Source organism: Hippocampus bargibanti, linkage group LG02, assembly GCF_051943395.1.
Source record: "Hippocampus bargibanti isolate YZ-2025 linkage group LG02, ASM5194339v1, whole genome shotgun sequence".
Lineage (NCBI taxonomy): Eukaryota > Metazoa > Chordata > Actinopteri > Syngnathiformes > Syngnathidae > Hippocampus > Hippocampus bargibanti.
The window spans coordinates 4,923,694-4,977,174 of NC_142735.1; the positions used below are offsets into that span (position 1 = coordinate 4,923,694).

The following is a 53,481-nucleotide window of genomic DNA, read 5'->3' on the forward strand; positions in this document are numbered from 1 at the left end:
CACCACTGATAGTTATTTATAAATGTGCTCCACAAGTTAAAAATGATGGTTTGAAAGAAAAGCAAGAATAGAACCTTTCCAGGTGTGTCGTCACCACTTTTCCACCATTAATTTTGACACACAGTTATCATGCCACAACTAAGACACTTAGAAATTGTGAATCTTGAGGTGAGTGTCTGAGTATTTTGGTTAAATGGACAGCAACGACAAAGCCACTTGACCTCCCCGCGAGCTGACGCTGTGACAGATCGATGACTACAATTACGAATCTCTCATGAATGTTGTGTCCGGATAGCAATGAAGGAAATGAAATCAATGGCTGCTTCACCTCAAGCCAAAAAAAAGTGGGAGCTTTCCTTACCGTATCCATATAGGGATGCGAGGGGATCTGGCAGCTATCATCAGTGCATTAGCTGTGGCTCAGCACACCGATCCCTGCCAGCAACTCAGATGGAGTCTGCATTTTTCATTTGGGGGGGCTTTAGTACGCCGAGTGGGGAAGAGGGGGTCTTCATCTAGCCCTGTGAACCTTCACATGGAGAAACAATCTCTGATTACGTGGCCAACACCTGAACAAACTATATGTAACCAGGCAGGCCAGGACAGTACACACATGAGGTTGTACTGAAATTGACTTTTGTAAACTCAGGTACACCTAAAGATGGGAATTGATGAGAATCTAGCCATACTGATAACTTTTATTGGTCGCAACACTTCTTTATTTCCTTATCATTTCTAAATGGCTGTGAGTAGGAAATAATACAAATGGAAAAAAGTGTGTTTATATGGTACCAGACTATCATTTAACCTTCAATATATTGGTAGTACACTTCCGCAATACCCTAAATCAGTGGTTCTTAATCTTGTTGGAGGCACCGAACCCCACCAGTTTCATATGCTCATTCACCGAACCCTTCTTTCAATGACTGTGCCCACTTACTGCAGACTAGACTAAGGGGTGGACCTGTGCAGCAGAGGATCCACCGAACCCCTGAGACCGACTCACCGAACCACTCGGGTTCGATTAAACCCAGTTTAAGAACCACTGCCCTAAATGTTTACATGAATATTTTCATTTCAATCTCATGTTGATCTAAACTGCATATGCTGCAAATTTCAGGGGGAGTGTTAAATAGTAGAAGATCCCTAGTGTGCGGAGTTGCTCTTCAATGACTCATAAAACACAATTTCAAAGCCATTCTTCCCACTTTTAAACGTAAGTCTATCCCTCCAGAGATGCTAAAGCACTGTTCTACATATTGTCATTGCAAGATACTGAGCTAGAAAATATGGTTGAGGTGCAGGGTCATTACAGACGCAGTCCAAGTAAGCAAAAAGAGAACTTCAATAACAAACCAACATTGAGCGAGAGAGAGGTGATCTCTTGCAAATTTCCGGTGTTTTTTGTTTTTATTTTTCTGGACATCAGTGGCCTTCAGAAATACGTTTGTTACTCTTGTCATTTGTATGCATTTCACCAAACTTGAAGTCATTCACTCACAGATGTTATGCAAAAATGTGTTCACTCCAGTGCCAGGGTTTTTGTCATTTTCACTGCCGGACCCACAGAATATTGACTTTTAGGACGACATAAGCATTCATTACAGTGTTAGGAACCGTAGTCTCGCTTCTTTCATCGGAAAAAATGGGTAAATTCCCAAGTCATATGGGTCTGGAGGTATCTAAGCTTGAAATGAGGGCAGCTGTACAAAATACAACACAATACACATTGATTGTATATAGCACCTTAACAACAGCTGAAGCTGCAATAAAGCGCTAACACGGAAAAAAGGGAAATGCTGCCCCCATGTGGAAGGGAAAAACATTGTCAGAGGTCCGACCAGCGCTTTATCGGCACCCCTGGCTATATAAAACAAGAACCGAACAAATTCGGGAATGGCGCATGTGTTAATTATCGGTCTTCTAATAGCTCTTTTATGCTAGGCATGGTTCACATCAGACAATGCGTTTTGAAAACAGCAAAATACAAACTAGGATGTTTTTTTTTTTTTTTTTTTTTTTGTTTCCAAGGCTGGGCAGCTTTACCCAACACCTTCAATCTTTTCTCATTGGTTGGACTCCAGGTTGGTGACTTCTGGCTCCAATTTGCTCATTAGTCTAAGGGTTCACATACTTTTTCCAACCTGCACTGTGAATGTTTACCTGGTGTTCAAAAAAGACCGTCTAATTGTTTGCGTAAGTAAGGCATGAGTGGCATCAAAGATAACACCATCAGGGAAAGAACGTTCTATAGAAGCCTTCGCTGTCTTGACCACACAGCTGGATCATCCTTTTGGACCCGTCCATACACACGTGCAGTCAGGCACACACACTCAAAGTCTGGCTGCATCAACATAGTGACCCTTTGTTATCTGCTACTGGCCAGCTTTGTTTGCATGGAATCATCTGGAAACTCCATTTTGTGCTTGCCTGTTTGGGAGAGACGCTCTAAAAGGGGGTCGGTCAACAAGCTCCAAACGCCTATCCGGGCTTACCTGACGAAAAGGGTTTCTGAAGCATAAAATGAACAGATGGTGCGAAACTGTAATTCTTAACACAAGTGGGGGAGTGGGAAAAAAATCAATTACTGTCTGTTTCAAAAAAGCGAGCAGCTCTGCAAATGGAGCAGGGACTCTCTGGTGGTCAGTAGAGTGACCAGGGACTGATTTCCCTTTCCATGTGGTCTAAGGGTATGTGCAGTGGCAACAAATTATTTTCAAGATACTATTCATCATCTGTTTCGACATCCAGAACTGTTTCTAAGTGTTTTCAAAACCACTCTACTCATCACTCAATTGCACCTAATTCCAATCTTACATTGTCGAGTGCTAGTTGAGCTGGACATGACTTGGTTTTGTACTCCAGAATCAGAATTATCTTTTATGGTCAAGTATGTAGAACACAGAAGGAATTTGTCCCTGGCAGTATAAGCTCGATGAGTATTGAAATACCAAGCAAACAACATAAACAAGACATATAAGCCTCAAAATATGTAAGATAAAGGTTCATTCGTAACACCCAACTTCAAATTAGTAATGTATAAAACTGAAAAAAAAAGAGTACAATTTGTTGATTAATTGACGAGTGCAAATGAATTTGAATTAGGTATGTTTTGGCCAATGCATCTGGCGAATCACCAGGTGGAGGGGAATGTGTCGCATTTTAATTCTTCCACAAATTGACTTGATTCACAAGAGGTTTGATTCGCATGTTTGTTTTGGCCAAGCTTTTATGCCGGATGCCCTTCCTGAGACAACCCTCTGTATTTATCCGGGCTTGGGACAGGCACAGTAAGACAGTGTATATTATTATGTGTTATTGTTATCATAATCACATCACACATTATATAATGTAATTATATAATGTAATTATGATAACATTACTGTATATAATGTTACAAAACACTATTTTTTCAATCTGATTTTTTTGGGGACAATACTGACTTTATAAACAGTATCATGACTTTTATTTAAATTGCCAACTTCCTAATAGTATTGTGACAATTATTGGATTGGATTAGCCTTTATTAGTCTCGCAGTTGAGACACAGCAGCAAAGTTATGAAAGGAAGAGGAAAGGAATAAGTAGAAAAATAAAATTAAGGAGCTGCTGTCATGGCAGCCACTCTCACGGTGCCATATTGAAGTCAAAACAACAACAAAAAAACTAAATAACAAATCATGTGGCACAACACAAAAGACACAGTCATTTGTGTTGTGCCACATGATTTGTTATTTCTGTACCCTCTTTGTTGCATGAATCAGTTCTAGATGAAAGAGGATAGGATCAAAGCTTTATTTTCACCAGTGGATTAAGGACATCATGGCGGAATGTGCACGTCTGCTACAAGCTAAAGTAACCACAAAGCTGTAGCATCCATTGACGAAAAGAGATTGTCTCACATTTCCTGTCCAACGTAAATCCGCTTCAATTCCAAGCCGCGACAGTTCCACATATGCATCGGATCATGAGGCTCATTTCATGATATCATATTTTGACACTTAGATATTGTTACAATAAAACATATCCCTCAAAACTATGATTATGTGTGCAACAATGTCCACATGCAGAGAACAGTTCTGTTGACAACCGAGCTAAACTGTCTCCTAGCATACAATGCTGTTTAATAGTGAATATGTGTTACTTCAGGGGAAGTAATTCCCCCAAAAATCTTTACAATATTACCACCATTCATGGATGAGATGGTTTCTTCAGCCGTCATCTGTACAAATTTGAAGGTTTCGGATGTTTCGCCTCCTATCCAAGAGGCTTCGTCAGCGAACTAAATCTTTAGTAGTGGTTTTGAAAACACTTAGAAACTTCTGGATGTCTAGACGGATGATGTAGTATCTTGAAAATGCATTCGTTGCCACTGCACATACCCTTGGACCACATGGAAAGCAAACTAAATCTTTAGTTCGCTGACGAAGCCTCTTGGATCGGAGGCGAAACGTCCGAAACCTTCAAATTTGTACAGATGACGGCTGAAGAAACCTTCTCATCGATGGACCACTCCTGTACGACTGAGAGCTTACACAGACGTACCACCATTCATGGTTATCCTGTTTTCTAAAGCTGAACCCAAAAAAACTGTGATGCCATTTTCAGTAAACAGCAACTTGCAAAATGGCTGCTCTGTGAGATGGACAAAATCAAGTATATTTTACTGATAAACATATTTCACTATTAATCACAATGCCATGTTTAGACCGGTGAAGTAGCAAAGAAAGTTTTAGGTCTGACTTTAAATAGAAGTTCTTGCCACTAATTAATACCATCACATTATCCAGGTGTTTCCTGCCATCTTTAATATCAAATAAGCTCAATAGTCAACATACATCACAGATGAAATTAGTTTCCGCTCTCAACCACAGTGCAACATACAGCGCATTGAAATACTGAAAAGGTTGCTGAAAAAAAAATCTGGCAGTTAATTACAGAGTATGGATTCAAAATTTAAATTATCCTGAATACTGAACTGTAAATATGCGTAAAACTGCACACCAACAGGGTAAACTAATTTTATTGCGTGTTTATGTGTTTTCGCCATGCTGTGTACGATACAATGAAAAAATGTGGCCGACTAGCAAGCAACAAGCTGTGTTTTATGTCAGCCAGGTACTATTTTTAGCATCCGATACTTGTCTTGTTTTTGCCAGCAGCAATGGAAGTCACAAATTCACCGAATATATATATATATTTTTTTTCTGTGAACCTAAACTAGCAAATGAAACTATCCAGCCATCCATTTTCCGTACCGCTTATTCCTCAGTATGGTCGCGGGGGGTGCCGTAGCCTATTCCAGCTGTCTTCGGGCACGAGGCGGGGGACACCCTGAATTGGTTGCCAGCCAATCGCAGGGCACACAAAGACAAACAACAGTCACTGTCACACTCACACCTATGGACAATTTCTTCAAAATTATGTACTTTCAGTATTTACCGCATAAACAAAAATACAGAAGGACATTATTTTTGAAAATGTGTTTGCATTTATCAACATGGAAGTGTGCATGGCCAGTTTGGGCTACTCAGTACCTCCATCTATCTATATTTGACCTCGGAAGAGATCCAACGAAAAGAAGATGGCCCGCATATCATTGTATATGACCAATTAGAGGTGAACTGTCAGCATGAATTTAGAATCTAAGGCTTCAAAACTGTATCGGGAACCTTGGTTAGAATAGGTTGGCCCAAATCTGCCTCTTCTGAGGTGCCCACTACAGCTCAGTTTTGTGTGTGTGCGTGTGTGTGTGTGTGTGTGTTTAATTTTCTCTCCGACTTCATGTTAGACCATGACTCATCGACCGCACATATATGAAAGAATTGCACCAAATTAATTTATTCAGCCTAACCTTGTGTTTCCTTTGAAAAACAAACCATCACCTCTTTGGCACGGACACACGTTTATCAAGTTTAGCACCTTGACGTGCTGATGAAGGACTAGAGAAGTCAGGTTTAAAGCTACAAAACCAATGTCTCTCTGTGTCTTTGTTTTGTCATATTGTCTCTATGCTGTCATATTATTTGTTATTTAGTTTTTTTTTTGTTGTTCTTTTGACTTCAAGACGGCGCCGCGAGAGTGGCTGCCTTTCCAGCAGCTCATGTATTTCGTTTTTCTACTTTCATTCCTTTGATCACTTTGCTGCTGTGAAATGTAAATTTCTCCACTGTGAGACTAATGAAGGCATATCCAATCCAATCCAATCCAATCCAATCCAAACAGATAGTCAGTTTGACATAGCAACACTACGTGACGTCTTTTTTTTTTGTTAATCAGTAATTGATTATAGTTAAATTGACAGGAAATAAGAATTCAAGAAACGTCTGTGTAGGGTCTCGGTCGTACAGGAGTGGTCCATAGATGAAAAGGTTTCTTCAGCCGTCATCTGTACTTCTTTGAACGTTTCGGACATTTCACGCCTCATCCGAAGAGCTTCATCAGCGAGCTAAAGTTGTGCTGGTAATGTGCTTACAACAGACTTCTTAGGTTGTTACCACGTAGGCTTAGTTATGCTGATAAGATGATACCAGGGCTAATGGGGCAATCGGAGCCAGGCATAGACCTATAGAGGTAATCAGATTAGCTTCAAGGAGTAGTCTCCTGCTCCCCCAACCTGGAGTTTTCAGAGCAGAAGTCTGGCACTGCCACATTTGTCCATTAGGGATATATATAGGGACAGGGTTACCAGCACAACTTTAGTTCGCTGACAAAGCTCTTCAAATGAGGAGCGAAACTGACACCTTCAAAGAAGTATAGATGACGGCTGAAAAAACCTTTTCATTGAATGGAAAGAAAACATCACCATTGCAAATCCTTTACGAACCGTACACTGTACAACCGTGCGTCAACACAGAGCGCCGATGTAGATGTGGAACGGCCGCGGCTTGGAATTGAAGTGGATTTACATGGGGCAGGGGATGTGAGACAATTTATTTTCATCAATGGATGCTACAGCTTCGTGTTTGCTTTCAACATTTAGCTTGTAGTAGACGTGCACATTTCAGCATGACGTCCCTGATCCACTGGTCAAAAGGACGCTTTGATCCTCTCGTCTTTCATCTAGAACTACATGTAACAAAGAGGGTGCAGAAAGTGCTTAAGATTGAAAACTATGTCTTTTGTGTTGTGTCACATTATTTGTTATTTTGTTTTTTGTTGTTGTTTTGACTTCAAGATGGCACCACAAGAGTGGCTGCCTTTACAGCAGGTCATGTATTTTGTTTTTCTACTTCTTCCTTTCCTTTCATCACTTTGCTGTTGTGAAATATAAATTTCTCCAGTGTGAGACTAACAAAATAATTTAATCAAATCTACACATTTAAGAATAGACATTAGAAATACTGTATATGTACTTTTTTTGGAAATCATCCAGTTCCAGTTTATTGGAAAACATCGCAGCCAATTCTCTCTCCCTCTCTCTCTCTTTTCATCTCTCTCTCTCTCTCTCTCTCTCTCTCTCTCTCTCTCTCTCTCTCTCTCTCACACATGCCTCTCTCCCCCTTTCCCTCTCCCACTCTGCTCTCTTTCTTTCTCTCACTTTATCTCTCTCCCCTCCCTCTTTCTCTCACTTTATCTCTCTCTCTTCCACTTTCTGTCATCTACATCACTCTCTCTCTCTGTCTCTCTCTCTCTCACACACACACACACACACACACACACACACACACACACACACACACACACACACACACACACGCACACACACGTGCGCTCTCTCTCTCTCTCTCTCTCTCTCTCTCTCTCTCTCTCTCTCTCTCTCTCTCTCTCTTTCTTTATCTCCCTCCCTCTCTCTTTCCCCCTCTCTCCTCTCCCCATATCCCCCCCTCTCGCTATAAAAGGGAAGACTTTTCAAGACAACTCTTCTACTGAATGTCATCGGACTGTGAAGCTGGTGTAGCTAACACGTTTGTGGCCAGTGGACATTTTGATCATCTTTTCATCCTCTTCAGCGAGACTCGTGCGATTGCAGCTGTCCTATTCCCACTTTCCTTTCCACTCCCACTCTCACTCACTCACACACACGCGCGCTGTGAGCGAGAAGGCACGCAGTGGAACTTCCACTCATCCTTCACACGGGCGGTTTGAAATGCGCAACCAACAGTCATTATTTGGGGTCGACTGAAGGGACTCTACCACCTTAAAAGGCGACCGAACGACGAGTTCAAGGCTTTTGGGAGATTGCGTGTCATTCTTCTAGCAGCAATCATTAGATTCATAATAATGTGCGTGTGTGGATCCCTACATCTCTTCGACTAACTGCCAGTTTCAAGGTGAAAGGTCCTCAAGCGTTTATTATTCCAAAGGGGGGAAAGATCGTCATTTGGCGCAGAAAGATGCACCTGTGGGGACTTTATCTTCTCCATCTCACAACTTCTGGTAAGTGGATTGAATAACTAAAATGACTTTAATTTAGCCGAACACTGAAAAATTACATACCAAATATATCCTATGTATTTCCTTTAATCAATTGTATTTTTTTGTTGTATTCATTTTTATTATGACTTATATTTTTCATTTCCTGCTTGTACGTTTTATTCTAAACTGCTGTATTATGAATTACATCTGCTTTGATTAACTCCCAGTTTTATTATGATCACAATGCTAATTATTTATGCTGTGCTGAATTGTTTATTCCGATAAAGAATCCCCATGCAGTATTAAAGTGACACCTGCTCTCTGTATAATTGAAAGTAGGTGTACTATTGATTTTTTTAATTTATTTTGTTTTATGGGTAGGCAGCCGTCCACAGTGGTGTGTCTCATTTTCTGTGAAGTGTGTCCATGTCATACATGCTACAAATAATTAAAGATAAGTCCGTGTGTTTAGTGAGATAAGCCCCTACATGCAGGGGTGGACAACCTGAGGCACCTTGCCCACATGTGCATTTGGTCCGGTCAAACATCAGAGGAGAAGGTGTTCTGAAAAGCTAATTTAACCTAAAATGTTCATATTTTAAGTCTTATCAAATTCCCTCATTAAATTTGTAAGGACACAGCAGTCGTATCTGGAAACCCATCCATCGTTTTCAATAGCACTTGTCCCAAAACGAATTGTGGTGAGTTGAAACCTATGCCAACCTTGTCACAGGGTACACACTGGAGCTATTCTCTCAGAGCAAATTTGGAGATCCACGTTTGTATATGACACCCCATATACCCCTTGACAATGATTAGGTCATCTACCAAAAGCAAATAGCAGCGCAAAGACTTCGATAACATCATGAATCAAATGAAACTGTGTTCGTTTTGCATTGAAGTTGTCTGGAACTCAAACTGCGGGAGGTCCCAGAGTGCAGACATTGATCAAGTGGAGGGTCAGTTCTTGCAATGCGCAGGACAGAGTTTATGCTGCTCACTGTTGAGGTGGCTGTTATGAAAAATGAAGTCGATCCTCCGGCGAGTAATCTGCGAGGCGAGCTTTGATGTTATCGCCGTGATGATAAATGCGCATAGGCGGGTACATTGACAAATTCACACCGAAGCTGTAAATTATATGGAATTAAGTACAAATCGTCGAGTGTGTGATTATTTTTGGTTTGATAGCAAATTCCCTGGAGATCCCGCAAGTTAAATGTTAAAGGGTAGATATTACCTTTGGTATTTGTTATGAATTTTAAGCATTACCAATAGAACACGAATAAAAAAACATTGAGAGTTTTATGGGATTAAGTAATGGTTGATAACTTGTCCCTTGAACCAGTTCACGTTTGGCGAGACATCATCACTCATACACATACCGCCCAATCACAGTACTGTACATAACAGACACAAATAAATGGAAAAGTAAAGGCTATAGAAAAAGCTGTGTAGTCGTTCACATACACAATGAATGCATCATAAATCAACATACAACTTCAGAAGGTCCAAAGCAGTCATGGGAAATGTTCATGCTGAATGGGCTTATTAACATTTTTTAACATTGCTAATAAGGGCTCAGATAACCACGCACATCCAAATTGGAAGTACTGTATGACAAATATGCCTTTTATATTAAATATAAGGACAACATACGTGCATAAGTGCAAAATATGTGAAATATGGTGAAGCTATCATGCTAAATTGTTTTTCACCATTTATTTATTTTTTTGTGGGGGGGAGTGACATGACAGCTAGCACATGGACTGGGTCTTCATATTGATGTGGCTACTTTAGAGTGCCTTGTTGACACCTGCGAGTGTCAGCAGTCGCAGAGAGAAAGGCAGAAGAGTGTGGAGGTGGGAAAAAAATCTACCTAATGAAAAGTGCAGTCCCTGGATGCCATGGCTGATTTAGAGCTCTTTGTTGTTGAAATGGAAATAGAAATTAAGTGTATCATTGTTGAACACATCACAGCATCATCACAGCATCATTGTGGATTGTTTAAATTTAAGAAGGATGTTAACAATCCTCTTTATATAAATTTCATAATACACATTTATTTTCATTTTACAGGGTATCAGTGATCACTCGAACCTACACAGCATTATATGTGACCCTTAAAAAATTACTGTATTTTCTGGTGTATAAGACGCACCCCCAACGAATAGTCTATTTTCAAAACTTTTCAATATATAAGGTGCATTACATTAAAAAATCCAATTATGATATATACATTGATAAAAGTTATCCAAATATAATGCAAACCACATTATAAGGTGCTGCAGTAAATAAAGGCTTGGGTAACGCAATACAGTGGTACCTCGGTTGTCGAACGCCTCACAGTTCGAACAAATTGGAGTTTGAACAAAATATTCGAGATATTCTTGCTTCGTAGTTCGAACACCAATCGGATGTTCGAACGCCAATACGACGCGTGAGTGCGTACGCGAGGGTGGGGTGCTGAGCGGCGTACGGGTGTATCGCTCTCTCCGTGACCAACTGTTGTCGCTTGCGGACGTGCTGCGTTTTGCTCTAGCGTTTAATATAGGTGTACGAAGAGTTTTAGCCCCTAATCATGCCTCCAAATAAAGTAAGTGCTGCTAAAAGTGACAAAAGAAAAGTAGTGCGTACAACTATTGCATTTAAGAAAGAAATAATCGCAAAATATGAAGTGTCTGCGAGTGTCTGATCTGGCTAGGGAATACAGCATGGTGAAATCTACGATCAGTACGATATTAAAGAATAAGAAGGCTGTGAAATCTAGTGATGTGGCTGTGGGAGTGAGAGCAAGTGTCATTGGATAGATTTTTTAAGAGAAAAGAACATCCTGTAGCCGAGTCATCCGTAGCTGTCACGTTCCGAGCGAGAGTGACGGCAGCTGACTCGCAGGGAAAATACCTCGGACCGGATACACTCGCGCATCGAAGGAAGAGTCCAGGTACGGTGGCGAGGTGAGTCAATCATCCGGCATTGGCGAGGTGATCGCGAACCGTATAAATGCCTCGTGTCCGTGATTAGAGAATTGACAGCAGGTGGAGGGTGGCCGGGAGAGGCAGCCCCCCCCCCCCGCTGTCAACTCGCAAGTGACAAGAGTAAAGAGATGCTTTCGGTGTTCGAACAAATCGCTTTTCGAACAGGGTCCTGGAACGAATTATGGTCGAGAACCGAGGTATCACTGTACTTCTTTTAGGGAGGAGGGGATGGTTGGGTGGTTGAGTCGGTGGGTGCTGACAGTAGTTGCGAGACCTCGTGTGGCTAGATCTCACCTATAAGGCGCACCTGCATATAAGGCACAGGGTCATCTTTTGAAGAAAGGCTTTTGGGTGCACCTTATAGTACGGAAAACACGGTAATAATTTTCTCTTGTCTTTCAAACTAGTTTCTCGATAGTCACCTAATGCAATTGTGTAACACGATGGATACTACTATTATTATTTGAGCATACTACTCTGTAAATGATTAAGTACTTGAACACAAACATGTCACCGCTCTGGGCTAATCAATATGTGTTAAGACTGGCATGGAGACAGGAGTTCAGATCATACGGAACACGGGTCATGTATAATGCAACATGGTTCTATAGCAGGGGTGTCCGAACCTGGTCCCCAAAGGCCACTGTCCTGCTTGCTTTCCAGCTCTATCAGGGGCAACACACCTGATCATCATGACCATTTTGATGCTGCTTTGGAGCTTGCTGATGAGTTGATCATCTGAACCAGGTGTTTTGCAGCCAAGAGAGATGCAAAACAGGCAAGACGGCCGCCCTCCGGGTCAGGATAACCCTGGTTCGTAGTGTCTCACCAGCCAAACTGTATTTTTTAGCTTTATAGCTTTGACATTGTGGGATGTGACCCGTATCTGTAGCGGTGATAGATAAATACCGCAGAGCATGTCATTACCAAGCATACCATGGCTTGACCCCCTCAAAGGCATTTGTCATAAATTATGATGAACTGTCCACTGTATTAACCGCTGTCAATGAAAATGTCCCCATTGTGGGACTATTAAAGGCTTTCTGATTCTGAAAGGGTTAAATATGCATTTGTAACCTCTTTATAATAATAATACATTACACTAAATACCTGTATGCAATATGAGATTCGTGGGCAACGTAATGTAGTGTTGCGGAATCGTGAAATGACAGTTTTTCATCACTGGTGAACCTAAATTGGACACTAGGAGCTCTATTTTTTGGAAATATTGGATCTGTGGCAAGGCGTAAGTGCTCGCTGGATCCTGACATCGGGTGTCCGCCAAGCTGGCATGCCTGCATAATATCGGGAGTGCCGTTGGAGATGTGACAGTCTGCTGGCAAAAAAAGGCAGTGTCAGCTCTTGGCCTACTCGGACGAGATTTCCGTGCTGGTGCATGTTTGACAGGTGATCTGACATGAGTTTGGTGAATTTGAACAAGATGCAAGGAAACAGATCTGCAAACATCTGTGGTGGATTTCAGATGTCTTTCATTCATAAATATATGATAACATATAACATAAATGTGGATAGTGGGCGTCAATGCCTAAGAATAATCCATAAATGCGGATGCACACATTAGGGTACACATTAGGGTAGGCTCATTCAAAAGGAAAGCTAATTAAAACCATTAAAGATGTAGTGTCCTCATATTGTAGGACTTGTGCTTAAGCTCATAAAGGTATTGGTTGCAGGCCAATTGCAGGGCAAGCAGACAAACAACCATACTTGCTCTCACATTCATACCTAAGAATAATTTTAAAAGTCTTCCATCAGCCTGCCATGCATGTTTCTGAAACGTGGGAGGAAACCGGAGGACTCGGAGAGAACCCACGCGGGCCCGGGGAGAACATACAAACTCCACACAGTGAGGGTTTTGAACTTACAACCTCTGCACTATAAAGTCGTAGTGCTAACCACACGACTATAGAACCTCAACCATATTTCCCTCAAGTGTTTTTGAACAGCATGTGGCTCATGCAGCAGATACATTGTCAAACACAAAAGTCCTTGCTACGCCTACCTGCCAGGTCACGGTTGGGGCTGATGTTTTGTAAATTAGGTAAACTGTCACAATCCGGCAATAATTAAAAATGACCCACTTCGAGACATATTTCCTCCCTAATGCTTACACAAGATGTACTTGATTGTGTAATCTCACACTTGATGAATGGATGGATGGATGGATGGCTGGCTGGATAAGCAAGGCACTCCAGGGAGCCATCTATTTGTGGACAAGGATTTAGAAAGCCCCCCTGCCCGCTTTAATACATTTTAGGATTGTAACAAACAGCTATAACAAGCAAACGCCCGTCCTTATAGTACCTGGCAAACAGCTATAACAAGCAAACGTCCGTCCTTATAGTATCTGGCGTCTTTCCGAAACTTTTAACTGAGCTGATTATGAGACCACCAGGGCCTTGTGTACGTCTCACGAGCAGGAACTAAAGATTAAACAAGGATGTGAGCATGCCATCTATCAATACACAGTAGCTTAGTGACATTCATTCACTCGCGCAACAGTGGAGTTAAAAGCTTTCGAGACAGAAAGGCTCTTCGTCTTCTCCAGTCAGAGCTCTTAAAAAGTGTTCAATAATTAAGGCTGCAAAGTCTGCAGCGGGGCCGCATTCATCCGATGTCCGTTTCGCAGCTTTGACCTTTCACGGTGTCATTATATTCAATGCCTCACATCATCATCATCTGCCTCGGCAATGTCTTCAATCATAACACAAAGATGAGTGACACACATTGATGCAAAGCATGTCACAACCTGATTATTACTGTCAAGGGGCTTCTTTTATTTGATCGTGACGGAATCTGTTTATCAATACCCAGTAAATGACATTGAGGCATAAGAAACAGTGAGTACACCCATTAATTTTTTTGTAAACATTCCAAATCCTGCTTTGGGGGCCGACGTTATGTAAAGAAGATAATACATAGCCACTCATGGCAATCTGTCACGTTCGTTTGAAGAGGATAGTAAATTCATACTTTTGAACAAGTCGTACACTTCACATTGTTTTAAGTGTCATCTATTCAGTGCTGTGAATGCAATGAATCTTAGTCAAACATTTACAAAACGACAAAGTGTGTACACCCTTCTGTGAAACACTGTATACTGCATTGCCATATTTAAAAATCCTTGCTTTGAGTCTTTCTGGAGAGTTTATTACGTGCTTAGGCAAATTGTGCTCTGTCACTATGCAGTGATGTACAGATGGCCTCAGCAGTTGACGATTTGAAGGGGAATTCAAGTCTGAACAATAATATGTTTTATGTGGTCCTATTAGTCTATCCATCCATCCATCCATCCATTTTCCAGATTGATTTATTCTCACTAGAGTCGCAGGGGTTGCTTGAGTCTATCCCAGCCGTCTTTGGGCATTCGGCTGGGGATACCCTGAATTGGTCGCCAGCCAATCGCAGGGTACACAGAGACAAACAACCATACGCACTCTCACTCACACCTAGGGACAATTTGGAGTGTTCAATCAGCCTGCCATGCATCTTTTTGGAACGTGGGAGGAAACTGGAGGACCCGGAGGAAACCCACACAGGCCTGGGGAGAACATGCAAACTCCAAACAGGGAGGCTGGACCGGGTCTTGAACTCATGACCTCTGCACTGTGAAATCGGTGTGCTAATCACTTGACTACCAGGCCCCCCGTGCTACTAGTCCAAACATGGTATTCTGATGAATAACGCATTTATGGAAAACAAATGAAACAGAAAAATTCACCAGTTAGTATCCATATTTCGGGGTGCGCTGAATAAAAGGCTCAGGGAATGACCAATCACAGCTCACCTGTTCTGGGATTTGGACATGTGATGTCCCCAAACTGAGCTCTTAGGCCATGTGGCAAAATATGTGCACTCTCACCTGTGATGGATAAAAACAGGTTTAGTCCAAAGTGGAGACAGATAGGACACATTATTGGAAACCATATTTTTTTACTTGACTTCTTGTTTTATGAATGAAAGTTTCCCTGTCATATCATCCCGGTAGTCTATTTTATTCATTATGAGCTAAAAAAAGTAGTATGAGGGTAGTGTTTAGTTTCAGTTCTGCCTCAATGACACTGTGATATCGACTGTGATAGTAAAATGGAGTATCCAGTGTCGGACTTCCTCATCTAAAATTCCTCAAATTGTCACTTACGTCAGCGGTGCTCAACCTTTTTTGACCCAACATCTGCAAGCAGATGCTCCACCGTTTACTATCAGCAATGGATATGGGTCACTGGTGGCATTTTAACCCTTGCGGAATACGACGAACCTTGATCGAACCCAGACTGCTGACCACTGAGCTAAAATTCCAGGCCACCGGCTCAGCTGAGCACGGAATTTGAAGTATACAAGAAATAATCTTTTACAAAAAATAATGTGCAAAGGTGACATACACCCGGTTAGGCACTCGCAACTCTTGTCATATTCAATGAGTATTGCCCATGATTGCATTTTGGTTCTGCTAAATATGAAGATGAAAGAAGGGGGTAAGCCTTGGTTGAAACAGATGATTTTGATAGTAGACTTACTGATTCTACAATGGATTTCCAGAGCATATTAGATTTACACAAAAAAAGTGTAGCATATGGAAATATTTATAGTTAGTTTTATACATGTCAGATTTAGTTTTCAGTTAAGTAAGTTTTTTTTTCTAAACAGTATTTTCATTCATTCATTCATTCATTCATTCATTCATTCATTCATTCATTCATTCACACTGATTGCCCCATTCACTCTGGTATCACCTCATCAGCATGACTAAGCCTATGTGGTAACGATCTAAGACGTCTGTTGTAAGCACGCTCCAAATTAAACCTCACACCACCATGGTGATTTAGTGAAGGGTTTTGCTGTTTTATAAAAATAGCTTCTTTTACTCCTCTTTCAAACCATCTATTTTCTTTCGCTAAGATTTTAACCCCACTGTCGTCAAATGAGTGGTTGCTAGCTTTTAGGTGCATATGTACTGCAGTCCATTAGGGACGTAGGGCGAACAGCCCCAAAAAATTGTTCGCTGACAAAGTTTCTTGGATGAGAAGCAAAACGTCCGACACCTTCAAAGAAGTACAGGTGATGGCTGAAGAAACCTTTTCAGCGATGGACCACTCCTGTGCGACTGAGAGCCTACACAGACGTACTCTTTTGGCAGTTGACTTCAGCTACCTTGGGTATCCTATTTATGATCTTATTTAAAAGCAGTCCGGTTCTTGCTTTTACCCTTCCCCCAGTGATCATACATCCCCCTGCCGTCGCTCACATTTCAACCTTCCATACACATTAGCCGATTACACGGCCCCGCTATATGTCATCAGAGCTTTGTTACAAGTGTTGTGCAACGCAAGACCATTGCGTAAACAATCTTGAAAGCTATACAATACAAGCCGACCTCAATGCTTCCGGGCCGTCCATCTGCCCGGCGATGGATGCGCCCGCGTTTCTTCATTGCACAGATTTCATGAGAGTCAGGATGAATGAAGCCAGCAAAAGCGCTATTTGATACGTGCGCACGCTGCATTATTAATGTTCTTTCATTAAAAAGTCATTGTGGCCTTCGACTATATTGAAGTTGCAGTGGTAGTTTCCATGCACGAACAAGTAAATACTACTGAGCCTCAGCCGAGATAATGCAATAGTTCCTTATCAGTGTTCCCAAGCCGGAACGTCCACAAGGGCGACGCTTTTTTCTACAGAAATTAATTTGCTGTCTCTTATGCTCAGTAGGGTCTCTTTCTGTTAATCAAATCAGCGACAGATGTGTGTGGCCACAATCAAAAGGAATGTCTGGAAATGCCTGTTTGCATGAAATAAATTGAATTATCATTGTGTTGTAGATATGGGAAATGCAGGAAACCGCCGCATGACGAGAAGCTCGCAAACCCTGACAGGTCATTTGTCCTGCCTCAATTCGATTTAATGGAACCTGACAGCAAGGAGAAACACTGCATCCTAACGATCTGTCAAACTATCTATCGGGGATCTATGATTTTATCTTTCCTTTTAAAAAAATGACATAGATTTGAGATTTGAGAGGGTCATGCAATGACATGAACTGAGAGTAGGATTTGGCTAAAAGGATGAACAGGTCATCCTTAAGGAATTGCATATCCTAATTGATCAGTCACATTTAATGAGGGTACAGATTGACTTCAAGGAGAAGACCAGTGACGTACCATGCATATATTTACAAAGCATTTGAGTTTAATCCGCACAATCGGAGTATCTCACCCCCTTATCCATTGTGCCCAATGATATTGACACAAAAAAGAAGTTGATGATATTTAACAAATTTTTAACAAATATATTGCATACACCATATGTACTGTAACTGAGTGTTGTAAAAAAACTAAAACACAATAACAATTGACTTGTTAAAATCAAACAAGGTTTGTTCCGCCATAGAGGGTCACTTATGAAAAGTGAAGAGTCCTGGGGGTACTTTGACATCCGTCTTCTTTTGTTTATTGATCACGCTAAAACCAAACAAATGTCAGCCAAGATCTCAGTTGAAAATCTGTGTTAAAGGTTCACTCATTCACTGCCAGACGTGCAAAAATGTGCCCATTCCAGTGCCAGGGTTTTTGTCATTGTCACTCAAATTCCAGGACCCACAGAATATTGAGTTTTAGGACTACATAAAGTTAAAGTCAAAAGTCAGTCAGGTTAGGGGTTGGGTTATTCTTTTTAGTTATCATACATTTGCTTATGATACATTAATTGTGCTTGCAATGAAGAATGGTTATGCTTATAATAAAAATTCTCATACACGTAATCATACATTTAACGTTTCTCTTGGAACCCAGCTCATCTTCATTTGGATGCCAGAGTAACGCACCTGAAACTTTGTTTAGATTAACAGAATTTCCTGCTCACGAGAAACTGTCTACCAAGGCCAGTCACTGTAATAAAAGGGAAGAGGGAACAAAGATTGTTTAGAATAGGTGAGAACTCCGTACCCTGTACACTGTCTTGTCTATTCTCCTTGCAAGTAAAGAATCATCAAAGATACGTCTTCCCTCCTTTTTGTGTGAGTTTCAATTACAGTAAAGTCTTGTTATATCGATATTCTCGGTAGTTGGAAAAAATATCGATATAACCGGACTATCGATATATTCGATCCTGCGGCATGTACATTTTCTCCTTGCGTTCATAGAAATAGTATCGTAATAAGCAGTACTATCGATATAACCGATATCGATATAACGAGACTTTACTGTATTTCTTAATTCCAAATCAGCTGTATTGTCAAATATGCTAATATGCATGACATATAGCACGGATGAAATTACTGTCCTCTCGGACCCAGCATGCAAGGCACTTATAATTACTTTAACAAACATGATAAACACAAAATCATAATAAACAGTCAATGCAGCGTTAGAAACTTTCGACTCTCTTCTTTCATCAGAAAAAAAGAGTTAATTCTTAAAATATATGGGTCTGGATTTATATACTTGAAATGAGGTTTGCTGTCCAAAATACAATGCAATACATACAGATTGGTTTATGGAGCACTTTTACAACTGCTGAAGCTGAAACAAAGCGCTAACATGGACAAAAAGGGAAATGCTGCACTACTGTGGAAGGGAAAAAGCACACGCTTTATCGGCACCCCAGCACGAAAACCCAAAAGGCGAACAAATTCGGGAATGGCGCTCTACGTCATATTTTCAATTCCCGAATAAATTCCAGAATGGCAGTGAATGAGTTGTGTTCTGTGATCATGCATCTTTTTTCCCCCCAATTCAAACTAATGAAATAGGCAATCATTTAGTCCAGCTTCATATAAAAATACAAAAACCAAAAGAACAATACTGTTTTTTCATTTTATAGAAATTAAAATCTAACTCTAGGGGACTGTACCCAAAAATAATGCATTTAGAGAGAGTAAATACAAGCCATTCATTATGCAAAAAGAAATACACAAAATACACCTAAATAAACCAGTTAGCGAAATTGCCTGTTTTTCAAGGGATAGTTAATACACTTAAGTTAATACTTTGAGTATTGATCTGTTGTCTGTCTGTGTTGCTGCACCGTTTCTGTTCAACATACATTCTCTTGCTAGTTTAGCAACCTCCATGAGAATGGAATTTTTCTTCTCATGATCCAGTTTGTGTGGAAGGTGTGTTTCAGTGTGTTTCAGTCTGTTCAGTTTTGTTATTCGGTTACATTTATTTATTTTATGTGTACATTTCTGAGGAGAATGTCAATGGACAGTATGGAGTCAGAACTTGGACAAAACAACAGCTTTTTCATTCTCTGTTGTTAAGTTTGTTTTCCAACATTTTGTAACAAACCGTTTTCAAGAAGAATTGTCTGAGGGACAGTTTGTATTGTGAAAAACATCTGCATTTGAAAATTCCCAGCACTTATTATTTTTTTGAAATATGTGATAAAGAACAAGTTGCAATGTGCAAATGTTCGCCCTGCCTGACTTTTCACACCACTGCCTGACAATGAGTATTTGCTTCCTGCCACTGCCCCCCTATGATTTGATTGGTCAACTCATCTAACCTGTATAACCTTGTAATGAGGAGATGATAGAAGCTTGACAGTGTGCCGCCTCATTCCCTCAGCATTCCTGGAAAGGAAATGTGCCATTACTGAGGCAGCAGACAGAAGAAGGGTAAAAACAGTGGCTGGAGGGCACCTGTCTGTGCGAGCTGCAGTGGATTTACAACATCTGCTTGATGCAGGGGGGAGGATTGCACTTCCGATCTCCATGCCAAGATTAATCGCTGAGGTGCAGCCAGTGATGCAGTCGACAAATTGGCACTCGCAAGTTCAATGAATTGTAATTATTAAAACTTTTAGGAGCCATTTTTACACTGATATACTGCAAAATTGCATCGTCAGCTTGGCCATTTACAGAGAGCACAGTGACATGCCTTCCCGTATTCAAATTATTTCTTTTTCCTCTGGTACTTGTCGTTAGGGTGGCATGTAAGCCATAATTCGATTCACAATTAGAAAGCCTTTAATAATGCCACAATAGGGATATTTGTAATCTACAGCAGCAAAATTGAACCTAAGGGGTTGGGGTGAAGGGGTCAAAGATAATGCACAAAAAAGGTCAGGAGACTGAAATGTACAACTGCACAAAAAAGGTTCATAAAATGATCTGTACATAGAGCAATGTATAAAATGCGTACGGTAAAAAAAGCACATTTGATATATGTAACTTTTTTGACTTGACATACATTTATATTAAATATTATAATTTATATTTAAAATTGCATTTACTGTGTAGTTGTCTCTCGTTTCTATTTGTAATTGTATTTTATTTATTGCATTCTATTTGTGATTGTATTTTATTTATTATAGCACCTATGCTTGTCTGTGACTGTAAAGTGTCCTTGAGAGCTTTGCAAGGCGCTTAAAATGTAATGTATTAATATTATGTATTATTATTATTATAAAGTGGCCTATGCTATTTACAATGCATGAGTCCAGGTTTGTTTTTAATTATTAATTGATATATTTGTTCATATATGTATGCATTTATACAATACAATACATATTGATTTATATAGCGCTTTAACAACAGCTGAAACTGAAACAAAGCGCTTAACATGCTATGTATATGTATGTACATGTATGTATGTCTTTTTGTATGTATGTACAGTATGTATGTATGTATGTATGTATGTATGTATGTATGTATGTATGTATGTATGTATGTATGTATGTATGTGTGTGCGTGCGCATTTATTTATTCATTCATTCATTCATTCATTCATTCATTCATTATTCATTTGTTTGGTTGTTTATAATTGCTTTGGTCATATCTCAACGGAGCGGGTTATGTGTGAATTTTACACATACGTACTCGTGATACATACGGCTTGTGTTTTACCGTTTTTCTTATTAGCTCATAAACCATGGCAGAAGTTACATTAACTAATTCACTGCCAGACGCACAAAAAATGTGTCCAGGACCCACAGAATAGAGTTTTTGGATTACATAAACATTCAAATCAGCATAGATGAAAATGTTTCTTCAGTCGTCATCTGTACAAAAGTACAGATGTACAGATGACGGCTGAAGAAACCTTTTCATCGATGGACCACACCTCTACGACTGGGAACTTACACAGACAGACTCAATTCAGCATAATAAACCGTATACTTTTGTCTTTCATCAGAAAAAAATGAGTTAATTCTTAATTTTATGGGTCTGGAGTAATATGAGGTGAAAGTGGGGAGGGGCTGCACAAAAGGGAAAAAACATAGTCAGAGGTCTGACCGGTGCTTTATCAGCAGCCCCGCAAGAAAAAAAAAAACAAAACCCGAAGAAATTCGGGAATGGCAATCCACGTCATATTTTCAACACCTGAATAAATTCGGGAATGGCAGTGATTGAGTTAAGATGCATTATGTGCTCGATTTGGCAGCGCACGAAAATTGCCGTGTGAAAAGGGTTACAGGAACTCAGTGAAAAGCAGGTACAGTGAAGCATCAATCAATGCAGGGATGCATTCTACACCCGGCCGCTATAGGCAAATGACAAGCTGCAATGTAGAGCGACCATTAAAACAAACACACACAAACATGCACACACACACACATTCTTCAAAAACATTGAAATGTATGAACATAGTTATTAAAATAACCCCCCCTGAAAAAAAACCATAAAAAGCAAACCATAAAAAGCAAACCCTACAAGCGACAGATTTCTTCACTTACGAGGCATTATGGAATTCCATGGCAGACAGACAGACATGTTCCACAAAAGATTTAGCTGGGGAACACTGCATATCTAACTTTTATAATAATAATAATAATAATAATAATAATAATAATAATAATACATTTTAAGCGCCTTTAAAAATTCTCAAGGACACTTTAGTTAGTCACAGACAAGCATAGGCACTATAATAAATAAAATAAATCACAAATACAATACAATAAATAAAATACAATTATAAATAGAAACAAGAAAGAGAGCTATTTTTCCTAATGCTGCATCTACAAACTCAAGTGAACATGAACTTTCCCTGACAGCTGAATACTTTTTGCTTCTCATTAAAGGCCGCCGTGGCAAGAATTTGGCCTCATTTGCTCAAGGAAGCCTTTGGCTCTGTCACCACTCAGCAGACACCAGTTGCATCCCTCTCAGAGCGCTTATTAAGGCTCTAATTAATTGGACAAAGAGAATGCCACAAAGGATTCGACAGCTCGGTCTGAGTGATCTATGTGAAACCAGAGCAACATTCTTTTGCATATTCCCGCCCTGAACAAGAATCGCCACACATTAGAGCCACACACTCCGTGGGGACTTTTTACGTCGGATGCCCTTCCTGACACAACCCTCTGTATTTATCCGGGCTTGGGACCGGCACAAGAAGACTTATGTCCCTTTGTGGCTACAGAACAAGCAACTCGCTCAGTAAAAGACTCCCAAACACAAAATGGTCGTCGGCACAGCAATATTCAAAAAAGCTAAACTACAAATCCTCACTTTAAAATGCGACTTTTGATATCAAAGTCAGGATTATGAGCATAAAGTATCCCAGAATCCTGACTATAAAGTCAGGATTCTGCGATGAAACATTTTTTTTTGTCTTTGCTAGCCCTAAACCTCTTGCATAAAAATGTCAGGGAGGTGTGGTGTGAATGAATGTGCGTGTGTTACTTGAAAGAATAAGATAACATAAGATAAAATAGGCTTAATAGTCTCACAATGAGGACATTTCCTTTACTTTAGACATTGACACACAAACAATTAACAAGACACACCTTTCATTCATTTTTGTTGAGGGAAACGTGTTCTGTTGGTACCCAAGTTGTTTAGAACAAAGTTTACACTTCACCTTTTGAAATATCAGCAAGTAGAAGAAAGACATTACAACGAGGGATCCATTGTGTTGTCACAGTAGTTTAGAATATACAATATATACAGTGTATTAGTTCTGTGTGTTTTCAATGAAATGATCCCAGAAAGGGGATGCTCTCTTCTTTTTCATTGCGCACGGTGGGTCCAATGCAAAACAAATCCAATTGAAGATGGCAGTTGGGTGCGTCAGTGTCAGCCGTCAGCTCATTGTCGTCTCGGTGCATCATTTTATTTCGAGTGACCCCCGTAATTATGAGTTGGCGATGACGTAGGAAATCCGTCGTGCGAGGCTTCGGGCATATAGCCACGCGTGTTCCCGAGTCTTCGGGTGTGGCCAAATGCATAATCAACATATCTCGTAGCGTGCTTCAGAGATGTTTTTGTTTTTTTCCCCGGTTTACTCGACGCACGCCTCAATACCTCGGCACAGTCGGGCACATCACTACTGTACGTACACACTGTATGTTACAGTAATTTTTATAGGCACAAATTCTGAATTTCCAGATCCTCGCCATCACCATTGTGAAATGTATTTCGTTTTTTTACCCATTCTAAGTTACTGCCTATGGGAAAATTCAATTTACACTCCACTGTAAATAACCAGATCACAGACACACGCATGCAACGAGATACTCTACAGTATGTCAACTTGAATGCTCACAGTGTTGCATAATTTGAGCTGTCTCGCTGTCTCTCTCTCTCTCTCTCTGCGTCTCTGTGTCTCTCTCTGCGTCTCTTTCTGTGTCTCTTTCTCTCTCTGGGTCTCTCTCTGGGTCTCTCTCTCTCTCTTTCTCTCTCTGGGTCTCTCTCTGGGTCTCTCTCTGGGTCTCTCTCTTTCTCTCTCTGGGTCTCTCTCTCTCTCTCTCTCTCTCTCTCTCTCTCTCTCTCTCTCTCTCTCTCTCTCTCTCTCTCTCTCTCTCTCTCTCTCTCTCTCTCTCTCTCTCTCTCTCTTCCACTTTGTCACCAGGTATCTCCAGCCTTTTCACCTCTTCAAAAAATGATCTTGTACATCAAATGTTTTAAGATGTTCATTGTTGATCGACACGATCAATATGAGGTGATTTCAGTGTATTAAGTACTAGTAGTCAGAATATTAGGAAACATCACCGCTAATTCTCTCTCTCTCTCTCTCTCTCTCTCTCTCTCTCTCTCTCTCTCTCTCTCTCTTCCACTCTCTCTCTCTCCACTTTGTCACCAGGTATCTCCAGATAACTTTATCAGAAGTTAACTGACTGTCTAATAAAAGGAAGCACACTAAATCAGTCAACCACCAAATGTAAAAAAATGGACTTCTGACACTCAGAATTGTTCTGATTTTCAGAAGATTTTCTCTTTAAACCCTCGTTTCCCAAAAGGAAAATGTCACACGAAGGCAAAGGAAAAAACATAGTTAAATCCTTTCAAGCTGGTTAAACAAGGGTCTAATAAGGTGTTGCGACAATGCTGACATTTGGTTTCGCTACGCATTAATTAGCACTCCCTGCTGTGTTTATTAGCAACGAAAAACAACATTAGACTGCGTATGCATTTTGCATTGATGCCGCTCACTCATTGAGAATCTATTATGCTATGAAATGACCTTCTCAATACTGGTGTGAGAAAATCCCATTGGAATCGAGATATTTACTGTATGCTTGAAACTATTAATGTAGTGGAATTTGGTGGGACTTTTTTGCAGTATAACCTGCTGCTTGAGATTGTATGCCTCAGTAGTTCTGTCCATGTCTTTTGAGAGAAAAGAAAGAAACAGCTGTTTGGGTTCTGGAAAAAAAAACAACATATGTTACTGTTGCACCAAACTTCAGGTCACCAAAACACTAATCTTGCTTGACACGAATGATTGTGTCAAGCAAGATCAGTGTTTTTGGGGAATGGGGAAGCATGCAACTTTTTATTCGGTCCTGCCTGACTCAACCCATGTTGACATTGCTTCACGGTATTCAATATACGAAATTGATGAACTGAAACTATTACAGTTTTGGGAACGTAAGCTCAAAAACATCACAGAGTATAATGCTTTAATAAATGCCCATTTTAGCTATTTTGCACATGAAAAAATTAGTTTTCCTCACGTTTCGGTTTGCGACCAACAAGTGGTACTGTAGGGCCTGCAGCTTCACAGGTATTGGCCATTTTAATGTGTGGCAGTTAAAAGGACTCCCGTCACGACCATTTAGCGCCGGCTCATTGTTTATTTCACCCTGTCAGATTTTTTTCACCTTGTCATGTTTTACTCCTGGTTTTGTTCGCTAATTTGGACCGTTCTGTTTGGATTACTTTGTTTGTTGAGATTTTTTTCCTGCTGACTTTATTTAGTACAATTTGTCAAATATACTCTGCTCCTCCATCCTGCCTGCTTTTTTGGGGTCCACCACCACCATCTTGCAAATCGCAACAGTCCATGTGTCTTCGTTGGCCAGGTTCCTTTTGACTTTTTAGGTGACACTTGAGAAAAGAAAGTGACATGAATCCCCATTTACACATTTGTTGAACTCACGACTTGCCTATTTGAGGGTCACTGGTCACAAATTCAACACTTGTGTTTCTTTTGCCGATGGAAAAACCTTTTGAGCTGCGAATTGGGCATTTTCAGAAAGTCCCGCCCTCAGTTCGTGACGTCACGCCAAGACGTCTTGCATTGCTAGTGAATCCAAACAATGGCTTCAGATTCGGAGAATATGCTTTCTTGTTACACATCTAGTTATGAATATGATTCAAATAGTTCTGAAGAGGAAAGCATACATGTTTGCAATCGATTAAAGAATTTATTTATGCCACTTTGAGGCAACATTCGGGGAAAATCTCTCACCCCAAAAAAGAGGCACAATGGCGACCTCCTGTGGCCACCTCTGTTTCCACAGGCTGATAAATTCCTTATATGGAGCTTGGACGCCCTCTTCTGGCCTTCTGGCGGCTTTTGGGTGCAACACGAGGTCCCCAGACCAAACAAGTACAGCAAAATACATTGACGTGATGGAAGGACCGCTACAATGCGTCTTTTTTTACGGTAAAGGGCGGTCCTTTAGTGACGTCACGTACGAACTCGTCACCAACTCAAAAACAAGACTTGCTGAATATTCAGCGCGAGTCTTAAAACGTAAAATATAGCTATATGCGGTGGAATATTTGTAAAATATGCTCAGTAGAAGTCATTTGAAGCCATTTTACAAATTATGGACACAACCTGTCCGGAGACGTCGGTTGTCCTTTAAGGCTTATTTAGTAGAAAATTATGTTTTATGGGGACCTGGGAACGGATTATTCACATTTTAATAGTTTCTTATGGGAAATAAATGTTCAGAAGATGAACGTTTCGCCTCACATACACTTTCTAGGAACCAAACATGTTTGTGAGCTGAGGTATCACTGTATGTTGTTTTGCCAGTCGAATACTGTCTTAAGGTCGCTGACTTTGGCCAGAAAAAGAAAGTGTTGTAGGTGGTACAAACTGATGAAGTTTTGTTTGCAGACTGGTAAAGTCTTAAAATGAAATCTCTGTGTACCTTACAAATTTTCAGTTGATTGCATGCCACTGACAGTGTGTAAAGTTCCATTTCAAGTTAAATATAATGGTAGACACATTTCATTGTTTGGTTCTTGTCAAGTTTGAGTGACAAGGTTAATCACATATATTAAAAAAGAGGACTGCAGAAATGCATGAACAGACTGTACAAGGTATCACACACACACAAGTTGCCATTGTATACCTTGAGAGTCATACGGAACTTTCAGTGTGATTATCATACAAATGGTAGTGTGACACACTATAATTACAGCCATGCGCCCGGATAATAGTGCAACTTAAGTGTATTGTTATGGAAGAATTTATTCAGTCGGCTTCACCTCAAAATCTTTTTCCCTTTTCTTCTTGTTCTCTAGCATAAAAGCTCCATTTACATTGAAAAGAGGTGACGAGTCTTGCCATGTGTGCCCAGTGGAGCCATGTTGGAGCCATTCATGAGCCGCATGTCATGTTAATCCCCGGTTGCCACCGTTGTCTACGCCGCAATTCACTTCCATCAATGAGCTATCAGTAAAAGTTTCAAATGGTTTCAACAAGTTAGCGGATATGTTATTCCTCCTTAAGCACCCACTCATTTCCCGCTCTACATTAATGAGACCATCTGTGATAGAAAAGACGCTTCTCGAAAGTGAATCACTTAACATTTTGCCTTATGCAGGATCTGTTGAAGTTAAAAGGACTCCCGGCACGACCATTTAGCGTCGGCTCATTGTTTATTTCATCCTGTCATATTTTTTTCACCTTGTCATGTTTTACTCCTGGTTTTGTTCGCTACTTTGGACCGTTCTGTTGTCATTACTTTGTTTGTTGAGATTTTGTTCCTGCTGACTTTATTTAATACAATTTGTCAAATATACTCTGCTCCTCCATCCTGCCTGCTTTTTTGGGGTCCACCACCACCATCTTGCAAATCGTAACAGTCCATGTGTCTTCGTTGGTCAGGTTCCTTTTGACTTTTTAGGTGACACTTGAGAAAAGAAAGTGACATGAATCCCCATTTACACATTTGTTGAACTCACGACTTGCCTATTTGAGGGTCACTGGTCACAAATTCAACACTTGTGTTTCTTTATCCGATGGAAAAACCTTTTACTAAAAATGCTTAACAGCTTTTTGTGAAATTTCTGTGATGCTCAGTGTGATGCTTGATGATGTGACCAAATGATGCCAAAGACCACAATAATAGGAAAGCATTGATTTGAGTCACGGATATTGTGCCACTAACAATGAAATCTGTGAATAAAGTCTTCCCAGAAAGGTTATTAAGAATTTGATAATGAATAATGCATCCAGTATGCCTGCTTAAAAATTTTAACTATCTGTGCACCAGTTTCAATATACAGTACACTTAATTTCTTTAATTACAATACAATAGCACATTTGTTATATATAAAATAAGGTATATTTTATGTAGTTTTAAAGGACAACCAACGTCACTTTTTTGTTTTTTAACTGACACCAGAAAAACGTTTTATAGCATCTAAAATACCCAAAACACGCATGATATTTTTAGTCAAATGCAAAACACCAATAAAAATGACTTAAAGTGTCCAAAATCTGCAAAAAATTGAGCTACGAATTGGGCATTTTCAGAAAGTCGCGCCCTCAGTTCATGACGTCACGCCAAGACGTCTTGCATTGCTAGTGAATCCAAACAATGGCTTCAGATTCCAAGAATATGCTTTCTTGTTACACATCTAGTTATGAATAGGATTCAAATAGTTCTGAAGAGGAAAGCATACACGTTTGCAATCAATTAAATAATAAAATAATAATAATATATTTTAAAAATAAAATATGCAGGATCTGTTGACGTGATGTACTTCCATACCGGCTAGCGTTTTGCATTTCATTTACGTAGCCCTTTGGGGCTAGCACCTTCCAGACAGTTCTTTATACCGACCAAGTAGCAAGAAAAAAAGTGTGACTCTCCTAAAGCCTCATTTATCTACTCATTTTAAAATGATTGTGTTATTAGGATAGTCAAGGATAGGCAGGTAGTTTTATGTGAGAAAAGGGAATTTAAAGCCATATTTAAAAGGGCCAGAGTTGGCTCATGGCGTACTTAGTTTTTAAGCGCTGAAGTTGAAAAGCTGCTGATTTTGAACTACAGTGGAATGATTGGGTTTTCACTCATTTTTTTCCATCTAAATGATGTCTTGGTTTTTGTAAATCCACTCATTATTTTGTCACGTTTCAGTTTGCGATCAACGGGTGGCACTGTAGGGCCCCGCCTGCAGCTGCACAGGTGTTGGTCGTTTTAATCAGTGGCAATTAAAAGGACTCCCGGCACGACCTTTCGTGTCGGGTCATTGTTTGTTTCACCCTGTCAGGTTTTATTCCTGATTTTGTTTGCTACTTTGGACCTTTTTTGTTCAGATGACTTTGTTGTATGAGAATTTTTTCCTGCCGAATTTAATAGAATTCGTCAAATACACCTTGCTCCTCCCTCCTGCCTGCTTTTTTGGGGCACCACCACCACCACCAACTTGCAAATCATGACAGATTTGTAGCAAAAACACTTGATATTCATTCCCAAATGATGTGTGTTCAGCCTCAAATTACCTTCTTTTCCGGTAGATAAGATGGACCAGAGTTTAAGTCACACCCCCAATGAACGGTGGATTTTCAAAATGTTCCATCTTCAATGAATGAAAACAGGTTTCCAAATGTAATATTTAAATATATAAACGTTTCCCAAATATAAGGCACACCACACTATAAGGGTTACGCACTACTACTTCTTCTACTGTCCAGGGGGAAATGGAGTCGTGGCTGCTGACAGTCGTTGCGAGACCCGTTGTGGCTCAATATTACTTCATATATAAGGCACACCTGCATATAAAGCGCAGGGTTATCTTTTGAAGAAAATCAGGGCTTTTGGGTGCGTCTTATACACCGGAAAATATTGTTCTTCAGTCATGGGAATTGCTTAAAGGACAACCGACGCCCCCGGACAAGTTGTGTCCATAATTTGTAAAATCACTTCGACTGAGAGTATTTTACAAATATTCCATGGCATATAGCTGTATTTTACGTTTTGAGACTCACGCTGAATATTCAGGAAGTCCAGTTTTCGAGTAGATGACAATGGCTGACGTGACATCACATCTGGAACGCCCCTGACTGAGCAAGCGACACACAATGCATTTTGGGTACTTTGTTTGGTCTGAAAACTTCGTATTGATCCGTGTTGATGGCGAAATTAGACGGAAAACAGATAAATAATGTGATGGTGAATCGTTGTGTGTTGCACCAAGACTACTATTTGATACTAGTTGACACAAATTCCCAGCAGACAAATCAGCCCATTTCCAACGGAGCTTGGGCGCCATCTTGTGCATCTTCTGGGATGCTACATTGGAGTCCTGACGGCTCGAATTGATACAGGAGGACTTCTATACTCGATTGCAAATATTTATGCTTTCCTCTTCAGAACTATTTGAATCATATTCATAACGGGATGAGTAACTAGAAAGCATTTTCTCCGAATCTGAAGCCATTGTTTTGATTCTAGAGCAAGACAAGACGTCCTGGCCTGATGTCACGAGCAAGCGGGCGGGACCTTCTGAAACTCGGCATCTCCGAGGTCATTTTGAAGTAGTTTTGGGACACTTTAAATCATTTTTATTGGTGTTTTGCATTTGACTAAAAATATCAGCCTGCGGGTTTCGGGTATTTTAGATGCTATAAAACGTTTTTTTGATGTCGATCAGGAAACAAAAAAAAAAAATGGTGTCGGTTGTCCTTTAAGTATTTATAGACAATTTATTTGCTTTCATATTTAGAAATATAGTTTTGCTGTATCATGCAAAAAAGTAAAAAAGGCCGCACATCAAATTTAGACAATCAAAAAAGATGCCATCACCAAAATAAATGATCATTTCATTGATTTAAACTCTGATAATATTTTAGGAAAGACTTTCAAGTGTCCTTCCTCATAAATTGGAGTCATCTGCGATGTGAACCAAATCCTGATCGGTCCGGAGCACTCATTAAATGCTTGATAGGATTTGCTTGTGCAGCGGTGAACAGGCTTTTTTCCACTTGAGAGCACCTGTTCTTTTAGATCTCCGTGTCAAGCCGTGTTCCCAGAGTGACCTCTTGTCTCAGGCTTTAAAATAAAGACGAGCAAAGGAGCCCTAATAAACAATGTAATTGAGCTACCGTGCTCACCCTCAAACCCCCCATAATTAACACTTCTGTTTCGGAGTCTAGGCACGCGGTCCCAGATTTCCAATTTTACTTTCATTGAACACGTGCTCCCAAATGTCCAGCAATGTGGATGAGCGATGACATTGATTACACATCACTGAGACACAAAATCAAAGTGAGACATAAAGCGAAGGCATTCTCAAGGAGGCTATGAAAGGCATTTAAATAACATCGCCGTCGTCGCACATGGCCATTTTAGTGCACATCTGGTTCTATAAAATTGAAAAACAAAGCAAATGCTTACGGATTTACAGCGCCATAATAAAGCACACAATGGATTTTGCCATGTTCTTCGTTTTTATGGTGAAGGAGGCTCACTTGATTCATGTCACATCTCATTGTGTCTGGCACTAGCACATTTTAACCAAAGGCATGCTGGGAGCGTGTAAGTACGAAATGGAGATTTTGTTGTTAAGTATTCGTAACTATATGGCACTCGCCCCCTCCATCTGCTTTTTTCTTGGCATTTGAGTGGCAGACACATTAATATAATAATAGATAAATATAACAATTGACAGATTCATTGATGATAAAAACTCACAATTGCCCGTAGCCTAAGAAGTTGAAAGTCAATCATATTTTATGCTGACGTTTAAGAAGCAAAACTATACAAGTTGATGTAAAATGATGGACAATTTTTGCACTTAAACTCGTCAAGTGAAGACCGTGCACCGTAGTTTCCAAGTGGTTTGCATGTCTGTTTACGCAGTGGTGGGCCGTCAGGGCCTGCAAGGCCTTCTCTGCTAGCCTAAAAATATCTGAATCACAGACTGATTATATTATATTTCAAATTATCTGTCCAAAATTCTTATTAAATAAATTCAAACTGTCTTTCAGCTTCCTTTCCTTCCTTCCTTCCTTTCATTGCTTTTCCCTGGTGGCGCTGCTTCCAGATGTGTGGTTTCGTATTTAAGTATTTAACCAATCACATTTAAGCCATCTTTCGTTACCAGGGTCAAAAATCTACCTGGTCGCCTTCACAATGAGTTCTACGAGGCCTGTCGCATTAAATATGGTGTCGATGACTGTGTTGCTTTAACTACCGTAATGACTGTTGCTTTAACCAATTAGATTTTGAGTTGGTGATGTGCCGGGCTTGCTCACAGATCTGGATAACGTCAGAGTTCTCACAATCTATGATGGCTAGTCACCGGTCAATCATAGCCAGCCGCTAGTGACAACAGCATACTGGCCAGAGCTAGCTCACTGTACCTGTATCGAACTGCATAAGTAAATACATTGTTGTGTTGATTTAATTGCGGTTTCGTCAATCCACAAAAGTTGAAGGAGGAGAAGAAATGGATTTAGTTGCAGATTAACTGTTAAATCCATTTTCAAGACGGACTTTTTCAGGAAAAATGGACATCATGAAGAAAGCGTGGAAATGCTTCCCAATCCTGTTGTTCAATCTTCTCTACGGTGTGAAAGAGCGACTTCTGATCCCATATCATGAATCCACATGTTCATGGTAAAAATTCAAACTGTTTAAAGAAAAAGTAAAAAGTATTTCTTTCTCTAGTAAATTACACCACACTTTTTATTTACAGTTAGCAGCTTGAATTGATTCAGAGGTAGCACTACTGAAGGCCCAGGGGTGATGTGCATGGTCCGCCACTGAGTCTACCAGTTATGAGATTCTGGGTTTGAAGCTCACCTCTCACCTCTAGCATACCTGCACCCCTAATTAAGATAAGCGGTTCAGAAAAATCAATGTACCCGCAAGTTGAAGAAGCTAACTCAGGGGTGTCCAAAGTCGGTTCTCAAGGTCCGGTGTCCTGCCTGTTTTCCAGCTCTCCCAGGAGCAATGCACCCGATTAAAATCATCAGGACCGTTTTGATGCTGCTTCAGAGCTGGCTGATGAGCTCATCATCTGAATCAGGTGTGTTGTAGCCAGGTCAGGTGGAAAACGGGCAGGACAGTGGCCCACCAGGCCTGGAGCTGGACAGTCTGCTCTAACCATTAATGGGTTAATTTGAGTGTGGATATCTGCATGCTAATATGCACCCTATATTGTTGGAAGGTGGGGCGGGAGATGCAGAAAACTGATTGATGGATATTTGTCGTAATGTCACTTTGGTTGTTGTCAAAAGATTTTAGCAATAGTTCCTGATTAAATTGGAATAAACATCATTTCAGGCTATCATTGGCTTTTGGTCATTAAAGGCACTAAAGGCGGAAAGCTGTCGTAGAACAATTGGTGCCCATGCTTGAAAGATATGCCCTAAATTAGGCACAGCCTTTATCATAGGCCTTCAATCATTGAAAGCACTGACATTGTACAGCTGGTAATTTTGTGGTAAGCCTCCAATTTAAATACACTGATTGAAAATCACGAGGACTTGAGTGTTGACTGGAAACTTGGCAGAATAACCGTTTTTGCTATTTGTTTTTTTTTTCAATTTAGACTTTTCTCTCTTCCAACCAGCTGTGTGCTTGCGTGTACATTTGGACATTTGATAAGCTTCCACAAGCTCACGTCTGCCGTTCCGAGGAGGCTTCATGTCTCCTCGGAACCGCAGGCGGCACAGCAACGAATCAGCTCTCCATTAAGCATCAGAGTGGCTTGATGTGTCTCTGCTCCTTCATCATACAACGTCTGTGCGACTGTGCATCATCATCTGCAGTGAAAGACACGACCGGAATGTACAAGGAGACATCTTCTGACCAATTTTGCAGGGAGAAAATGGTCTATAGCATTACTTACAGTCTGTCTGTAGCGTTCAATCAAAACAAAATATGCACGTCGTTAAAAGTCGAAAACTTATTTTTCAGCTTGCCAACGATGTTAGCCTCAGGTGCTTCAGAGACCCCAAATGAGACAGACTTTTCAAGCAATCAATTTTCTGTGTTTACTGTCAGAGTTCAGGTAAAACTTGATGATCTTTGATTTTTTTTTCTTTGCATAAGCAATGAACGGTCAATGCTACAACGTTTGAACGCATGGCTAATTTGACACCTAGAAGCTGACAGATTCTACTGTGAGTGACGGGGCACTGATCTGGATGAGACATGTTCACATTTAACTTCTGGCTGATATTCTCTGGAACATATTTTTTGTTTGTTTGGATTTTTTTGTGTATGTTGTTCTTTTTTCCATTTTTTGGTGTTGGCTGAATTGAGGTACAGCAATTTGTATTTAATGCCGATGATATGTATTCCGACCGTTTCCATCACACGGGGACATGGAAAATCCACACCGGAAAGCCCAAGAAGAGATTTGGATTGGATTTACTTTTATTAGTCTCGCAGTGGAGAAATTTACAATTCATCGCAGCAGTTATGAAAGGAAGATGAAAGGAAAGAAAGAAGTAGAAAAACACATTAAAAGAGCTGCTGGAAAGGCAGCCATTCTTGCGGAGCCATCTTGAAGTCTAAAGAGCAAAAAAAACCTAACCTAATTTATTTGAACTCAGACCCTCAGAACTGAAAGGCAGATATGATGACCATAACATCGTCAATAGATCAACAGTACGTCATCGTCTCGCTTTTCCAAGTGTGAACCTCTGCAGAATCACATGTCACTTAAGTAGTTTGATGATTTTGGAGGTCAGGATACTCCCGTTAATCCAAACATAAAATCCATGTTCAAATTTTAGAGCAAGACCGACGCCTCCTCTCCGGCCAGCCTCATTACATTTCATTTTCCATTTTATCTTTCCTACAGTGGACCATTTAGTCAGCGTGCATGGGTAACTGATCGGCTAATCCGCCTGTGATTTATGCGACAGCCAAAGTGACGACTTAACTGAGCCTTGAAACACATTGATTGCTGACATGGTTAATTGGCTAAAGCTGTCGCTACATCAAGATGAGCTTATTGGAAATGTCAAATCAACTTACCCATTTGCATTTATAATGAATGGTGACTATTCCAACTTGTGTGCCATGCAGAGTTAACTGTCATGGAGAAAAGGAATGGTCAACACACATGCACATGCACACGCACATTCACACGCACACAAACACACGCACACACACACACACACACACACACACACACACACACACACACACACACACACACACACACACACACGCATGCACACACGCATGCACACGCACACACGCACACACACACTGTTGACTATTACAAAGGTTTTAGCTGACATAATTTAAAGAGTATAAAAGAGAGTTATACTGAGGTAATGGCACTGTCAAGAGCTGAAAAGCGGTGGAGAATTGTGTGCCAAAATTATCTGCTTATCATAAAAGTGAAGAGGTGTATTGAGGTAGAGGTGTCAGACTTTTGATTAGAGGTCATGCGTTGGACTATGACCAAGAAAACTCACAGAAGCCACTTTCTTAGAATCGTTGTGAAAACATGCAAAGGGGTAAGAGACAAAGGAAGGGAATGTCTTAAAGATCACAACTTTCCTGGAATTAAAATGAGTTTCTTAAAAAAATAAAAACTATGGGCTGGTGGAGTCTAGGTGAGTATTTAGAAGTAACCTTAATAGGAGAAGAATGGAAGAAGAATGAAGATGAAGTCAGGAGAAGAATGGAAACACCAGTCCATCAAAAAGGCTGAGTGAGTTTTTAATTAATTTAAAAAATATGTTATTCAAAAAATATTTTCATAAATAATAAATAATATCAATGATAAAATAAGCACATAAATAATTAATTCACGTCGAGTAGGTTAATCAAAGACTAAATTGTCCCGAGGTGTGTTGGTGAGTTTGAATTGTTGTTTGTCTACGTACCGCTTCACCATGCAATCTAATTTTATTACTTTAAAGATGGAGTAATCAGATAAGCAGCTGTTACTTTTTCAATGTATTTGTACTACACTGTTGCATTTTAGTATTGGTGATAGGATCGTGGTACTTGGAGAGCTAAGTAATCTTTCTTGGAATAAAACTTTTGAGAACATCTGCTCCAAAAACTTGGACCTAAGTCGTTGTTCAACTTCCCTCCCACAGCTCTGCTGGCAATTGTATTGGCCGGCAGCGACTGTTTGATGGCCGGAGACATGTGTTCAAGCGATGACACCTGCAGTCCACGCCTGCGCACTCTGCGTCAGTGCGTGGCAGGCAACGGCAGCAGGAAACTGGGCCCCGGAGCCAGGAGCCAGTGCGCCAATGCGGTGTCTGCCCTGCTTTCCAGCCCTTTGCACGGCTGCCAATGTAAACGGGGAATGAAGAAGGAGAAGAACTGTCTGAGTATCTACTGGAGTCTCCACCAGTCCATCCTTCACGGTTAGTGATTAATGGATATATGGCATCATTCTCAAATGGGGAAACCCTACACCGGCACTGGTCGAACATGCAAACCCCATACATGAAGCCTAGAGCCGAGATTGAAATTCTCAGGCCGTTCAACGGCGGTGATGTTACCACTACCCACAATTTATTTACAATGTATTTATGTTAAGTTGAAGTTTGCTCTCCATTTCTACTGTCGTCCCTTTGAACACAACCGTAACAATTAGCTATTAGAACCCCTTGAATTAACATAAAGACATAAACACTGAATATCTGGGTGCCTAGAAAAAAAACCAGACAGGAATAAATTGATCCGACAACGATTGCTCTTTTTAACTTTCTTTTAAAACCACACTACTCCTAGTTGGTGCATCCTCCCATTCACCTGAGTATGCTAGTTGACATAGAAAATAACTGTTATGATAACACTTTATAGAGGAAACGTTTATAGTTTTAGAATACAGTGATACCTCAGTTTACGAACCCCTTGGCTTACGAACATTACATGTATGAACATTTTACCTTGGCATACAAACTTTACCTTGGCAGACAAACTTTTTTCGTACACGGAGCTGCCTCAATGAGTGATGTGTCGTTGGCCAACGAGCCCGTTCTAACAACAAAATGGCAGCCGACTGTTTTTGTCCTCTATTCCCCGCCCCCAGTCTTCAGTTAGAGCCATGTGATTGGTCAAGAACGCAGCAGTGAGGGGGGGTGGTTTAAACATTAAAGAGACGGGCAAACGCCAGTGCGATAGTTTCAACTTTGATAGTTCAAAGACAGAGTGTAAACTGCAAGGTTAAAATATGCCATCAATCAGGTTCCACAAACAACCCGCACAAGCCATCTGTACACTTGATGCAAAAAGCTATCAACCCAGCTAAACAGAACACAAATGATGAGGAACTAGATACAATTATCACAGAGAAAGCACCTACAAGGGATCATTCCTCAAGATGGTGAAAGAAGAAGGTTACGTTCCTCATCAAGTGTTTAATGCTGATGAAAGCAGGCACTCCATTCCATCAAGCCATCAACGACCATCACAAAGGTCAATAAAACCACGTTATTATACAGTACAGTTCATTTCTTTAATTATAATACCATAGCACATTTATTATACATAAAATAATGTGTATTTTGTGTAGTTTTACGGCTTAGAAAATTAGACAGTAGAACATTATGTTTTATGTGGACCTGCGAACAGATTATTCTCATTTTAATGATTTCCTATGGGAAATTAATTTTTGGGATACACACTTTTCGTATGACACACTCTGTCTGGGAACCAATTGAGTTCGTAAGCCAAGGTATCACTGTACCTTCTCAAAAATGACAAATTGTAGACACCCTCACCAACCCTAAAAAAGTGTGGGGTGGGCATTCTTTATTGTGATCATGTGCAAAAAATTACACAGACTGCAGCAAAATTACAGCTTCAAACCGCCTCTTCTTCCCTCAGGACTCAACTTGGTGGAGAGTTATCCTTATGAAACTGTGCAGTGGGATTATGACTACGTCCGTTTGGCCTCGATCACAGCAGGCAAGTCCGCTGACCTTTGTTAACTTTCATGTTTTTACTTTTGTACCCTTTGGGGTATGCTTGGATTTTCCCTGGCAGCTGGCCCGGGGCAAAGACAAGACTGTTTTGTTCTGAGTACAGCTATGCTATTTGTCAGAGAAAAAAAATCCTGCAGCTGAAATGATATCTTTGTCACACTGTGTTCCTGCAGTACAACCAATGGATGGAAATGTGGTCTTACTTGCTGAGGTTGCAAAATCTAATCACAGTGTTGACTAGCTTTCAGAATGACATGCATATTTTTTGAGTCATGAGAGTTTAACGTTAAGTCTCATTGTAATTGATGGTGTGCAACAGACAAACTTTATTTCCAAAATGTCAACAGATTAATTTTGTTCTTTTTTTCGCCTTTCTTTCCATAGACTCTGATGTTGGCATAGTACCTGTGAATCGTTGCTTGGATGCGGCAAAGGCATGTAATGTGGACGACTTGTGTCAGAAACTGCGCACAGAGTACGTTTCGGCCTGCATCAAACTCACTGGCAAATCTGGCCTGTGCAACCGGGTCAAATGCAACAAGGCCCTGCACAGGTTCTTTGACCGGGTCCCAGCCGATCACACACACGGGCTGCTATTTTGCCCCTGCAAAGACACTGCCTGCGCGGAACGTCGTAGGCAGACAATTGTTCCCAGTTGCTCTTATGAAAGCAAAGAAAAGCCCAGCTGCATTACGCAGAGAAGGATCTGCGAGGCTGACTATGTCTGCAAGTAAGGGCAAATCTATTTTCCATTGACTTCCACTGAATGCCATTCTGCAAAAACCCGATTCACACACCCAACTCTGAGGGTGTGTGAATTGAGGGTGTGAGGAAAAATTGAGGGTAAACTTTAGTGCTACATGGCACATGGTATTGGGTATAGGATCATGGAACACTCTGACAAAGGCGGAAGTATACGCCGAAACATGTCAGGTATTTGAACACCTATAATACACTGTCTGTAAGTAAAGAATCTGCTTTAAATTAGATATCAAGTAGACAGGATGAACTTAGTACAACGATAATGCATAACTAGTTTTCAAATCTGAATTTAACAATCATGACTGTTGTTGTGGTTTACTTACGACAGTTTAACATTTTGGTTCAGATTTTAGCAATTATCATGCCACTTGACATGCAGTATTTCCTTTCACGGTCCGACTAAAATGATGTGGCGGGCCAGATTTGGCCCCCAGGCCTTGACTTTGACACATGTGATCTACATGATCTGCCAACCCAACCATGAGAAAATTCCCTCATCTTCTGGGTTCGGGGTTGAGATCCTTCATCATCCATTCACGATAAATCTGATTGCGGTTATTTGTAGCTCAGTAGGTTGATGTGAATCACAACAGGCAACCTCGAAAAGGTTTTAACATGTTTTTTCAACTAAATAAAAACCCATTTTAAAAGTTCTTTTAGGGTACCACTCCACCAAGTTCTATGTGCTCTATGCTAGCTTTGATGTCCCCAGGAGAAACCGTTGGGAATGGTGATCAATGTATGTGTGCTCACTCCAAGAGATGGGTGAGGCATTTGATAGGTTGAAACGGTAAATGGTGTCCGATGTAGATTGAATCCGATTCGGCTTTCAGGCTTTTTGAAAACAAATAAACAGTCAACCAAATGAGCCATTGTCTTATCCCCAAGCCTTATCCACCCTCCATCATTGCTTCCAAAAGCCCTGAGAGCCCCTTGAAAAAGCACATTAAATATTGAACACGAATAAAAAGCCAGATGGATCAGAGTTATCGCTCATTGCAATCTCTGGTCTCGGTCATTATTTTTCCATGCCTCCATTACACTCTGCGTGTTTTACTAATGATTGCAGGTCTAGGGTTTTGCTGGTGCCATATATTTTTCTTGCTGTCACTTTCACGTTTTAGCTCAACGTTCCTGCCTTGACCGTGCTAGATGATACATGATGATTCTTTTGGAATGTGGTTGAGATAATAAAATAAAATCAGAACAGAAAACCAAATCAAATTTCTCTAACATGTTCTTGCTCAGCCAAACTTTTCCTTCTTCTGTAGATCTCGTCTGGCACAGTTTCAGTATGACTGTGAACCCTCTGAAGTGTCTGCCAGTGGTTGCAAGCAAAGAAACTACGGTGCCTGCCTCCTCGCCTACACAGGACTCATAGGTAAGTGCATACAAAAAGCTTACTGTGGAACAGATGGAAGGGTGAGGGGCGGAGGTAGGCAAAGGTTGTGTAAACACATCGTTGAAGGCGACATATGTTGTGTGAGAGGACAATGAGGTAGAATTGTGCAACCACGAGGAGGCGAGTTGCAACAGAAATACATAAGCGTTAAAAAATAAAACAAAATAAAAATAACAGAAGGTTCGAACAACATCATGACAGGTGCGCTTATTGAATTCAACGTGCCTCTTCATTTTTAGAACATCTCATCAGGGAAAGCAATACCTTTGTGTTTTTTCCACACATTGCAGGGAAGAGCAAGACTAACTTGATGCACTTGCTGCCCTACAGCACAAACACACACACACTTGGCTTGCATTTACTGAAGCACTCAAAATTCCACCTCCACTGTGCTGCTGCACCGGAACAATCTCATGCCTTTATACTGGTGCAACCTGAAAGTGAAAAAACTGAGGTACATTGCTGTATAGTCAGCATTAGGTGGGTGTTGAGGAGAGCTTTCAAAAATAAAAGCAGTACTGCACAAAGGTCTATGAATACTGTCATTAAATCGGGCTGACATCCGGCATTGTTTCTCCACAGGAAGCCCGATCACCCCAAACTACCTTGACAACACGACTTCGAGTGTGGCACCTTGGTGTACTTGCTCGTCCAGTGGCAACCAGAGGCAGGAATGCCAAGACTTTCTGGACCACTTCAATGACAACATATGTCTCCGTGAGTAGAACATAGTGCACAATTCACTGTAGTATTGGGATATTGAAGAGAAGCATCCAGACCTCATCTTGTGTTCTCTCAACCTCAAAGTAACACAGCATTGGGTTTTTCTGATCTTCACTTGTGGATTAAACTCCCCTGCTGCGTGCAGTCCAGCAAACTGTCTTATTATTGACAGTATATTAAAGCTGGAAACAATCTTGTCACTGACAGCATTCTCATGAATCTATCCATCATTATATCACAATTGCACAGTACCTTAATTTATGTAGACCGAGATGCTTGGTTGAAAACATTTAATTCCAAACATTTCAGAGGATTTTATCATCATATATTATCGTATCTTCATCGTATTTCTAAAATGATTTTCTCATTTATATGTAATTTTAAGCACTGTGAATTTTCTTGTACACTTGAATACTGAAATACAAATAAACTTGTCAAGCCTAATCTTGCCTCGAAACGGAGTCGGCATATATATTTTTTTGGTCAACAGTGGCTGGCCAAGATAAAATCTCTCCTTAAATTAAAAATATGACTGACTCAATAAGTGAGTTAATGTTTTCAGGCACAAAGGTTACGAAGGTGGACAGTTTATTGGGCTACATGGCTCATCAAAGGGTGAAATTAATAAATTTGAGCCATGATGCAAACAGGATGATGCAGAAGAATACCCATCTTGTTTGCAGCCAACACAAATAATTTCTGAGTTGATTGTGGGATTGAAAAGCAGATTTAACCTTATTTTTGGCAATTCATGTCTTCACACTAATTAGCACCGTTTGCCACTTGAACTTGTGTAACAATGTTGGCGCCCACAATTTCGGTGGAGCATCACCGCTCTCAAATCTCAAATCATTCCCAGTTTACACTTACTGAACTGCAATCGCGGCCAAGCGAGCGGAAAGGCTCGACGTGGCAAATGAGAGCAGCTCTCTTGGGCCTGCTGCCTAGAAAAGATACAGAGAGAGTCTCTGAGTTGTTTGGCCATGTCAGAAGGTTCTATGAGTTAATGAGGCTGATGTGGAGATGCAGGTGCAGTGTGGCGGCTACAAGAGAATACTGATGCTTTTTGCTGTTTCTGTCGACGCTCTGCCAATGAAGTCCAAACTAAGGACAAGTCCTCGTGAATCCTCAGTAATCGTAAAAAACACGAAATACACAAACACTCAGTGCCAAATCGTCATCAGGTGTTAAGATGGCTCTCTCAATCAGAATCTTTCCTTGTCCCACCAGGACAAACAGGTAGGCAACCCGTACATGCTCCACTTGTTGACTAACCAGAACAGCAACATCAATGTCACCATTCTTAAATGAATTAAAGTGACTTCAAAAGATTATTCGTTGTTAAGGTCATCTTGAGATAAGAATAGGACCCACATACAGACACAATGAACTCAAAACAGGTTTATTGTCCGGTCAAAGAGACTGGAACCAAATGCAGTCTGAGAAACCAAACCGAGTTGTACTTGCAGGCTGAGTGCAACAGCTGGACAGCAGAGAGGATGGCAGAGTAGGCAGAATGCGCCTTTATAATACTGAGGAGTGTATTGCTGAAGAGGTGAAGACTGGCAAGTGTCTAGAATGTTCGTTCAATGGTTGGCGAGACGTCCAGCCCATACACAGAATTATGGGAAAGAAACAAAACAAAACAAAAAACAGGGAGGGGCTGAACAGGGGTACACTGAGGACAGACACACTGGATTCTAACAGTCAGACATGGCATTATTTACATTGTTTAGATTTTTTAGATATTTGACTGGTGGTCAAATTAAATCTCAAACTTCTGCATTGCCCTATTTTAACAAATTTGTTTTCAATATAGCAATTGGTGTTGCAGGGGTGGTAAGATTGTGTTTAAATTGACACAAGAAGTGGTTAAAAAAACAGAACTGAATTGGCAACAGTTTCAGCTCCTAACCTTCGCAGAAGTATAACAGTGACCCACATACGGTACAATTAAATAAAAAGTGACAAAAATAAAGATACTCCTCTCTTTGAAGACACCCGGCTGAGATGGAAGAGGATGCTGGTTAAGTTTTACTGAACACTTTGTTAACAATTGTACCTCATGCAACAGGAAATGCTATGAAGGTGTTTGGAAGTGAAGTCAGTACCTTAAGCCCCACCCATCACAACAGACAAAATGGCAGTACTTCCCCACCGGAAATCATAATTACAAGAGGGTACATCTTGGATAACAGATTCCCCACACAGGTTTGTTTTTTTCTGGTTGTTGTCCTTCTGTTTGTTTGGTGCCTTGTTCTTCCATTTTGTTGGGTTTTGTAGATTCAACGGAAGCCAGTACATTTGTGCTTTGGTATTTGCAATTGTGCCAAATCTGAGATTATTTTTTTTAATGTATTGTCATTATAGCATGCGACAGTAATTGCTCACAGATTTTTACTATTTGCATCAGGGTTCAATTCTGCGCTCCATCAAATAACACGGGTCCATATATTTGCTGAAAGTAAACGTTTGTTTCATATAATAAATGAGAAAAAGTGTTGGCAATTAATCAAAAACAGATTCATGGATTATCAAAATAAGAGTTAGCTAGCAATTTTATGTTTGTTAATTTATGTGGTTGGCCGATCTTATTCATGGGCGATCAAAATCTGGAGCTCCTTCAGCCAGAGACTATTACACCCGCACTGCAAGAAGGAGAGGTACCGCCGCTCGTTCCTACCGACTGCTGTCAGGCTTCTCAATTCTCAATAATCACATGTGAGGAAAAAAGCTCGACTCTTGTATTGTAAATATGGGTTGATGCATTACAGCGACATATATCAATATACATTTTCTTGATACTTGCACTATGTACAGTTTTTTTATGAAACGGTTTTTCACATTTACAGTATACATCTCAGTCTACTGACATTTTTACTATGCTTGGAATGTCTTGGTTTTCTATCCTTTCACCCCCCACCCCATCCCCTTTTAAATTGCTGCAGTGGACTGCAAATATCCCCATTGTGGGACGATTAAAGGTTTTCTGATTCTGATATTCTGATATAACCGTGGTCGGAACACCCCTTGTAAAGATCAATGTATATTCCCTTTGTCCTGCCATTGCTGATGTCTTTGGGGGGCATCACAAAAATCCGAAGAAAAAGAAAACTTTAAAAAAGCTCTTGAAGAGAAATGAAGACTGAGCTGAAGTTGATTTCAGACATTTGACTGTTGGAATGAGACCAATATTTCCAGGCCATTTTGCGCTGAAGTCGAACGTGCACCACTTTGGCACAGCTCAACGATGCCGGCTACACTCTGATTAATTCTGTCTTTCCCCCTGTGCCCCCTGCCCTAGGCTATGGAAAATGAACTACTGGTGGGCCAGTCCACTCTGCCGTCCAAAAGCCTTCAAAATCCAGCATCCCCTCTCAGAGTCCTACTTTCAGTTGCCGTCAGTCTTCTGTTGTTATGCTTGCTCGACAACGGATGCTAAAGACTGCGGGGACGCACTCCCCTCCAGCGACAGAGAATGGAAGCAGTTTCAAGAAACATTGCAGCTACTCTCGTCCCCCCCTTCTCTTGTACAGTAATTCAATTTCTGTCTTTGTGTCTAGGTAGTTGGACCCTTAATGGAAGCCATATGTGTACAGTTGTACTTGCAGTCGTTGTTGCTGTCATCGAGAGATGCCCAAAATTGAGATGCAGACTGATTAAGATCTCAACACTCCAGCGACATCTCCTTGTTTGATCAAAATGTAGAGTCCAACTGGAGCTCTGACTGTACGTCAGGGTTAGGAAAGCCGCTGGAGCGAACAGCCCTTTTACGCTCTCCTGAAGTGACTGCGAAAGGACCTATTATTTCTAATCAATAGTGGGAAATAACATGGTCGAGGCAAGCCGGAGAGACAACCGAGCAGCATTTTACTTGGACGTGGCCGAGTAAAATGCCCTGATTCTTCAGCGTCCAGCCGAGAGTGCAAAAGACTAACCATGACACTGCAATCATGCTCTCCATCGCCATTTGTCAAACGATTACTTTATTTGTTATCTCTGGAGCTACATTCTAAAACATGGCCTCGCTCTTCAAATGCAATTATCAGCCAATCCTCAACAGGCAATTGCTTTAGACCGCTGGATGCTATACAAAAAGTAATTGTGAGTGTAACAACATTCTTGTTCTTGTTGTGCAAGTGGACAGCGCAAGAGTGGGCAAAATGAAAGGTTTGCCAACATGTATAAACCAACTGAGATTCTACTGATATGAAAAGAGTAAACAGCAGTATTTTCTGTACTAGGAAGTAATTTCTGCAAATAAAGAAACTTATCAATTCCCACCTTTTGTGTTCCCTGCAAAGCATCTGAAAATAATGGAACGCCCAAATACAAACGGAGTTAAAACGAATGTTGTCACAAGAATGTATATAAATTCATTCCCTGCCACCGATTTGATTTGAAATTGTCATAATCAAGTGTGGGCTGCATTCTGGTCAATTGTTTAGCACATCTGCTTCACATTGCAGAGATTCAGGTTTTGAATCCAGGCTTTAGCCTTCTTGTGTGGAGTTTGCATGTTTTTCATGGCCTTGAATGGGGTTTCTCTGGGTATTCTGCTTTCTCCCCATTTTACAAAAAAAATGCGTAGGAGGTTGACTGAACACTGTAGAGCAGGGGTGTCAAACTCATTTGTTTGCCGTGGGCCACATTGTAGCTACGGTTTCCTCTCGAGGTCCGTTATGTATTTGGGCTAGCCATTAGATTTTTTTTTAATTTACAAATTTAATTTACGAACAAATTCACGGTTGTGCTATGGGCTCACCAGTTTCACCCATAGTGGCTAATCTGTACATGGAAGAGATGGAGAAACAGGCCCTCACATCCTTCCCAGGGACAAAACCTAGGCACTGGTTTAGATATGTGGACGACACTTTCGTTATAATTAAAGAACAAGAAATTCAATCCTTCACAGATCACCTCAACTTGGTAGACACCAACATTAAATTTGCTCGAGAGGACATTAAAGAGAACCAACTAGCCTTTTTGGATTGTAAAGTAATTATAAAAGAGGACAGAGCGCTAAAAACAGAAGTCTTTAGGAAAGCAACTCACACTGATTAATACGTACTTTTCAATTCTAACCACCCTCTACAACATAAACTAGGAGTTATCAAGACCCTCCAGCATAGGGCTAAACTAATACCAATACAAATATGAAAAACAGTGATTGTTACAAGCGATAAAGATATCTGAACACAACACAATTAAATACATGTATGGAAAACGAAAACTGCAACGTTTACATTACTTACGTTGATGAAGTATTCTGCGGCACGTCGAACTCTTTCGCGATGGAGGATTTGCTCCTTGTTGGATTCTCCTCAACAGCCACTATTGCCTTATTCTTCGTTCCGAGGTCACAATTCTTACGTTTCTCCATGGTTTAAATTGGTGTTGAACAACAGGACTGTATATATGCTCTGCTACGCCTTTTTTATTGTGCTCGCGTATGACAGTTCAAACGCGGAAGCTGGTAGAAAATGGCGTCTGCTACACTGCGCAAGGCACGGGAGCTGGTCACATGGATTAGTCATGCTGAAGAGGTGATACCAGGGCAAATTGGGCAATCAGGACAGTCATCAGTCAAGACAACAGAAGCAATGAGTGGAGCCGCAGCAAGTCACGTGACAGCTCCCGTGCCTTGCGCAGTGTAGCAGATGCCATTTTCTACCACGTGACCAGTCATGTGACCAACCCCGTGACCAACGGCGCGACCAACGGCGTGACCGATACAGATTTCGATAATGGTGGTAATGTATAGAAACCCCTAAGCAAATATCGATTAACCTTAAGTATCTTTTGTATCAATATAAACATAGCAAAATGGCCGGCGGGAGATGAAAAAGAGCACCGTAGTAACCGGATTATCGTAATAACCATGAATTGTACTAAACTGAACTAATTATACATAAAAAGACTAGAAATGTGCACGGGAAATGAAAATAGTATCGTAATAAGCAGTATTATCAATATAACCGATATCGATATAACGAGACTTTACTGTACATTGGGGAGACTAAACAAATTCTCAAAAAAAGTTTAAAACTTTATAAACATCACAGGGATAATATTAGTGAGCCTCAATCGGCAGTACATTTGCACCTAAAAGCTAGCAACCACACAAAAATAAAATCTTAGCGGAAGAAAATAGATAGTTTGAAATGGGAGTAAAAGAAGCTATTTTCATAAAACAGCAAAATCCTTCTCTTAACCGTAATGGTGGGGTGAGGTTCAATTTGGACCGTTCGTACAATATACGGCTGAGGCAACCTAGGATTAGTCATGTTGATGAGGTAATACCAGGGCAAATTGGCCAATCAGGCCAGTCATCAGTCAAGACAATAGAAGCAATCAGTGGAGCTGCAGCAATTAGTCATCTGCTCCCCCCAACCTGAGAGCAGGGACCAATCATAGCAGAGTCCGGCACCGCCACGTCTGGACAGTAGGGAGATACAGTAAAGTCTCGTTATATCGATATTCAAGGGAGTCCAAAAAAATATCGATATAACCGGGACTATCGATATATCCGATCCTGTTGGCATGTAATTTTCTCCGTGCGTGCATAGAAATAGTATCGATATAACCGGGACTATCGATATATCCGATATCGATATAACGAGACTTTACTGTATATATATATATATATATATATATCAGGGGTCGGGAACCTATGGCTCGCGAGCCATATATGGCTCTTTTGATGATTGCATATGGCTCGCCGATAAAACTAAATACATATTGTCGTTTTTTTCGCCGTTCATTTCCCGTTGGGGCTGCAATTGGCGGAAAGCGCAATTTTGATTGGATGACACTGACTTAGAATGGCCGAAAGCACCATTTTGATTGGATGATAGTGGCTGTCATGTTGAAACAGGTAAACGCCCAACTAGTGCACTTCACGCCCAACTAGTGCACTTCAGCGTGAATGCACCGGAGCATTAGAGGAGAGAAAATGTTCTGATTCTAATTTGCAATGAAACAATACCATCGATGAAACAGTCGAATGTCAGTGACATTTTAACAAGCCCCATGTTAACGTTAGCATCAACATACTTCTGCGAGAAGTAGATTTCAGATAGCAAGTGTGGAAGCTTATGAGCCGTGTGCAGGCGAGCTAGCAGTAACTTCGCCTCTGGACCGGCAAATTGAGTTTCATTCCGATCGTTTGCCTGGATTTTGACCAATCACGAGGAACGGAAAACCATTCATGTTAACGGTGAGTACTATCACAAAGTTATTTTAAATAATACATTCTGATATTTTGTTGAAAAGTGGCCGCGCGCGCGTGTGTGTGTGCGCGCACGTGAGCGTTTGTATGGCACTCCTGTACGACTGAGAGTTTACACAGATGTATTGCTGCCAACTTTGGGAGAGACATCCTTCTGCTGGTACGTAACTTAGAAAAGGCCACCTTTAAATTAGCTGACTTAAAGAACCACCTCAGATTCAATCTTAGATGTAGACAGAGCCGGTTAATTCCTAAATGCTTGAAGCAAGCACCGATAGCCGATAAAATGCAACAAAATTATACTAGGAAAATACTAACTTTGCGAATTAGGAGACTTAACATAGAGTTAAAAAACAAACAGTCAGAAATAGAAACTTATTATCAGTGATTACAAACTAAACTTACCCACAAAATCTATCAGGAAGTGTGTGAATTTACTAAATCCGGTTATATGAGGCACCACAGCAAAACCAAAGAGAGACAAAAGGGTAAATTTCAAAAATTACTTTTACTGAAACAATCTCAGCTAGTGGTAAACACGCGAAAAATTAGGAATGAACAGATTTCAAGGGAGAATTGGATCAAAAATTTGTCAGACAGAGATCTCTCAGAGACAGAAAAAGCGGTACTAACCAAAGGTTTAAATTTCTCAGTGACTCCTAAAACTATACCAACAATAGATTACATTACAGCTACTGAATCGGCGATTAAAAATAACAAACTTCCGTATGCAGAGGCAGATGATCTACGCATTAAAATATCAGCCCTTCTCAGTAGTGCCAAACTTCCTCCGTCCAACATAACATTAGAAGAGAGAAAGGCGTTAACTACTCTACAAAAAGACAAAAATATTACTATTTTGCCAGCAGACAAGGGGAGATGCACAGTGCTTCTCAACACATTGGATTATGAAGACAAAATAAATAGGCTAATCAGTGATTCTAACAGGTATGAGCAACTAAAAAGGACCCTTCCAATAGATACAAGAAACAAATGATAGACTGTTTCCAAAAGCTAGAGAAAGGAAAACATATAGACAATCAGATGTATTTTAGATTATACCCGGGAGAGGCCACGCCATGTATCTATGGCCTGCCAAAAATACATAAAGAAGGGTTCCCCCTCATACCCATTGTTTGTAGCATTGACTCCTCTACATACAATGTAGCCAAATATTTAAAAACTATTTTAGCTCCGTTGGTTGGTAACACAGAATATCACGTAGAGAACACCACAGGGTTTGTAGAGAGGATCAAAGACCTCATATTGAAACCTGAGGAAACTTTGGCATCATACGATGTGACTTCTCTCTTTACATCTGTCCCAACCCCAGCAGCAGTCTCAGTGGTGAGGACGAGACTGCTGGCGGATGTTTCTCTGCATGAAAGAACCAAACTTAAACAGGATCACATCTGCTAATTATTGGAAATCTGCCTTAATACTACGTATTTTTAATTTCCGGAAAAATTGTATAAACAAATTCATGGTTGTGCTATGGGCTCACCAGTTTCACCCATAGTGGCTAATCTTTACATGGAAGAGATGGAGAAACAGGCCCTCACATCCTTCCCGGGGACAAAACCTAGAGACTGGTTTAGATATGTGGACGATACTTTTGTCATAATTAAAAAACAAGAAATTCAATCCTTCACAGATCACCACAACTCTGTAGACATCAACATTAAATTTACTCGTGAGGACATTAAAGAGAACCAATTCGCCTTCTTGGATTGTAAAGTAATTATACAAGAGGACAGAGCGCTAAAAAAAGAAGTCTTTAGGAAGGCTACGCACACTGACCAATACTTACTTTTTGACTCTAACCACCCTTTACAACACAAACTAGGAGTTATCAGAACCTTCCAGCATAGGGCTAAACTAATACCAACTAGCATTGAAGGAAGAGAAAAGGAGTCAAAACATATCAGGAGAGCACTCACTAACTGTGGGTACCCTCAGTGGTCATTCAACAAATGTCAGAAAGAAAGAATAGGGAATGAAACCAATAATTCTCATGATACAAAAAGGAGAGGAGTAGCAGTACCTTACATTGCAGGAGTTTCTGAAAAATTACAAAGAGTCCTTTGGCAACATAAAATTCCTACCCATTTCAAACCGATAAAAACGTTAAGGCAAAAATTAGTGCATCCAAAAGATAGGCTACCAAATGAAAAACAAAGTAATGTAGTTTATTCCATACATTGTAAGAATGAAAATTGTAAAGAGCAGTACATTGGGGAGACTCAACAAATTCTCAAAAAAAGACGTTATCAACATCGCAGGGATAATACAAGTGGGCCTCAATCGGCAGTACATTTGCACCTAAAAGCTAGCAACCACTCATTTGACGACAATGAGGTTAAAATCTTAGAGAAAGAACGTAGATGGTTTGAAAGGGGGGTAAAAGAAGCGATTCTTATAAAACAACAAAATCCTTCATTAAACCGGTCTGGTGGGGTGAGGTTCAATTTGGATCGTTCATACAATAGCCTGCTTAGGCAAAACAGGTTAGGCAACTTTCATAATGCTGATGAGGGTCGTAATGCTGATTTGGTGATACCGGTGGGAGTGGGGCAAATAGGCCAGTCGTTAGTCAGGAATGTAGGAAAAATCAGTGGGGCCACAGGGAGGGGTCCTCTGCCCCCCTCAACCTGAGAGTAGGGACCTATCATAGCTGTGTCCGGCGCCACCATGCCTGGACATTAGGGATATATAAATAGGGCTGACACGACCAGTCAGACTTTAGTTCGCTGACGAAGCCTCTTGGATAGGAGGCGAAACGTCCGAAACCTTCAAATTTGTACAGATGACGGCTGAAGAAACCTTCTCATCGATGGACCACTCCTGTACGACTGAGAGCTTACACAGACGGAGGCCTGGAAGGTAAAGGTGACAGTCGTGCCTGTGGTGGTCGGAGCACTCGGGGCAGTGACCCCCAAACTCAACGAGTGGTTGCAACAGATCCCGGGAACAACATCGGATATCTCGGTCCAGAAAAGCGCAGTGCTGGGAACAGCACGGATACTGCGCAGAACCCTCAAGCTTCCTGGCCTCTGGTAGAGGACCCGAGCTAAAATGGGGGACAGACACCACCCATGGTGGGTGAGACGCGGATTTATATATACAGTAAAGTCTCGTTATATCGATATCGGATATATCGATAGTCCCGGTTATATCGATACTATTTCTATGCACGCACGGGGAACATTACATGGAAACAGGGTCGGATATATCGATAGTCCCGGTTATATCGATATTTTTTGGACTCCCTTGAATATCGATATAACGAGACTTTACTGCATATATATTATATATATATATATATATATATATATATATATATATACATTTGTATTTGTATATATATATATATATACATTTGTATTTGCAAACTTTTGGAGCACAAGACATATATAGGTAATCATGTCACTGGTGAGGTGACAGTGACTCGTTGAAATGAAATGAAATTGAAGTGTCGCGAGCGGCAGCCAAGCCCGAGCTGTCAACTATATATATATATATATATATATATATATATATATATATATATATATATGTGTCATATAGTTAGACAATATATACATTTGTACGTATGTACAAATATAACGAGACTTTACTGTATATATATTTTTGCCCAAGATGGAAATACCATTATGCGGCAGCACTTGAGAAGTGAAGGAAGACAGGTAGAGGAGGCAAAAACAGGCTTCAGCTTGGATTTTTTTTTTGAGCATCTTTCAACCCACACTTTCAAAGTGGAAGGAAAGCGCATAATTGCTCATGTGCACATGGAGAGGTGTTTAGCACAACTTGTAAACGCTACAAATTGCCACTGCTGCAGTGTGCCCACAACAATGACACTTTTGTCCTAAGAGTTTTGAAAGGCGGTCATAAATTGAATGTATTATTATATTATTATTATTACTTTTCTCTGTTTGGCCAATTTGTACAAATGCTACCTGTGGGGATTTTTTTTCCCCAAGGTGGAAATACAGTAAAGTCTCGTTATATCGATATTCAAGGGAGTCCGAAAAAATATCGATATAACCGGGACTATCGATATATCCGACCTTGTTTGCATGTAATTTTCTCCGTGCGTGCATAGAAATAGTATCGATATAACCGGGACTATCAATATATCCGATATCGATATAACGAGACTTTACTGTACCATTATTCGGCAGCACTTCAGTCTTCAAGAAGGCCACGTTGATGCTCTTGTTATTTTGCATGCTAACCAGGATGGAAATGCAAGTACAATGGCTCAAATTGTGACCAAGTAGCAGTGTTATTTTGGCAACAATTTTAGACTTTATCTTAAGTCTTTTAAATTAAAATGCAACGCAATTCCACACTTCCACAAAAATGCCACAAAATTCCTACTTATTTCAAACCAATAAATACTGTAAGGCAAAAATTAGTGCCCCCAAAAGATAGGCTGCCAAATGAAAAACAAAGTAATGTAGTTTATTAAATACATTGTAAGAAATAAAATTGTAAAGAGAAGTACATTGGGGAGACTAAACAAATTCTCAAAAAAAGACTATTGACGTTGCAGGGATAATACGAGTGGGCCTCAATCGGCAGTACATATGCACCTTAAAGCTAGCAACCACTCATTTGATGACAATGAGGTTAAAATCTTAGCGAAAGAACATAGATGGTTTGAAAGGGGAGTAAAAGAGGTGATTTTCATAAAACAACTAAATCCTTCATTAAACCGGTTTGGTGGGGTGAGGTTCAATGAAACACAAATCATGTGGTTACTGATGTCGCAGCTCATTCTGTACTGCTGCCATTGGCCAAATCTCCTCAAATAATATGCGGGGTTGTCTTTCATCTGTCCCATGAGTTTCAACATCAACTCTACTTCGTGTTCAAGAATCTGGCATGGCTGCCACAGTAGGAACAATCTGGAGTCAAATACTTGGTATATACTCCTATTCCTGCCTTTGTGCTTTTTCAAGTTCATTTCGGAGAGCAAGCAGAGGCCACCCAGAGCCACATTGAATCCACTCCTTCAGGAGGAGGCGGAGTTGCTGGCAGCAACAGGTGAGTGTACCGTATGGAATTAGTCCATCACTTTATTTTATTTTTGACTTTATCAAATTATTTAAATTTTCTTCTATTTCTGAATATGCAGATTTGAGAAATGAAGGAGACCATCTAGAGGAGGCAAAAACAGGTTTCAGCTTGGATTTTTTTGGGAGCATCTTTCAACCCACACCTTCAAAGTGGCAGGATAGCGCATAATTGCTCATGTGCATATGGAGAGGTGTTTAGCACAACTTGTAAACGCTACAAAGTGCCCACAACAATGACACTTTTGTCCTATGAGTTTTGAAAGGCGCTCATAAATTGAATGTATTATGATTCTTCTTATTATTATTTTTATCTGGCCAATTTGTACAAATGCTACCTGTCCCAGCGGTAAGGATGCTGGGCGAGGGGATTTTTTTTTCCCCAAGATGGAAATACCATGATGCGGTAGCACTTGAGAAGTGAAGGAGAACATATAGAGGAGGCAAAAACAGGCTTCAGCGTGGATTTTTTTTTTGGAGCATCTTTCAACCCACACTTTCAAAGTGGAAGGAGAGCGCATAATTGCTCATGTGCACATGGAGAGGTGTTATTTAGCACTACTTGTAAACGCCACAAATTGCCATTGCTGCGGCGTGCTCAG

At 40.5% G+C, this 53,481-nt stretch overlaps 1 protein-coding gene across 3 annotated transcripts; it reads left to right on the plus strand.

Annotated features, from left to right (window-relative positions):
• Window positions 1-7,888: 7,888 nt before the first annotated feature.
• gfra4b (GDNF family receptor alpha 4b) lies at window positions 7,889-44,844 on the plus strand. 3 transcript variants are annotated; one of them, XM_089016678.1, is made up of 8 exons: window positions 7,889-8,378; window positions 35,839-36,114; window positions 37,583-37,663; window positions 38,065-38,410; window positions 39,714-39,823; window positions 40,427-40,561; window positions 42,642-42,778; window positions 43,872-44,844. In XM_089016678.1, exons 1-8 carry the CDS (start codon window positions 8,336-8,338, stop codon window positions 44,007-44,009), a joined length of 1,266 nt encoding a protein of 421 aa, XP_088872804.1. In that variant the 5' UTR covers window positions 7,889-8,335; the 3' UTR covers window positions 44,010-44,844. The 3 variants fall into 3 exon arrangements, with proteins under 3 accessions (XP_088872804.1, XP_088872814.1, XP_088872823.1); XM_089016688.1 differs by having other exon boundaries at window positions 38,065-38,155; XM_089016697.1 differs by lacking the exon at window positions 42,642-42,778 and having other exon boundaries at window positions 43,872-44,025.
• The last annotated feature ends 8,637 nt before the right edge of the window (window positions 44,845-53,481 follow it).

Bases quoted from the DNA above. Each gene is read 5' to 3' on its own strand.
- gfra4b (XM_089016678.1), top strand. From the start codon at position 8,336: ATGCACCTGTGGGGACTTTATCTTCTCCATCTCACAACTTCTG. The intron at 36,115-37,582 runs GTTAGTGATTAA...TTCTTCCCTCAG, and splicing joins CCACCAGTCCATCCTTCACG to GACTCAACTTGGTGGAGAGT. The intron at 42,779-43,871 runs GTTTGTTTTTTT...CCCCTGCCCTAG, and splicing joins ATAACAGATTCCCCACACAG to GCTATGGAAAATGAACTACT.